The following is a 72089-nucleotide window of genomic DNA, read 5'->3' on the forward strand; positions in this document are numbered from 1 at the left end:
TGCCAACGGGTAAGGACGGAGGAATGGATAACCGGGTAAAAGTCGGAATATGGAATACCTTTACGAGAGATGGGACAAGAGCGGACAGCTTCCTTGGCGGCAGCATCCGCACGCTCATTTAAAGACACACCAATATGGCTGGGAACCCAACAAAACTCAACCGACTTAAATTTACTGTGAACAAGAAACGGCCAATGCTGGATCTCGACAACTACTGGATGAACCGGATTAAAGGACCCGAGAGCCATGAGGGCACTACGAGAGTCAACAACAACTACAAAGGAACCTGTATATGGTAACTACTTTTGTTAAAAAAAGTTCTATAAATTAGTAATAACAAATGCTTGTTGTTCATACATTTGGAAATACGTGTAAGTGTGATAGTAAAATTATTGCCACTCTAATGACTACTCTTTAATAGCCAATTTACATATTTAAATTTTATTTTTTCAATACAAGCATAGCAAATTTTTTTCAAAAATAAAAAATATTTTTAATCTCACCGAGTGAAAACAAAGTGGAAGGTGTAATGAAAAAATGCACCTCCATTGTTAATAATAACTGCAGAACATAATGCTAAACTGAGGACTGTTGCATTATTGGTACATGCTCTATTATCACACTAATTTCAAGCCACATCATTTCATCAGTTATACAAGACCTTCTTTAATATAACTATAAAAAAAATTATATACTGTACTTAATGGCCATATGATAATTATAAATATCAAGCTTATCAGCCAACAGATCACAATTGTACAGGCAAACATTGCATTATGTTTAAAGTATTTGATAACCTATTCAACGTCATTGTGATAATTTACAAAGAAACCTTAATATGGTCACATCAAAACAAATTTTGAACTTGCTTTAACGAGGAATCTTCTTGGTGATTATACGCGTACACTTTTACATGCCACTCTAGATAGAAACACTGTCTTACAAAAATAGCAAATACATAATTTTTATGGCACAAATAACATATGTAAGTAGAAAAAGCCCTGAAACTATCACTTGGAATGTTAGGTTATAAAAGAAGACGACTGTAGTGCCAAGCAATATACAGGTCATCCCAAAAAAATTTGAATCTTTTATACAGCAATTAAATTTGTTACAAGTAACTATTTGGCATTGATATAGTTATCAAAAAGGCATTAGTACATGCAATCAAATTTCTTTAAGAGATCTTGGAGAGGGGGGGGGGAACTATGAAATTAGGTAACTACTTAACACGCTGCCAATTGGTAGAAGTCATGAAACAATTTCAATATATGCCAGTTCCTTTGATTTACATAGTACATTACAATTATACCAGATACAACACCACTGCCATTTCTAAACTTGGGGATTAGCTGAAGATGTCAACATTCTATACATTATTCACTCATTCTAAATAAATATGCTTAAATCATTACACAACTGACTTCAACTATCACCTACTGAAGCTTGAGCCCCAAGAGTAATGACTTTGTAAAGAAGGCTTAAAACATTAATATCAATACTGTGCTTGTATTATTATTGATCAACTACAATCAAAATCTCTTCACCAGGTAGTTAAAATGTGGTAATAAACCATTCTTTCGCAAATAATTATGAACACTCCAAAGTCTCCTTCCTATATTTTTCTCATGACCATGTGAAAAACATCAATACATAGTGTCAAAGAATGCATTCATTACCTTCACAAAGTTCATTTCAAAGTTCCTAAAATACCTAAAGTTAGGATTACCTTTCTCAATGACACAAAATGTTTTTATGCATGTAGGATGAATAAATTTAAAGAGAACTTTAGAAAATGGATCAAGATTATCACAGAGGAGTCTAATCAAGTCAGTAAATCACATGACCAAGGTCAGACATTTGCAGATGAAGATGTGTAGGCTACAGGTTTTACTTCTTTGCTGAAAATGGGGTCACAGTTTATTTCAGTGCACCCGTAAAAATCAAACATATCTATGAAAAATGGCAAACGTAAAAAAATTATTTTACAACATATATTCTGTGTGTCTACAGTTGCATTCTTGATCATCTGCCCTAAAACATCACAACTTCCCATTAAATTGTAATAATACAACCAAAATTCTCTTAAGTGACATCAACACTAAATTATTATTAATTAACAGAAGAAAAAATTCTTGAAGAGGACTTTATGAACTTTAATTGTTAGATGCAGATATAAAAAAAAGCATAAAAAAAGACATTTTCCTCAGAATAATTACAAGAAAAATCTATATTATATAAAGAGGTAATATAAATAATACCTACTACGTTTCTATACTTATGACATACAGAATCAACAAAACTTAAGTACTGTACAAATATAAGGATTTCAGAACTACTTAGATATCACTGGTAAAAAAAAAAGTATTACAAAATTATGCCAAGAACATAAACGAGGACCAGAGATATTACTCCCCAAAATACATGCAGGCATAAAGAAAAATATTAAGTCTAATCAACTACAGTTGGTTGCAAAATGTGATTCAGCTCAACATGAGCTCTGAATCTTAATCTGTCAATAAAATAATCTGTATCTACAAAAAAAATCATAATTAACAGATATTAATTAACTCCTTGAGATCATGCACCAAAAATTGTCTTACACACACACACAAATATCACATTAGAGAGTCATTTGATTCAAAGTTAAACAAATTTATACTTTATGAAAATGCAAAAAACTACTAACAAATGTATAAAAATATGGGTAAATATTACTAGCAACACGGTATGCCTAACACATGACAAAATGAGACTATAATTTAGGAAAATGAGCAAAGAAAATCTATACATTAATCAAGATAAACAATAAAATATACATATCCTATGATCATCACCCTTATAACTGGGAGAGTAAACATTTGTCTGATTCATAAGTAGTCTTTATTTATAATTTACGAATCAATTAAGCATTTGTCTGTAACTAAGAGATGAATAATTTATGTAAACTATCCATGATAGAAATATGAGTAGACGCTGAGTTTGTTCAGACTTTGTACATAAGTCTTTAGTATTTCATCTTGGCACATAACATTATTGTTATACTCACCATGAATGGCAGTGATATCACTCTAATATCATACTGCTAAAGTAATGGCAATATTTACATATGGATTAATATAATAATGTAACACTTGACCCACATTATGCAATTTGTCATTTTATGAGGAACTATCTACAGTTCCCATGAATGAACTACAAACAATGCAATTATAGTTAAGGGGATAATGACAGCACTATTATATACATAATTCACCTGACTGGAACAAGGAAAGAGTTTTTGGCATTGTTGATTACACACACAAACATATTTACACTTAATATACAATAAAAAAACCTACAAGAAAATATATCTGATATACTAGTAGCTCTTAAGTACATCACTATTCAATATAAATTTTTCTGTGGTCTATATATAGTCAAAATGGAATTTTGTTACATTTTAAGATGAAATAAATTAAAGAGCCAGTTGTAAAAATGGAAAAGAAGACATGAACGTTTTCACATACAGTACTTGTGACAGGAGAGCATCATATTGTTATTGACACATTTGAGACAAAAACATTTTTCCTTTTGTTAATAGAACCTATTTGTTTAACAATTATGGCAAAATTATGCATATATTACAGGAAAAACATGAAGACAAATGTAAACGAAACAGTATGAAGTGTTAAGTTGGAGACGCACGGCAATGAGACCAATATATACAAACAATGGGTGCAAGAGTTTAAAGTTGAAGAGGTATGGCAATGAAACCAATCTATATATACAAACAATGAGCATGTAAAATTATTTTGCGATATAAAAATGGATATTTACAAATGGAAAAGAAGCCAACTATGCTTATTTATAATTTATTAAGGAAATAATGAAAGCTTGCAAACCTGCATTAAAAAATTAAGAATAATATGGCCTTTTGAAAGCAGGTTTATTTGAGAAATAAGAAATGTAAAGTTAAGTGGCAATCTTCGAATCTACTGTAGCATAGTATAGTGTTGATATATTTCATGCAGATTTGTATTAAGAATAGATGACTGTGGGGCAAACTGAAAAGAAAGAAAAGGGCAGACCAATCCTCTAGTGTAGAACCTTTTTTCTGCTCAGGGCCATCAGGGTACATTACTTAAAATTTTCTAGCATAATTATGAAAATCATCGATAACTTGAAATTTAAAAGTGTTCTTTTGGCAGGAGTGCCTTTTTTGATAGGTATTCGATGCAAGTTGTGTAACATACATGCATGCAAACACACACCCCCAACTTGAAGGTAGTGGAGGCCAAAACCATCAGTAATTTCAAAGCATTATACATAGCTGTATGACAAAAGATTGATACAAAAGATACACCACAAGTGTGTCTCTCATCCTGTAACTACACTTAGGTATTTACACATAGAATATGCAGCAGTTATATGGTGCCCATATCTCCAAAAGCACATGAATAAACTGGAAAAGATGCAAAGGCATGCTACAAAATGGCTTCCAGAACGGCAAAACAGAAGTTATGAGGAGAGGTTAGAGGCATTAAATATGCCATAGCTAGATGATAGAAGAAAAAGAGGTCATATCATTACCACTTGAAAAATAATATCGGGAATATACTAAATTGACAAAGAGGAATTCCTGACACCGCCAACCTCAATAACAAGAGGTCACAGATTCAAGCCAAGGAAACATGGGTGCCAAAATATTTCAAAAATTTCTTTTGCAAACAAAGCGGTAGAAGATTGGAACAAGTTAAGAGAAGATGCAGGAGGCCAAAATCGTCAGTAGTTTCAAAGTGTTATATGACAACAGTACTGGGATGACGGGTCACCATGAGTGTAGCTCTCATCCTGTAACTACACTTAGGTAATTACACACAAATAGATAGAGCTCAATAAGCTCAGGAACCTGACTGATGGTTGAGAGATGGGACCAAAGAGCCAAAGTTCAACTGCCCTGCAAGCACATCTAGGTGAGTACAAGCACAGCATGTGTGTGTGTGTGTGCATCGAATGCCTGCCCCCCCCCTCCCTCTCCCCCAAAAAAGGCATTCCTGCCAAAAGAACTCATTTTCAAAATTATGTCATAAAATTGTGTGTTGTATGTGTCCTGTCCATCTAATAATGGGTGTTTCTTGTTTACACCTCAGAATTTATGTTATTATTATGATTCACTATATATAAATTTATGTTGCTGTGAAAAAACTCTTAGATTTATAAAATTTTGAGTCCCACCTGTGGTTGCCTTGGCAGGGCCAGACCAAATGATTTTACGAGCTGGATGTTCCTCACCCCTGCTCTAGTGTAAGAACAGAATAACAAATGTATGGTATAAATAAGGAAATACTTGGAGACATCTAGAGACAGTATAGCATAAAGAAAAATTGTAAGGGAGATGAAAACATTATTAAGAGACAGTTTACAGCTTGCAGTCATCAAATACAAACACCATCAAATAAAATGACGGAAAATTTAACATGGCTACTCCTCTAACTATATTAATACTTCATAAATATTGTATAATATGAATTACCCTGTCTCCTTTAACTCCTCCTCATTCACCTCAACCCACCTGATCTAATTCCATCTCCTGTTTTGCCCCTTTACTGTGTATGCACTTAAAAAAAAAAATAAAAATGTTTATTTAGGTAAAAGTACATACATAGAAGATGAGTTACAAACATAATGTTGGATTTATAGATAGAACTAGTACATACAATACCTAAAGCCGCTAATACACACAACATTTCGGGCAAGACCAGTGAATTTAGACCAGTGTATCACTTACCTTTTGTAAAAATAAAAACTTAAAGGGAAAAATTCTTTACATATTAGAGTCTACTCTCAACTTAATTTTCTTAACATAAACCTTCTGCCAGCAAATGGTATGGAGAAAACTAATGGATCAGTCATCCAGGTGGAAAATTACATGTATTATTGTCCCAGCTGGAAACTGACATAGAGATACTAATATATTAGCTACCTAGCTGGAATTGATGGAAATATTTTATTTGGTGTAAATAAATAGAAATAAATGAAGGGAACAAGAAACAGGTAAAATATATTGAAAATACTATACTGTATAAAGAAATAAAGCAAAAATATATGTAATTTACTGTACTGTATTTGCATTTTTATTTCCTCCACAAACTTCCCTTTCCATGAAACTGTAGAATTTTGTAAATTTTTTATCAAAACTGTTAATAATATCCAAGTATCAACACCTTTGAAGAGCTCAGAGCACCTGCCACAATAATTCTATATGATAGTTTACCAATAATATGAATAAAACAATCATTGCAGGCTTACATAGTAGCACTTGAAATGAGAAGGAAGTGACTTGGGAAAAGAGAAAAAGCATAGGACTGAGATAAAAAATAAAAAAGATTTAAAGAGGAAGACATTCGAGGGACAATGTGAAGGCTGAGAACATGTGATGGACTATTATGCGATTTCTGCATGCTGTATAATGCTAGTGTGATATGATAAAAAAAAATATTAGAAGGGCATCACAACTCATAAAATTACAAGATGCTATAAATAGTGGAATGCAAAATTCCTTGAGAAGATAATATTATAAAGTACAATGTAAATGAACACATGGAAAAAGTTATTTGCTTAAGTGGACAGTATAGAGAGAGATTTTGTTGTATTACCGAGAAAAAATATGTAAAAAGTTAATAAATTGTATACAAAGCTGCAAGTGTGTGATACGAATGCACAGAAGCACGGTAGAAACAAATCATTATAAAATATATATATATGAACTGGGAAAATTTTCCGTATGAGTTTTATGAAGATCTCTATCCACATGTGGTAAATATAGAGCTTATTTAATAAGATAGGAACAAAAAGCCAAAGTCAAATCTATAAATTATATAAAAATCATTAGCATATTCATACTAAGAGTTTCACTTTGTCATTGTTTGAACAGAATTGAATATGAATGCAAGTACAGTACAATACATCCTATTAATGATGATTGGTGAGAATGACACCGACCAAAAAAGAAATTAAATCACAAATTAAAAAAAAAATGGGAAGGATTACAAGAAGCAATCTTAATATAAAATGAAAAGTTATTACTCACAGATACAGAGCTAGTATGAAATTTGGTGAATTAAATATTTAGGTTATACTTTCAATAGTAATATGAAATATCACCAACATTTCAAGAATGTCAACTCACACAAAGATCAATAAAAAGTTTCCTATGATAAAGAAACGTACATGTGTGTGTGTGTGTGTGTGTGTTTTCTACTAGTAGGTAAAAACCAATAAGAATATGAAAACAATCCTACAAACATGTTGCCAGGAGTAAAAAGAGACAGGAACATATCATATACAGTTCAGTATTATGTTATTTAATGTGTAAATTCCTATTTATTTTCCTACCTCTTTGATATCTTAAACATAAGGGAAATTCTCTTGAAGGGTAGCCACAGAACTCAAGTCATTTATAGTCGCCACTTCCTGGAGCCAAGAAGTAAGAGCTGGTGGAAAGAACAAACACTACCTGAACCAGCATATGCAAATAGGAAGGCAGAAATAAACAAGAACAGATATAAAACCACAAGACATTAATGGATAAATGCATAAAAATGGTGTTAACAAAAGGAATATATACATGTACATATTGTCAGATAAACCAATAAATGATGAAGAATAGTTAATTTGCCAAAGAACCAACATAAAAATACACTCTCTCTACCTACCCACCTATTCTAGAAAAGGTTTCCAATATAAGAAACTGATTTCTATTAAATGTTTGGACTCGTCTGCTCACAACTGATTCAATAATAAAAAGCCTTTCACATTGTACAAGTAACAGTCTGCTTTATATTGAAGCTCAATTTCTAAATACTATTTGTTATGGAAGGTAGCTGCAGTTTATTTAAGTTACCTTAACTAGGTGCAGAATAATTTGGATCAGACATGTTAATTTGCTTTAATAAATAAGTTGACCACTATTCATTAGGGTCATACTGAATTAAAAGAGTTTCTTAAACACATGACTTCAAATAGTATACAATAGAGTATATTGAAAAGCTATGAATTTAAGGACCTACATTACATCTGTATCATTAATGACATGTATACAGCAATTCTTGTAAAATATGTGCAATGTACAAAACTTTATATTAAAATAAATTGAACAAGCAGATTCTTGTTAAGTATTCACTAGTCAAACCATTATTTGAAAGATAAGCCTGAAAAAGTGTTAAATAAATTTCCAATTACATAAATTAGTCAAAATTTACTTTGTAATATAACATCTCTATAAACTGCCGCAGAATGTTTTGGTTTATATCGGCAAGCAGCACAGGGACCTTTGTCTCCAGACACACTGTGGAACAAACTGTTTGCTAATCCAGCCAAAATGTCACTCTCTCACTACCTTCTATTCATATTGTATAAATAATAAATGGATTTATGCTATTTCTAATATAAATAAACTGGATGAGTGACACAATTTAGAAATATGGTGAAGTTAACAACATAGAAAGTCATGAATATAAGGAATCATGTGAATCCTGAATAAAGTGAATCTGTTACTTACTCTGGAATTAAGTACACTAATGCATATAACAATACAAAAATCACAAAATCCTTGTTCCTTTCAATCAGAATAATTTTGTCTTTGGCATGCATCATAAACTTGCCTATATAATCCTAATTTCTTAGAAAATATTAGCTCTTCAAGAAAAACAAATTGAACACGTAGAGAGCTAATTTCAGAAAGAAATCTGAAAGTTTATGCAGCACTGGCTCAGGGCATGTTGCTGCAGATTCAAAACTGAACCTTTAGAAAGCTAAGCCCAAAATTTTATATATTCATATGCTAATGACTTTGGTCAAACCAATGTCAAACCCTGAACTCTTTTTCATTAACTAGTTAACCTTGACCAGTTAATCACTTATAAAATTAAATAACAAACATTTATGCTAATCTATACACTAAAATATAAAAATTCTTGGTCATAGCCTCAAAGTATAACCTATTTAGAGCAAATAGTTTGTTAACATAAATTCTACTCTTATGTCCATTACCATTCAGCTTTATTCATCACTTTTGACTTTACTCAGCAGACTCCATGTTTCATGAAGGCAAATACTGCAGTCTGCCTTTAAGATACTCCTTTTCTATGAAGTAAGTGCAGTTCATTATTTTGTAGCTTAACAGAGTATTACAAATATACTGGAACAAATAATGTATTATCTGAATCCAAAACATTTTTTCAAGCCTTGCATCACTCACTAAATTTCATACTTTATCTCCTAATGAAGTAAAGATGAAAGTCATTCAACAAAAATATAAGGAAAATTCATCTAAATGAATAGTACTGTAAAATGCAAGACAAAAATATTGTACCTTTGACTTCCAACAAAGTCTTAGACTAACCAGTAAGGTAATTAGCATATATCAGTATACCTTATGGCAAAACCTCTATTATGATGGCAAATGCATTTTCAACCATGCAAACAGGAGTGGTCAACATTCCTATTATGCAATGTAGATGCCCAAATTCAACTGACCAATTCACAAATAATTATATTTGCTTTTTAATATGAAAAATACAGCTGAAATGAACAAACAACTTGACCTCACATCTTTGAGTAAGGCACATTTACAGCGAGCCAATCATCTAGCATCAACAGTCAAAACATTGTACAAATTCTCGCCATACGAAGTCAGCAAGGGCTACTCGATGTTTTCCGAACTGGAACACTCAACTCATTCCCACTTGTGTTAGAGTCAAATTTTGCAATACTGGATGCAAGGAGTAGGTAGTTGTCATCACCAATTGGAGCTTGCCTATAACAAAATTAATACGGTATATTATTTAGAAGCAAATAAAAATTATCTTAAAACTAATAATACAAGAGCCATAGCCAAGAGCTTGTAGCACAGTCGAGTTCATCCTTAACTTGCTATCAGGAATTCTGGGTTCCAATTCTAGTAGGGACAGAAATGGACGAGTGCATTTTCTATCACGTAATGTCTCTGTCCATCTAGTAGTAAATAGGTACCCAGGGATTAGTCAGCTTGTTGTGGGGTTGCATCCTGTGGAGGGGCAGTAATTCGAACCTGGGGAAACCTCGATATAAGCCTAACATATATATGCACACTGGCTGCCTGTCCCCCAACATAATGATTTATTATTACTGTATTATAATTATAGATGTGAAATAAATAAATAAATAAATAAATATATATATTATATATATATATATATATATATATATATATATATATATATATATATATATATATATATATATATATATATATATATATATATATATATATATATATATATATATATATATATATATATATATATATATATATATATATATATATATATATATATATATATATATATATATATATATATATATATATATATATATATATATATATATATATATATATATATATATATATATATATATATATATATATATATATATATATATATATATATATATATATATATATATATATATATATATATATATATATATATATATATATATATATATGTCGTACCTAGTAGCCAGAACTCACTTCTCAGCCTACTATGCAAGGCCCGATTTGCCTAATAAGCCAAGTTTTCATGAATTAATGTTTTTTCGTCTACCTAACCTACCTAACCTAACCTAACCTAGCTTTTTTTGGCTACCTAACCTAACCTTACCTATATATATAGGTTAGGTTAGGTTAGGTAGGGTTGGTTAGGTTCGGTCATATATCTACGTTAATTTTAACTCTAATAAAAAAAAATTGACCTCATACATAGTGAAAAGGGTAGCTTTATCATTTCATAAGAAAAAAATTATAGTAAATATATTAATTCAGGAAAACTTGGCTTATTAGGCAAATCGGGCCTTGAACAGTAGGCTGAGAAGTGAGTTCTGGCTACTAGGTACGACATATATATATATATGTATATGTATTGTATATGTATTGGAGGGGATCTAAACATTCCCTCTAATGCGTTATGCGTGGTTTCCTCCGAGGCTATGGGTCCCCCTTCTTCCAGCTAGAGGTGGTACTCCCTTCCGATAGATAGATAGATAGATAGATAGATAGATAGATAGATATATATATATATATATATATATATATATATATATATATATATATATATATATATATATATATGTCGTACCTAGTAGCCAGAACGCACTTCTCGGCCCCATTTAATAATATATGTCTACAGGAAAGACTGCTACCAAAATATACATATATATATATATATATATATATATATATACATATACGCACACACACACTTATACATACTTCGGAAATTTTTTAACGAGTGAAATTGGACAGACTTGTTGCTAGGCAGGAAAGTAAATGAGATGTATGCCAAAATTTTGCAAAATATATGATGAAGGCACACAAACATTCATATCTAAACAGAGATGCAAGACCAGAAAACAGGATTGGTTCAACAGAAATTGTGAGAGGGCCAGACCCAAAGACACAAAAATGGAATCAATATAGGAAGAGGCCAAACCCTCAAACATACCAGCGATACAAAGTTGCGAGAAACAACTACACAACAGTAAGGAGAGAGGTAGAAAGAAATTTTGTAAAAGGGATAGCGGAAAAATGTAAAATGAACCAGGCCTATTCTACAAATTCATAAACAACAAATTGCAGGCAAAGGATAATATCCATAGGTTGAAAATGGTTAACAGATTCACGGAAAATGATAAGGAAATGGGTGAAACATTAAATGAAAAGTTCCAAAGTGTGTTTGTACAAAATTAAATCTTCAGAAAACCAGACACAATAAGAATTCCAGAGAACAACATAGAGCACATAGAGGTGTCTAGAGATGAAGTGTTAAGTAGAAACAAAGCAGTTGGCCCAGATGGAGTTTCACCATGGGTTCTGAGAGAATGTGCACCTGAGCTCAGCATTCCACTTCAGCTGATTTTTCAGACATCCCTATGTACAGGAGTTGTAGCAGATCCATGGAAAAAGGCTAACATAATTCCAATCTATAAAAGTGGCAGCAGGGGAGACCCCCCTCAATTATAGACCCGTATCGTTGACAAGTGTAATAGTCAAAATATTGGAGAAAATAATAAAAACTAATTGGGTAGAACACCTATAGAGAAATGATATAACATTAGACAGACAGTATGGTTTTCGATCTAGAAGATCCTGTGTATCAAATTTACTTAGTTTCTATGATCGTGCAAAGACTTGTTACTAAGTGGCTCCCAGAACTGAAGGGCAAGAGCTACGAGGAGAGGTTAGTGACATTAAATATGCCAAAATTAGAAGACAGAAGAAAAAGGTGATATGATCACTACGTACAAAATAGTAACAGAAATTGATAAAATTGATAGGGAAGATTTCCAGAGACCTGGAACTTCAAGAACAAGAGGTCATAGTTTTAAACTACTAAACAAAGAAGCTGAAGAAATATAAGAAAGTTCACTTTCGCAAACAGAGTGGTAGACGGTTGGAACAAATTAGGCGAGAAAGTGGTGGAGGCCAAAACCGTCAGTAGTTTCAAAGTGTTATATGACAGAGTGCTGGGTAGACGGGACACAACGAGCGTAGCTCTTATCCTGAAACTACACTTAGGTAATTACACACACAAAGAGTACCATTAAACCTTAAAACTTACTTTGACCCATATCTAAGGGTGCGCAGTAATCGTCGCTGATGGTTACGATGCTCCTGTTGCAATTGTATAACACTGGTAATAACTGAACTAAGAGATTTTAACGACACTGATGGATTATCCAGAACTACGCCTCCAACAGTTACTTCTCGAGGAGTTCCATAAATAACAGCATTTTCACATGCACCTGGAGAAATAATGTTTTAATATTATTTTCAGGTAATCTATAAGATTATAAAATGTACAAATATTTGTGAATGGCAGATATTACAAGAACTGAAAATACAGTACATTGAAAATTGTTAAGGGTAAAGTACTGGGTCAACGAATACTGTGTATACTATAAATATAAAAAACTTGAGCCCTAGAAAAAGAAACTGTAGTCAGCTCCAATAATTCCTTGTACTTCCCACCTGGACTATATTGGACTACTGTATCCAAGCATGGAGACCATACTTACAAAACTACATTATTGCACTGGAAAAAAATTTAGCACACAGCCACAAAAATTAACCCAGAGCTAAGTCACCTTTCATCACATGAAAGGCTGAGGGATTCAAAACTAACAAGTCCTCAAGCAAGAAATGACATGGCTGATCTCATAAGACAAAATGTCAGCCACTGGAATGTAGCATCAATCAAATCTCAGCCTCATGAGCTAGGAATTAGAACTCTGCCTCATGCTGCAGCTGAGCATACTACATGTCATTTTTCTACATACTACAACCTTGTAGTAGTATGCTTGGAACATAATGTTAGTAACAGTTCCGTAGTTTACTGCTGCCTCCTATTTCATTCCTTTCAGAATGGTACAACATGGGCCAATTTAGAACTGTCTGGCAGCTTTACTGTCTCCATTGTAGAATTTTCCTATTTTTTAATACTGTATAGCAAGATTTTTGTTGTGCCATTGCCTTTACTACATCTTGTTCTTTCAGTTGCTTTTTACCTTTTCATGTCATATTTGTGTGTCTACATTTTGTGCCAAGACAGCCTACCTCCTTCTCGCATTTTCTAGAACTGCGCTCATTCAATTTTGAATAACAAATGAAATGTCCAAAATTATGCATTATGAAGCTGTGGTGTGGACACTGCACCTAATAAATACAGTATACTGTACAGCAAACAAGAAGTTCAAAAACATGAAATAAAACAACAAAGGAAAGATGAGTCACTGGATATGTTTATATTAGTAGATGCAAGAAAAAACCATGGATGTGATTACCACATACTGTATGATGACCAAATCACACATCAGAAGATGAAGAAACGACAATGTTTCGGTTCGTCCAGTTCGGTTCGGTTCCGTCCAACGGTTTTGGCTCAGTTCGGACTATAATCATGTCAAGTGAGTGACTCACACGAGATTTGATAATGGTCCAGGATGGACCAAAACGTCGTCATTTCTTCATCTTCTGATGTATGGTTTGGATATTTATCTTCAGCCACATTATCATGACTCATTGTCTTCACCACATATTGTACAGTATTAACACATAACAAACAGAACAAGAGGCCACAATTATCTACTGCATCAAAGAAGGCATAGAAAAGGAACTGGAGGATTTTTTCACAATAAGAGTGGTAAATGATTTGAAAAAGTTCTAGTAGAAGGTAGGATGTACTCACCTAATGTGCACTACACTGCACTACACTACATGGATGTGCACTACAACTACTGATTGCTTAAATACTATTTTCAAAGACAGCTCTCATCCTATAACTATAATTAGGGAATAATGAAGCAACATTCTTTGCTTATCTGTGTGCATTACACAGCTTGAAAGTTGGGTATGAATTAATGCTCACTTTGTAATAAATTAGGGGTTTACTCAGGCATTGTGATGGTTTGTTAATTGGGCCAACATATAACCTTATTTAGACATTATGGATGCAATTTAGATTAAGTCTGCTAACAGGTCAACTTATGAATTCCCCTCCTACCAGAGTAGCCAAAAATGCATTTAAATTATTTAAGGAGATAGTGTACTTTCCCAATCTATGATGTGTAATATGATAAAAAGACACTACATATTTGGATTGCAAATAACTATTAAAACAAGATTAAAGCAATAGCAACAGAGCTCCCGTAGATAGGGGACTATGATGGTTTTGAAAATAATGAAAACTTAAATAACCAGTTTCTAAAGACATGAGTACTGTTTATAATCACAAACACACACTATTAAAGCTTGCCTGCTAGTTTACAGAAACCATCCAACAACTAAGAGTATCTCTCATGGTTCAAATCTAAATATTTAATACAGCCATAGATAACACACTATACACAGTACTGGAATATGACAATATCACAATAAGATAATGTCTACAACAGACACTCATCATGAAACATTCTAATACCAATCAAATTAAATTAAAAACTTGAGAGAGAGAATCAAATGAGCACAAGTATAAATAAGCACTATTAGGGTTTTATCATCAGTAAACAGTAAGTAAATATGTCATATACATACTGTGTAGCTTCTCCAAGCTAGCCATATTCTCCATAAGCAACGACCACAGTCGTTCCATTTCCCGGTCACTGTCTATGTAGATTTTCAGGTCACATTCTAGATAATTTGACACTGCACTACAGCCAGGGGCATGTTCACTTGTTGACTTGCAGCTGGTGATAAGGGGACATTATGTAATATATGTAAATCAAACTATTTTATATAGAAATGAAATAAAGAGTATGCACACAGATGAATTTAATGTCTGCTATGAGGTTGAGGAAGAACAAGTTGAAGGACCATATATTGTGGAACCAAGTTTCATACTGTGGTCAGGCTGGTTTCTATACATCTAGAAACTTCACTCATGTGTAGTGCATTAGACATTAAATAACAAAATTGAGGAAAGTATGGGATGATTTTGTCATATAGAGTGAATGGAAAAGCCTGAGGAGTATTTTTGAGAGAATATGAGGTAAGAGGAAGAGGAAAGCCAAGAAAATAATTTGGCAAATATGTTAAGGGTTTGGGAGTGAATAGTGCACATTATGTGATATGGAACAAGGTTAGGGAGTAGCAGCTTGTGAAGAGTGTGTTGTTGTTGATTTAGGGGAGATGAGAATCGAAAGATCGGACTTGTGACGAGTGTTTTGAATGAACAGAACAGAACAGTTTATGACAACTTACAATGAGCACTGTACACCTGGTCTTATGAAGTGGTGGGGTGCTAATATGGACAATTTGCTGGTGTGGGGTACTGCTGATTCTACATTATGTTATGCAGCTTATCAGATACAATTAATGGACATGTGATATTAAAATATCTGTAGCCATCATAATGCTCACTATTTTTCCTCAAGGCTGATTTTCCCCTCACTCCATGGAAGTGGGAAACAGGGAAATGATAATGTGTGAGAAACTGACCAATATCACTTACCAGAGCCAAATGGAATTTATATATGCTCCTGGATGATACTGTTTTAAGCGATGGCTGTTGTACTGGCACACTTTAGTCAGGAGATCCAGCCACTCCTTCTCTTCCACACAATTCATTGCCTAGAGAACAGTGAGAAAACAATTTCAGCTATTAAGAACCATACTTTGTATTCAAAATGTCATTCATATCCTGATTGAACAAACCATCCTTAAAAATAATAATACTGTACTTATAGCAACTATTGGTGGAACATATAAAATTAATTTTTATTTAAAAAATATGACCTCAATGTAACTACACTTATATTATCAGCCATTCGCATTTACACTTTGTATAGTCATGAATACAGTATAGTTTCTTCTTTTTTGCAATAACATTCAACATTAACTCCAAAAGCAAACAAATTATCTATACACACAATATTTCCTCAGTCATTCCTGTTCTGTCTGCATTATAAATTTATTATTACCATATTCAATATACATCATACTCTTTACTCCCGTCACCATAATACATAAAATTACTAAGTCTGCCCAGTCATATGGTACAGTAAAACACCTCTAATGAAGCTGAACTCGAGTACTTGATAAAACTACATGACCATCTATTGTGTTGATCAGACCACACACTAGAAGGTGAAGGGACGACAACGTTTCGGTCCTTCCTGGACCATTCTCAAGTCGTCGTCCCTTCACCTCCTAGTGTGTGGTCTGGTCAACATAATTTAGCCACGTTATTGTGACTCATCGCCTGCACCATCTATTGTGTTACCTGAATGTAAAGTGTCCTATTTGGCTGAACTAACTGGAACATATTTTTGATTTTGAATGAGGACTCCTCCACTCTTTCCACAGCCAGAATCTCATCTACAGGGATGGCACACAAGGAACTTCCACCTGAAAATTATATAATTAATGAACTATAATTTCTAAAGAAATAAAAGAAGAAATTACACTAAGTAATAGAACCAGAAGATTGTATGAAGTAATTGTTATATAATTCAAATGAATGTGTGTGAAATACTAGTGAGGAAAAATATGTGATAAATACAAATTTTGAGCATCAGAGATAGGCAATTTGAGGATCACATGTTATGCTAGAATATACCAAAATGTAGACTAGTAAATGACAAATGTTACTGTAACAAAAAACAAATAGGGGATTTTGTGTAATAAAATATTCCTTTCTGAGCATATCTCTTGAATGTGCACCCAGGATTTATATTGCCTACCAGGCAATAACGACTTTTATTCTCCTCATGATGGATATTTCAAAGTGGTCCTGAATGGATCTAGGAAAATGAAACAGTGGTGAGTCTAGCTCAAGACACCACTGAGAATATTGTGCTAGAGTACTATAATGCAAAGAACAAATCACAACCCCTCAAACTTCCCTTTTAAGCAAATATTAGAAGTACCAAGACCACACTATGTGACAGTAATGTCACCGTAACAATGTGAAAGATGGATATCTTCGCTTGAAGTTAAAACTAACCAAGCCCAATCACCACATGCAAATTGTGACAGGAATCAACATAACTGATAACGAGGAATTTATTAAAGCTACAACATCGTGAACAAGAGGTTATAAATCCAAGTTATGAAAACAAAGGTTAAAAAAAATGTGCACATATATTCCTTTGCAAATACTCAAGCATTAATTGTAAGGAATAATATGTGAGGTTGGTGTATTTCAAAACCATCAAAAGCTTCAAAATGTGATATGATAAATATATCAGGGAAGACAGGACACCATGACACCATACCATTATGTATGTACTCACCTAGTTGTGTTTGCGGGGGTTGAGCTCTGGCTCTTTGGTCCCGCTTCTCTATTGTCAATCAACTTGCGTACAGATTCTTGAGCCTACTGGGCTCTATCATATCTACATTTGAAACGTGTATGGAGTCTGCCTCTAAAAGTGGCACAGTAATGATGATCATTGGTGGTGGTGATGGCTTTGTATGACTAAGTATTAAAACTATTATCTCTGGATCTAACCTTCTGTCTTAGAATACGAGAGACTGTGGGTGGTTAGTCTGAAGAAGCGAGTTTTGAAGTTCTTGATTCCAAACTTTTTTCTTCCTTGTGCTCTCTTGGTCATTATTCTGTAAAAATAAATATAAGCATTAGATGAAATTAACAAAGAATAATTTAAATTTATCAACAGTTTCAATAATAAATCTATTAGCTATGACGACTTAACATTCATGTTGTTTTAAGAAAACTAAACAAATAATTAACCAACCTTCTCATTCCTATGTCAGCATTTGGAATAGAAACAGATATTACATACTTTTGTTCAAATATTAAACATTTATAACAGCCTTATACCTTAGCCTGAGAAGCTATGAGCTAAACTACCATATGATGACCAAACCTTACATCACAAGATGAGGAAATGACGACATTTCTGTCTGTCCTGGACCATTATCAAGCCGTGTGCGCTTGATAATAGCTTGATAACAGTCCAGGACAAACCGAAACGTCGTCGTTTCTTCTTCTTCTGATGTGTGGCTTGTCATAATATCTTCAGCCACGTTATTATGCCCCTAAATTACCATACTTTCAGAATTTAAGACAATCCAGACAATCTGTTTATTTCTTCAAAATTCCCTAAGTTATTCAAGAAACAACATTTTAATTTAAATGCATGAATATCAAATGCAAACTACATTAATTCCTATATGTAGCACTTGGTAATTACAATACATTTTCCATAAGTATACAATTCCACACATATCAGCTGTCTCCTTTATCACATACATTGGGTCTATTTTAAACACAGAAATGATATAGTGTCCAAAATAGTATTTATAGTAATGGCATAACATGCAGTTATAGATAGTTTCAGTGGTGGTCATCTAGTTTTGTGTGTAGTCACAGTGTAGATGTTGCCCATCGTATTCCAAGCCATGATTACTGTAGCACGACTGCTACGTATAGTCTTCTTGGCATATCTCTCGCTGTACACAACCTAGGAAGGTGTGCCTTCTTTGCCAGGCTGCATTATGGGACTTATCTCCCATAGTGAGGAAAACTTTTTTAATGGCCATGTCGCATATTTGGGCCAAGGGGACACTGTATTATCCATCACTGTTTAACTGAATCACTATTAAACAAAAGAAATGCCCCATACACCCACCACAGGTCTATATTTCAGTATATCAAACCTGGCTCTCTTTTTTTTTTAATATGGAGAACACATTTGCAACCTACCAAGGTTTTGGACGTTTCTCATTTACTCTGATACATTAAAGACCTTAGTCAGAGGGTTAAATGTTACAACCTCTATCAGTATTCATGATAACATTTGCTCCAGTCCTACTACTTTGTTTATATCTACTTCTAACAGGTATTTCTGTGCCTCCTCCTTTGTTACTAAAAAATATTTTTCATAATGATTTCTACCCTCCTACTGTATTACCACTCGTGCTGTCCCTCCACTGGCACAGTCTTGAAGTTGACCTAAATCTCCTGTCAAGGTCTTCAAAGACACTTTCTGTGAAGACATTTCTGTTGTCTGCTAGCTTAGTGTAGTATAGTAATCATGGCAGTTCTTTGCTTTTAGCCACTATGCCATTCTCAAACATCTCCACTTCTCTTCTGACTCTGGTCTTCACATTTCAGTCCTTAGTGTTTACGTCTGTGTCTTGGTATTTTGTTGTCTATATTTATCGGATCTTCTCATTTCCACCATTCAACTCTTGCATTGTCTGCTAAGCCATAAGTTAATCTTGCTTTTCTTTTCTATTTCTTTTCTGGATGGTATTTAATGGTCTGTGGCTTCTGTGCATTTACTTGCTATGTACATTGCATTTAATTTTTTGCCCTTACCTTCAACTTGTACTCCAAATGAACTTACTGAAGGAATCTTCTCACCATCTTATAGTCATCTTTCCTGAAGTCCCATCTCCCTCTGGACTTGTTATTTATCTTACTCTTCTCCTTCAGCTTGACTATGCAGTCAAATACTATAACACATTCACTCGCACATTTCCTCTCTCGCACATTACTCATATTCTCCCACACACTCTCACAATCACATAAACACACACTACTTCCAGTTACAATGAATGATTTCCACATCTTAAATGAAAATGAAAATGTATCTTATACATACTGTGCTAGATTGTTAATAGAACTTACCCCTCTTTAAGTATAACCGGAGTATCATAGGCTTTATGGCTTCCATTGGGAATTGATGATATTATTTCCAAGAACTGAAAGAGAAAATTATGCTATTTATAAAAATTATAATGTTCACATTCAGTCTTGTAAACAGTAATCATTAAATAAGTTTGCATGTTTAATGCAAGACATTTAATGATAATTAAATAATAGAGACATAACTTTTATGCCTATGGCAGAAGCAACTTTAGGGTACTAAATGCTAAATGTTTGCTTACTGTAGTAAGCAAACAACGTAGAGAGTAACTTTATCATTATTTATAGGATGCACAAGCAGCTGAACATGGAAACAAACTGTAATATCTGATCTAATGTAACCGTATGGTTTCAGAAGATTAGAAAACAACAGATTTTATTGAGATGGGTATACAACAGTATACAAATGACAAAGTAATGATGCATGTTCTTAAATGATAATTAGGATATATAAACAAAACTCCAACTTAGTAAAAATACTGGGTAAACAAACTCACTGTTCGCATCCCTTCAACGTGCTTATCCGTAACACAATGTGCGAAGACCTCTCGCATGTATATTTCTCTGAAGTTCTGATGAGAATTTCGAGAACTAACAAGATTCCCAACGCTTTGAACTGTTTTACTTAGCAATGTAAGTGTCCGATGTGTTGAGGGATCCTAAAACAGTTGTTAAAATCAATTAAAAAAGCATGAAATATTTCAAAATAAAGAAAATTGATTAAGCTAGGAGAAGCACTGTTGAAGATTTCAGATACATTTCTAATGTTGTATACAAATACAGTATACTTGTACCTGTACTTATACCATCAAGTTGAGAGATGCCTTTCCTCCTGTGTAATTTGCAATTCCGTAACCACATTAACACATACAACATATAATTTATAATAGCTACATTATTTAGCTACATAATATTCAATGTCTGGCTCTCCCCCCCAAAAAATGCCTCCTACCACTTTTAAAGTGAATGCTAATTTATATTTGCTCTGTGTGAGAAGAGCAGGCTTTATGTTGAATAATTATGTTTAAGCTTAAAGGTTAGTAAATTTGTACCTCTCATAAATTTTGAAAAGGTTTATATCAAACTCATCTGCAACTTACTATCTGTTCTGTGGTGAGGTCAAACAATTTTGGATAAAGGATAGCCGGTGCAAAGAATCTGAGGAAAACGAAGCCAGAGATGACAGAATACCTGACTTCTCTCTCATCTGTTGAAAGAAAATATAATTAAAGAACTATTTAAATAACTATTTAAAGAACTAATTAAATTGTATTATGATCTTTGAATTGAATACTCATATCGAATCTATTTATCTGCACACTGTAAAGAACTAAATTATAATTTTAGGAATTCTTTTATCATTCTTTATATGGAAAATCCAAACTTTTTATAGTGCAGCCATTTCATAAATAATTTAGGAAGGAATTTCATTTTACTCAGATGACTTTGATAAGCTTACATCAAGAGCTACATTCTGAAACTTCATTACAGTAGCTGCCCTAATCAACATCACTTAACAAGTTAAGATACCTTTATTATAATCTATATGGAAAAAAATTTATAGTGCAGCTGTTTCAAAAATAATTTAACCACAAATATAATACAAAAGCAGAACTGTAGAAAAATTAACTACAGCACAATGAAAAACTTGCACAAATTGCTATAAAATAGTTGGTCAGTTATTCTAACTGATACAGTAATTTGTTTACTGGGCACTTTACAACATGATCTCTGGCTCCATATGAACACAATGCAGGTTCACAAATCTTGGCTTGCCTCCTCAACAGGAAGAGTCTAGCTGGAGGGAACACAATTTTGTTGTCTAACAAGAACCCATGGTTAATCCCAAAAGGATAAAACACTCATAGATCTGGGGCCAGATTCGTGAAGCAGTTACGCAAGTACTTACGAACGTGTACATCTTTCTTCAATCTTTGACGGCTTTGGTTACATTTATTAAATAGTTTACAAGTTTGAAAACTTCCCAATCAACTGTTGTTATTGTTATAAACAGCCTCCTGGTGCTTCGAAGCTCATTAACTGTTTAATAATTGTAAACAAAGCTGCAAAAGATTGAGAAAAGATGTACAGGTTCGTAAGTGCTTGCGTAACTGCTTCGTGAATCTGGCCCCTGTTTTCTATTGATTGCCAGATGAGGTATTTTACAAGCTACACTCAAGTGCACTTTTAGACATCAGAGCATCCACTCCTCACCACCATTGAGCACCACTGAACACGACTGAGAAGTGGTGCTCTTACATAGGTATCTAGCTTGACTATACAATTTTATCTATATATTTGATACTTTGCTTCCCCAGTAAATCCCATTTAACAGGATTGACTCGTAGAGAAGACTACAGACAGACTTATACAAACACAACCTTCCAATATGGTCTGTTCCCATATGCCTATATACATTATTACCTACACGTCTATTATTTCCCATATATATATAGATAAGGTTTTCCCATATCCATGATTTTCAAAACCTACAAAACAGACAGCATTTAGTGTAATGAAATGACCCCATTATGGGCAGTCCCATGGATCTGTATCATCTGGAATTTTATGATACATTCTGAATGGTGTAGGAAATAATCAAACCATTTAACACAAAAGTAAAACAACCCTTCAACATACTTGGGAAATATGTGTTGGCTAGTTCCTTAAGTTCTGAGAATATTTGGCACATAACTGGCGGACAGCTGAGTGCAGAGTTGATGATGGCCTTCAAGATGAGACTAATATACTCCTGTGAATTATAAGAACTTTTTAGTAAGAATTGGTAACAGATTTCTAGAGTAATAACATCTTGTGATGGACTGAAAAATTCTGCACATATCAAAGTAATCAAAACAAACATGAGTGGAAGTTTGAGCAGTTAGTAAACAGGTGAAAGGTGAGTAGACCCATAAACATATATTCAAGAAAAAACAAATAGATAAACTAGCAACTACAGGGTGATAATTTTTGATGAAATGTTTTTGAACAACCCACACTTTTCAAACAGAGCAGCAAACAACCACAAGGTTTATAAAAACAATGAGGATAAATAGAAACCTACAACCTTAACTGAGTAATTATATTCTAAAAGTATTCTTTTAATTAAATTTCTAAACTACAATAGATAAATATTTAAAAAAAAATAATTACTCGCCTTAAGATTGATTAGGTTTACTTCACGACTCTCTCCCTGTTGCAATTTGGTGGGGTCAATTTCACAAGGTTTTCTTTCCCTAAAGATCAAATCTAGAGTTGACTTGAGTGTTGAACGAAGGTAGTGATGACCAACGAGTTTCATCAGTTCATCGACACACTTTGAAACAAGCGTATTTCCACGAAAAATTGTATTAGTATCCCTGAAACACAAAAATACACTTAACCCGATATGACGGGAAGACATGCCGAGTGGGTGAGGAGGCAGGAAGACAGTATGAGCAACACAGAAGATATGGCAAGGAAAAAGGCTGGGTGGAGGTGATGGGTGTAAAGCAGGGAGTGAGTGTATTTGTATGCAGAGAATATAATAATTCATGATGAGCACTGTTTGCCTGATCTCATGAAGCAGTGGACTACTGGTAATCCACCACTTCATAACCTCAAGATAACTAGTGTTATCTTGAGGTTATCTTCGGGGCTTACGTGTCCTCACGGCCCAGTCCTTGACCAGGCCTCCATTTTGTTACACACATCCCAAGGAAGCAGCCCGTAGCAGCTGTCTAACTCCAAGGTACCTATTTATTGCTAGGTAAACAGAGCATCAGGGTGAAAGAAACTCTGCCCATTTGTTTCCGCCTCCACCGGGGATCGAACCCGGAACCTTAGGACTACAAATCTTGAGCGCTGTCCACTCAGCTGTCTGGCCAGCTGTCAGTATCACGTAAGTGCTAGTACTTATGTGATACAATACAGTATATTGTATTTGGAAATTATATAATGAAAGGAAGTGTGAAAATTTGAATGTTTTTAATATTTGAAGCTTACAACCTTCTTCTATATTATTCACCATTTTTATCAGGGCAAATACCTCCTTACCCCATCAAAAGTGGGAAACATATTAATTATAGTTTACCTGCATTTAAATACACACTTGACCCATGATTAGGTATTACATAATGTGGATATGGATTTATATGGGTAAACAACATTATCCACAAAAATAATTAATGCATGGGAAAGAGTTTTTTACCATGGGATGAAAATACTGATTAATGGAGATAATAACCATACCTAATCTAACCTAAGAAACTTATTAAAGCTACCTAACAATGCAATTAAATATGGAAGAAATGCAATATTTATTACTGCAAGCATCCATAAATAGGATTATACAAGTGAAAGCAAGTGGCCAATTGTTTTACACCATCCACAAAATGGAGTACACCACCCTCCCTTCCATTGCTAGCCACCTACTTACATGCTTTTATTTACGTACTCAATCCCGTCAACACCATTTTATAACAAGGTAATGATTTACGATTCTGTTTGTAAATCATTAATTCATTCGCAGGCCTTTTTTCACTGTGGGCCTTATTCCTCTTTACAAAATCACAAACACTATAGAGCTCCCCCACAGCCCTCAACCCCCCTGAACTGTACAGCTGGGAGAACCTGACAAATTCCATCTAACCTGATGCCCTAACAAAAAGTGAGAGGGCAAGCATTAAGAGACATGTCTAGGAGAAAGAAGACCAGCCTAGTGTTCCAAGGCACTCATTAGGGAGCGAACTTCCAAGCTGACATAGAAGAAAACTCGTCTTCACCTATTCACTAAAGCTTGAGACGTATACAACGATACCATTGCCTGCCATTTTAAAGGTAGCAGTGGTGGTGGTGGAAGCCACTTGGGAAATTAGCATTATACAGGTATAGTTAAGCATAGCAGAGTATCATATGGCAGTACAATATCTTTGCTATCAGCTACTGCTTGAAAGAGGTTTTAGAATACACTGCAACCTCAAAAATCCAGACCATATCTCTCCAGATTCTATCCGGATTTCCAAATACAGTACTGTAATTTGACTTTCTAGCTATTTAATACCAAATTAGTCATATTTTTTTTTACATAAAACTAAATAAAAATGAATTTTTTATGTAAAACTTATTCTATGTCATTATTTCACTCCCACTTCACTTATTTTTGCCACTTACATGAATGATTGTCTCTAGGATACCCAGATGTCAACGGGACTGAGTCCTATTGGCATCCTTGTGAACAGCTAATCTATATATAGAATTTCTTCATTAATTTTTCAAAATTGTATTATTTATGTTCATAAGTAGTTATTATAGATAACTTTAAGAGTTATATTCTACATGTGTGCTAGAAACAAACTTAGGTTAGAACACACAACACTGAATTCAAATTTGATAAGTTTTGTTTAAAAATATTAGGCAAACATTGCTTTTGAAATAGGGTTTTTGATCTGTGGAACTAGTTATTGAATAACAGTACATAAGTGCACTCACTGGAACGTCTCATGCATAAGTTGGATAAGTACATAAAAGGGAGTGGTTGAATACAAGTATTACCCACCTAACATGAGGCAATAGACCTTTTTGTAGTTCTTATATTCCTATGCTCAGCAACAACAAAAACAGTAAGGTGTACACTAAGGACAAACAATTCCGTATCCATTTTTAATAAAATAACAAAATCCACTTACGTGATCTTAGATATTTCATGTCTTGCAAAAGCAGAGACAAAGGGTACCACTTGACCATGATGCAGGAATACACGAGTAAGAGGCTGCACAACATCCTGCTTCTGAGGTACCACTTCCCCAAGTAGCCACGCCACAGATGATGTGATGGGCTTAAAACAAACGACAGAAGCGAATGAAACCAAATGATTTATTTCTGACAAACTTATATATTGTATACAACTTGAACGATATTTCTTTTCATATACTGTACTTATCAGTATGTTATTTCCAATAATTCTAACACCTTGTTCCATATTAATTAAGAATACTCACTAAAGGGGAAATTATGACAGAAAAGGCTTCAGACAGCCCTATACTGTATATTTATACCTTAATCCTAAATCTGGGCGAGATTTGGCCTATTTTAATTTCAATCTTCCAGGCTCCCTTCCATCATTCTGGTTATTCACTTTTAATTCTAACCTCCTGTACTCCAGTCATTTATTTGTCTTGAGACCATGTCATTTACCATTCTGTCCAAACATCACAAGACAACCATAAAGCTTTTCTATTAAACATCTCTAATATCTAACACCTCGCATCTCTTGCCTACTACCTAACACTTCACATCTCTTGCCTACTACCTAACAACTCATGCTTCTTGCCTACTCCTCTATACACTTCTAGAATACATCATCAATGAGTATATAAAAACTCGATACCTCTGTTATAAATCTGACTGAAACATGTTAAAGAATATAAAGACATAGTGAAATAATCTGTGGACTTTAAAGACTACTAGCTTTTTGCTTCGAACTCCCAACCACTTGGGCTGGACGGTAGAGCAATGGTCTTACTTCATGCAGGTCGGCATTCAATCCCCGACCGTCCAAGTGGTTGGGCACCATTCCTTCTCCCCATCCCTTCCCAAATCTTTCTGATCTATTCGAAGTGCTATATTGTCATAATGGCTTGGCACTTTCTCCTGATAATTCCCTCCTTTGCTTAGTATTACAGTATATTTTAACACTAATATTAAAATTTTCATCACATTAGTTATTATAAGGTTTATTTCATGTTAATTTTGTAAACCTTATGGTTTCTTAACTTAAGTTTATATGCTCTTAATCACTTACCTCAACCCCAGTGCTTTGAAGGATGAGGTTTCGCAGAGAATCATAAGATTGACTAGAAAAAACATGATCGGAGGTATAATGAAGGTTTAGCCTCAGGGTTCCCAAGTCTCCCCTTTGATGCTTTCCTGCTGAGTCTCTTGGTTGAAGAAAATACCTGAAGAAAAAACATGAAACTAATGAACTATTAAAAAACTAAGAAAGGTCATCTCGTAACACTGTAGGAGCCTGAATGATAAATCTTATCAGAGTTTAATGCTCTGAGAAATGATGGATTCATGCATAATTTGCATATTGTACTATTAACATAACATAGGAATAAAGGGCAGTTCCTATATACAGTCTATCCCACCAAAACTCAATCAATAGAAGAAAAAGAGGTGATTCTTTCTTCGAAAAAGAAGAGGTGAAAAAGAAGCGATCACTATGTATGAAATAATTATAGGAATCAACAAAATTGATACAGAAGAATTCCCCAAACCTGGTACTTCAAGAAGAGGTCATAGATTTAAGGTAACTAAACAAAGGTGTTGAAGAAATACACAGTATGAGAAAAATCACTTTCACAGAGTGGTTGATGGTTGGAACAAGCGAGAAGCCTCACATTTCTCAGGTTGTCTGCAGTGTCATCAAGTCCAGCCATCTTGTGGTCTACTCTTGGGCCCAGGATATACATAAATACAGAGCTTTTGCCCCTATATTCTCTAACATCTCTAACATGTTAACCATGTTAGAGAATATAGGATAAGGACTCCATGTAGGTGCCTCATATTCCTGATAGGATCTGATATATGTGGTAAATAAGGTCTTCAATGATTCCTTATTCAGATTTCTAAAAGCATATCTTATGTTGGCCAACCTGGCCTCTAGTATAGTGCCTCCTGCCTATCTTCATTTTGTATATTGGCACTACATTGGCTGTCTTTAAACTTTCTGGTGTATCTACTGTTTACAGCATCTCATTACATATACAGTACTAAGCAGATCCTGGTCTAGATTGCAGTTTACTCCAGTGTCTCCTCAGCATCTTATATGAGCCTGCATGGATATTTGAAAGGACGCTCTGGAGTGCCCATGCCTGAATGCCATCCAAGGTAGCTGTTCATAAATCCAGACAGTGACAGAAAATACTTACCTAAGGAAATAACAGTGATAGTTCAGTAAATAATGACAAACATTAATAAAGTAAAAAATAAAGATTTATAATTTATAACAATCCCATAACTTCAAACAGTACTCACCAAGCATTGCGTTCATCACCGGGCAACATATCACTGAGGGATATCTTGACTTCCCCAAGAAAAACATTACCAAACACCCCTGGAGAATCATGCCATAGAGCAACACGAACTTCTTGGAAGCCAGCATCCTCATCTACTAAACTGTACATATTCTCCCGATCCTGACTCCCACTTCTTTGGCTGTTTTGCTGTCATAGAAAGAACAGAGAAATGAAATTCAGTTAAAATTTGTTATGCCTAACTCATCTTTTTTCTAATCCCTATTATTTTCCTCATCCTTTTGCTTTCGTCATGCTCTTATGTCACCTAGCATATACAGTATAATGAAATACTTTGTTGTACACATTATACGACTGTATACAACCCATACACGCATTCTCCAATTTACGAACAGATTACATTTATAACTCTGCCATTTGAAACTGAATTTCCACAAGTAAAATTCTATAAATAGGAATGTGTTTCTACACCACCACAAATGAATATAAAAAACCAGCGCTGAATGTAATGAAACGCCATTTTCTGGGTAAGCCCCGTCGGCTCAGTCAAACTATCCGAATTGATATGTGCTATATTAATTTGGGGTCATCAGTCACAGGAGTTCTTATGCCTACCAGGAACCACGAGCCAGAACCTGGTCCCCTCAGAGAGGCACAGGGACCAATGGCCTATAAGCACTTCACATTTAAATTACATCATTATTGCCATCGACCCGGGAAGGACCCTGAAGGTAGGCGAATCAAAACAAGCCACTGTCTGGTAAACTTGTGCAATCTATATCCAAGAAGATCAAAATAACTCCCCTAGAAAGAAAAAAACAACCAACCCTTTATGTGACAAGCACTTCCGCTCGTCAGCATTACCCCCCCCCTATAGGAGGGGAGGGGAGGGAAAGCCGGCAGCCCACCACTCCAGTTCTTGAACAATGAAAAACCACCGACAGGAGGGAGGGTGCCGGAAAGCCTCCAAAGCTCACCCAAAAATAACTAGATAACTGGATGTTTCATGCAGTAACAGCAGGATAATCAAATTTACATTTCTTAAATTCATTTAGCTCAATTTGCCTTGCACATTCATAAACTGGTGTTCTTCAAATACTGTACAGTATATCCTAATTTTAACACTTTCGCGCTTTCGATTAGAGATAACTCGTCACTGGTTTTTCTTACGATTCCGCATAACTGCCTACTTTTCTCGTCAATCGAAAAAATATTTCTATAAATTCCATTTTTTAACCGAAATGGATGGGGATACTTTTGTTTTGTAGAGAATTTATTTGCGAATTTTTTGGTACCAGAATGAATATTATATCACATAAACTTCTATGAGTAAAAAAAAAAATACACAAAGTATGTTTGGGGGTGTGGCGAGCGTGTGGCAGTGGGTTCGCTTTAGCCGTTGATATATCCAACACGTGGGAAATATTTGTATGTGTTATGTATATGTCTGTGTAGGGAATTTTACTGCGATCACTGTCATACAAATTATAAAATGTTTCAACAAGTATAAACATGACAAACATCAAATGAACGAAAACAATGCGTTCGTTTTTGCCGCGAACGCATACTGAGCGACGTGGTTCTATATTTGGCGCTTCTCTTACACATGCTTTGTACAAATGTTATACAGTTCATCTTATAGAAAATTTTATTGCGAACACATTGGTATAAAAAAGAAATACGTACATAGAAAAGTAGGGTCAGGAAACGTATAAACTTTCCAAGCATGATTTCCCCCCTGTGTTTTCGCCAGTGCGCTCGCGGCTAACTCCTCTCAACTTCACACACTCTTGCGGGTGGGCAATTACCTATATTAAACATTCATATGCATATGTCCGTGTAGAGAATTTTATTGCGATTCCAATGATACCAAAATTAGCGATGTAGGACAACTGTAGGCTTCGCAACCATTAAGAGAGTGGAAACATTTTGCTGCTGTTTGGCGCTCTCGGCGAGTGATCTGCATAGTTTTTTATTTGGTGTTGATACTCCTTATGCTTGGGCGGCATTTTATAGGTATGCTCTTATAGACAATTTCATTGCGAACACAGTGATACCAAATTTAAATACGTGCGCCTTCAATTATTGTCAGGACAGTCAAAAGAGTGTACACTTTTTTGGTCTTACCGCGTAGGCGCGCGAAGTGCCGAAAGCATCTGGGGTATTGTTTTTTTTTGAGCGCCGAGAGCGCGAAAGTGTTAATTACAAGATTCCGAGCTTATTTTTTTTTTTTTAATTACTGTACTGTATACTGTACAGTACTTAGAATTTTGTCAATAAAAAATCTCTTACCTCGAATATGAATACTTCGTCAAATCTTGGTGATATGGTTTTCTTCTTGACTTTTGTTCTTTTAGATTCTTGCTTTTTATTTGTATATAGCATTGTAACTATTGTAAAAGGATCACATGAACCACTGATTACGGCCAAGTCACTGCATTCTTGAATCCTGAGAGAAAAATTACATTAAATGTACATTAGACATTCAGTCCAGACATTGGGGATATTAAGTCATTTATTTTAAACCTATACTTACAGTGTACAATGGAGTCCCACCAGAATGGATCGACTCATACTGAAAACATACTGCAGCAAATGAACTTCACTATTTTATACCCCTAAAATATAATTTTATGGATGGTGTGAAATACAAAAACACTTTTGTGCATATTTTGATACCAATATCTCTTCAACAGAATATTATAAAAAAATATATATATTTTGTTGAGTTTGTTTGCTTTTTGACACATCACTCTGGCCTTCCATTATTTTCCATTATAACTGATCAAAATGATCTTGCAACCAAAATATAATTCTTTTTTTTTTCTTCTGATGTAACCAAAGTTAATTAATTTAATTTGAGTGAGGCTCCACCAGGCATCAAATAGCAGGAAAATAAACAAGTCAAAATGTTCAGGACTGAAAAGGGGCAAAGTTTAGGGCAATAAATTTAGTATTTTTATTAATTAATGTCAACAGGAACAATTTAAGTAGAGCATTTCTTTGTATTTCTCTGTAATACAAAGGAAAGGGTGACTGGAGTCACTGAAAATATTTTGGCAGATAGAAATGTTACTATAAATGTGATGAAAAGGATTGAGACAACTTTGTCTCAATCTCTCATCAATCTCAATCTAAAACAATCTGTGATGCTACATCAATCAAGAAGTGGACAATTGCAAATAACAGAATACTATGAAGAATAATGCTGAATAATTACAGTTATACCCGCAGATTATGAAATGAAAGTTGGAAATAATTAGAGCCAACACTTCCAATAAACTTACTTGACTTCAACCATGTGCTGTGGGTACCCATCATTCATCTGTCTCACCAAAAGTAACCGAATTTCAACATGAACCTTGCCCTGAAACAAGAGATTGAGACCATAGGGTTACATCTCATTTATTATACCCTATGAAATATACACTATGATAAGCTACTGAATTACAGGAAAACATTAATATTGCTATATAATATTGTGCCAAGGCAAGTGGTGTTAATGGTGGAAGATGTTGTCAGGGGAGGCAAGTGGTGTCAGTGGTAGAAGTTGTTGTCAGGAGAGGCAAGTGGTGTCAGTGGTGGAAGTTGTTGTCAGGGGAGGCAAGTGGTGTCAGTGGTGGAAGATGTCAGGGGAGACAAGTGGTGTCAGTGGTGGAAGATGTTGTCAGGGGAGGCAAGTGGTGTCAGTGGTGGAAGCTGTTGTCAGGAGAGGCAAGTGGTGTCAGTGGTGGAAGTTGTTGTCAGGAAAGGCAAGTGGTGTCAATGGTGGAAGTTGTTGTCAGGGGAGGCAAGTGGTGTCAGTAGTGGAAGCTGTTGTCAAGGGAGGCAAATGGTGTCAGTGGTGGAAGATGTTGTCTGGGGAGGCAAGTGGTGTCAGTAGTGGAAGCTGTTGTCAAGGGAGGCAAATGGTGTCAGTGGTGGAAGATGTTGTCAGGGGAGGCAAGTGGTGTCAGTGGTGGAAGTTGTCAGGGGAGGCAAGTGGTGTCAGTAGTGGAAGCTGTTGTCAGGGGAGGCAAATGGTGTCAGTAGTGGAAGCTGTTGTCAAGGGAGACAAATGGTGTCGGTGGTGGCGAGATCTCAGCTACAGTAATTGGCAACACATGTCTGGTGCCGGCTGCCTCCACCTCCATGTTTCACTCACTGTCTGCATTTTTCAATAAATTAGCCAAGAAAATTTTACCATTTCAGTTGCTTGTAACACATTGCTTTATTATATTATGTAGTCAAAATGAAGAATTCATAATAAATGGGGGTGTCTTTGGTGGGGGGGGGTTGTGTCAAGAGAAGTCTGGTGGTAGGGGATGGTGTCAGTGGGTGGGGGGATGGTGTCAGAAGTCTGGTGGTGTCAGTGGTGGGCATTGGTATCAGAGAAGTCTGGTGGTGTCAGTAGTGGGGGATGGTGTCAGAGAAGTATGGTGATGTCAGTAATGGGGGATGGTGTCAGAGAAGTCTGGTGATGTCAGTGATGGGGGATGGTGTCAAGCGAAGTCTGGTGGTGGGGATGGTGTCAGTGGTAGGGGATAGTGTCAGAGAAGTGACTGATAATAAAGAGCTGGCAGATTATTATATACACCTAAAAGGCATGAAAGATATTATAATGAAGCTGCGAACAATGAAACAAACAAACATTCAGAAGTTTCTGGTACGGTTTCATAGTAGGCCTACAGGACCAGCACCCGGCACTAGCAAGGACTCACTTCGTGAGTCCAGTGCAATTTTTTCTAATGCAAATGTGTCTTGGCATTTGAATTTAAAAAAAAATTTAAGAGGCTTGTTGGGGCCGGAAGGATGGAACGAATTCCGCGCTGGAATGAATCGGCTTTGCCCCATATAGTTCGTTCAAGTGAGGACACACTGTATATCAAAATATTCAAGAAAATGATATAACTACATTTCATGAAGTACAATATCCAGCAGACAGGGAAAACAGGTGAGGAGGCACAACAAACCCATCAATGTACCTGGACTTCAGAATCTGCATCCACTGGCGTGATGGGAAACCACTGGTCTTTTCCATGATATTTGTGCAAGTCATCCTTCTTAATAGACACTTTTCCCATAATTCGGTCAGTCTTCATTGGGCGATCACGGTCATACAGATAAAATGAGAGGAACCGAAATTCTCGTGGAATGTCAAACTGGAATTCTTCACCAAAGAAGGCTGAAAGGCTGCAAAAATATAATACACCTGTACAGTCACCGAACCTATTATAAAACTCCAAAATTTATATAAACAATACCGTACTGTCACATTATTATTATTGCTATTATTGCATAAATTGTATAGGGAATAATATTACAGACATGTGTGCTAAAAGGCAACCAGATTCTTTAAGAAAAAAATATTTAGCAGTATAACACTCCCAACTCAGTAGAGTAAAACCATACATTCAAAATAATGTATCTTATATGGGACATATTGCAATAAATCAGAAAGAAACAAATGAGCACTGAACTAATTCATCTGCAACTTCCAATATTAGAAAATATATTTGATCTACAAAACACAATAACTCTTGAGAAATACAGTACAGTAGTTGTAAAAAAGTGTCACATCGGATATATAAATGCACTTTAGGATGCTTCTGAGCATGACTTTGTGAATGCCCTAGATCATCAATATGACATCACTATATACAAATTTTTATTGTATAGCTTTCTAAAACTTTCAATAAAAATTATACTAAATGTTTTTTGTGGGCAACTAGTGGATAATATATTTAATTATAGATGGAGGTAAATAGTTAAGATCATCACAATATCTTCTGAATATTAAAAATTACCAATTTAACTCACTCTAATGTCTTTTCTGCTGTTGCTGATCTGAAAATTTCTTCTTGGTCAAGGGAAATGGCACAGTAAACATCCCGCTGACCTGAATTTCCATGGTTACGGAGAACAAGATTTTTGGCTTCGCCTGAAAATAAAATTCAGCACAATCTATAATGAAAAGTACAGTATTACTTAAAATTACCTATTTTCTCTGATCTAGGGCCCCTTTTCCCCTCAGTTGCTCCCCAAGCCAAGACCTCATAATCCATGAAGAACTTTGTACACACACTGGGCTCTAGTTGACCTATCAGCCACACCATGGCAAGTAACTTTTCAAATGATTTTACCATATACAGTAGGCAGAACTAGAAGAGTCTAAAAAATTTAACTCAATCCGCTACCGATTAACCACTCGCTATGACACCAAAGAACCGATCAGTAACCTTAACACCTCTGGATCACTGGAATAGCAAGGAAAACCAATTATAATTTTTTTGATCAATGTTTGGAAAATAGCTGCTGCACCATCCACACTAGATAGCAGCACAGGTCATAACAGTCAAGGGTGCAGGCAGACCTCACCTATCACCTCAAAAAATTATGATGCATCTATATAAAAGTATCTCAACAATAATAGTGATTTCTTGTTCACTGCTAACTAAGTGGTTCTAATCACTTTATCTCCAACGGTCATTTAAAAATTCTGCACACCTTGGTGAATTATACAAAATGTCACACTTTTTTTATATAATTGTAGAGGTATATAATACTGTATACAGTATAGGGTCATTCCATGCCAAATCGTCACAAAAAGTGTACTTTTCAATTCTTGTCAGATTTTCATAAAATTTGAATATGTCAAACATATATGCAAACATACACTTTCATATATGAATACGTCAAGACAATGGGGGGTACCATAGCAGAATATGACATCACAGCACTCCTACAAAAAAAATTGTCTTACTAATTAATGAAGAAAAGGATTTAGGAGTCAAAATACACCACTCAATGAAAGTTGCACAGCAGGTAGGGGTAGCAGTCAAAAAAGTTAATCAAACACTTGAAATAATCAAGCATACCATTGACTTCAAGGAAAAGAAGGTAATGATTCAATTGTATCTCTCTGGTGCATTTAGATTACTGTTTCCAAGCATGGAAACCTCATTTTCAGAAGGATATACATAGCTGCTTTGGATAAAGCACAACAACGGGCAACAAAAATCACTCCAGAGCTAAGTCAACTCACGTATCAGGAATGGTTGAGGGTCACAGGGCTAAAAACACTGCATACCAGGCATGATAGGCCAGATCTTACTTTTAAAATACCAAATAATTTGGAGGATGCTGATCTGGATTTTGTTTTCAGAAGATACCAAAAACAAGGAGCAAAGGTTTCAAGCTCAACAAGCCACAATGTAGGACCGAGAACAGGAGATGCTTCTTCACCCACAGGGTTATTAACCCATGGAACTGCCTACCAGCCGAAGCTGTAAATGCCAAAACTGTGTTCATGTTTAAAGTACAGCTGGAAGATATCACCATGGCAAATGGAGGCACCTTCGACAAGCCGCCAACTTCGTGTTCTTGTCGAGGCCACTAGTGTTAACATTTCTCGGGTAAACTCAGGTAACTTATACTGTATGCATGAACCTGTATTCCACATAGGCTATCCACAATCTTTATATTAAAAGTAATGGTTCATTATTAGATGATTCTAGAAATACTCTGGGAAATTGTTGTGCATTTTCCATAATGGCCTGCTTTCCAAAAGACTGCAGAACCACCATTTTCATTTAATTCTCAGTCCAAAAAAAAACTGTGACAAAGGTGGATGAGAATATATATGTACATACAAGTACAGTTGTGGTGGCCATTCTACAATGTTTGAGGCAAATCCAAAGTTCCATGAGAATAATAGAAACTTCAGTCAAAGTAAGTGACAAAACTTCATTACCCACATTTAAGACAACAATACAGTTTGATATGATCACAAATTTGCAAATAGTAATTTTACTATCTTTGAAATATTCCTGACTATTCTATTGTCAAGGAAATGGCCCATGTGGTCGCCTTGCCACAAACAATGCAACAGGTGGTTTAGCCCGACATTTCTAGGTCACACCTTGTTTCCTCTCAACTCCACCTCCGGGAAATATACCCAAAAAATCTCCACACCTTTGTGTCCTAGTCATGTGTCACACTCCAGTAAAAAGCACTCTGGCTGCATTAATGCGGGAAATAAGCCACAAGAATGCCATTATTTACGTCATCCCGATTCATTCACTGACAGTAAACAGACCATCACATCCAAAACAAACTTCAACCAAGCTGATTTTTTCTCGAAATCTAAGTTGCTTTTCAACGTTTAACTATCAAATTTTATCAAACGTTAGATTAGGCTAAAATATGACGGCTTGCATTGCCACGTGCTTTTTACATACCTATTTTAACCCTTAATCTCTGCTCTAGCCTGACTTGGCCAGGCGAGACGGCCATCTTGCTCCATCACTCACTGACAGACTTACCAACCCACCCGAGCCTCTCCACTCGCCACAACCTCCAGTCTACCAACCCTACCAACACACCACAACTCTCTTCAATCGTTATGCAATGGCTTTGACTTTACCTCCAGTAACAATCATTCATGTTTTATATAGCTAATTTTATAATATACGCTAATCAACAATTGCAAAACTTTATAATGTAACATATACGTTATACAAAGATAAGTCCTAATTAGATGAAAGACTTGTGTATCGTTCAAGTAAATAGAATTCCATAGATTAGGACAAAAGGTTGATGACACGCATCCACCTTCACCAATGAGTAGTGTAGTAGCGAGAGAAAATGGGAAATTCATTCACAAATGGGAGCAGACTGGATAAACGAACGATAAAATTGGTTAGATGATTTTGGGCATCTTGAAAGAAACACTTACTTACCTTTACAAGTTATTGTCACGTAACTTTCATAACGCTTTATGATAATACATTAACCAATCATCTCTTTCGTTTTTAATGTGATTGATTCTGTATTTTAAAGTTATATATAAAGCAATAATAAAAAAACATTTATGTGTCTTAAATTTCGCGATAAGCAAATACCTGTTAAATAAATATATTCTCTAATTCTCTATGATAATATATATATATATATATATATATATATATATATATATATATATATATATATATATATATATATATATATATGTCGTACCTAGTAGCCAGAATGCACTTCTCAGCCTACTATGTAAGGCCCGATTTGCCTAATAAGCCTAGTTTTCATGAAATAATTGTTTTTCGACTACCTAACCTACCTAACCTAACCTAACCTAACTTTTTCGGCTACCTAACCGAACCTAACCTATAGAGATAGGTTAGGTTAGGTTAGGTAGGGTTGGTTAGGTTCGGTCATATATCTACGTTAATATTAATTCCAATAACAAAAAAATGACCTCATATATAATGAAATGGGTAGCTTTATCATTTCATAAGAAAAAATTAGAGAAAATATAATAATTCATGAAAACTTGGCTTATTAGGCAAATCGGGCCTTGCATAGTAGGCTCAGAAGTGCGTTCTGGCTACTAGGTACGACATATATATATATATATATATACATATACATATATATATATGTATATATATATATATATATGTATATATATATATATATATATATATATATATATATATATATATATATATATATATATATATATATATATATATATATATATATGTCGTACCTAGTAGCCAGAACGCACTTCTCAGCCTACTATTCAAGGCCCGATTTGCCTAATAAGCCAAGTTTTCCTGAAATAATATATTTTCTCTAATTTTTTTCTTATGAAATGATAAAGCTACCCATTTCATTATGTATGAGGTCAATTTTTTTTTATTGGAGTTAAAATTAACGTAGATATATGACCGAACCTAACCAACCTTACCTAACCTAACCTATCCTATCTTTATAGGTTAGGTTAGGTAGCAGAAAAAGTTAGGTTAGGTTAGGTTAGGTAGTCGAAAAAACATTATTTCATGAAAACTTGGCTCATTAGGCAAATCGGGCCTTGCATAGTAGGCTGAGAAGTGCGTTCTGGCTACTAGGTACGACATATATATATATATATATATATATATATATATATATATATATATATATATATATATATATATATATATATATATATATGTCGTACCTAATAGCCAGAACGCACTTCTCAGCCTACTATTCAAGGCCCGATTTGCCTAATAAGCCAAGTTTTCATGAATTAATGTTTTTTCGTCAACCTAACCTACCTAACCTAACCTAACCTAGCTTTTTTTGGCTACCTAACCTAACCTTACCTATAAATATAGGTTAGGTTAGGTTAGGTAGAGTTGGTTAGGTTCGGTCATATATCTACGTTAATTTTAACTCCAATAAAAAAAAATTGACCTCATATATAGAGAAAAGGGTTGCTTTATCATTTCATAAGAAAAAAATTATAGTAAATATATTAATTCAGGAAAACTTGGCTTATTAGGCAAATCGGGCCTTGAATAGTAGGCTGAGAAGTGAGTTCTGGCTACTAGGTACGACATATATATATATATATATATATATATATATATATATATATATACATACATATACATATACATATACAGTATATATATATATATTTAATTGAAAACGACAGAAAATTTTAGATTTATGATTCTAGCACGAATCTTCTCGATGTTCCTTATGCTTTTCTTCACTGAAACAGGAAGATTAAAAATTAACTCTCCAAAGTTCATTTTTACTTATTATTTGGGCCCATTCTCAAAGACAAATTCTTCTGTGTAGCTCCTGATTATATCCTCAAGTGGCGAGGTGGTTGGCGACATGGATAAAAGACATACATGGGAAGACGATCACCAGCAGGGACAAGAAACCGGAGCTGCAGTTAAAGCAGGAAACTCTGTAAATAGTTGGAGACTCTCAAATGGGTGTTCGACTTTACAGAGTTGCTAGCCATTCAAAAGGCTTTGGAACATGCTCTTGCTGAACACCGACAACATGTTATCATTCATACAGATTCGAGAACCGCCATTGAAACCTTGCAACTAGAACACATATGTGATAACATCTATCTGATCACAAATGTCATATCATTAATGCAAACACTCAAACGACAAGGCCGTCGGGTACTTATCAACTGGGTGCCAAGTCATGTGGGAATAATAGGAAATGACATTGCAGACGAAGCTGCAAAACTTGCAACTAAGAGAAGAAATGTAGACATTTACATACCACAGAGTCTATCACAGATTAAGAAAGTAATTTGAAACAGAGCAATGCAAAAGATGTACAGTGACCACAACACAGCAGTTGCAACATCAGGATCTGCGGGTTGGTACAAGAATTCAACCAACTACGAACCACTTAGTTTGATGAAAGGGAACAGTAGAGCAACAGAAGTACACTTACATCGCATCAGACTTGGATACCCATGTGCATGGGAAATAGGTTTACAGGTTCCGGAAGATGAGAGGAAATGTCAGCACTGGAGAAATGCCAGACAGACTACTGGAACATTATCTAACACAGTGCACAGTTACAAACCCATTATGATTTCAACTTAGATTTAACAGAGCAAAAGAAGTTGTTAAACACATATGGCAAAATCATATGCCATATGTGTAAAGTAAAAGTAAAACAGAAACAAGCAACATTTAGTGGGCCAGCTAGAGATACCGTAGTTGACAAATTAGTTAGGATGTGAACTGTTATACTCTGAATGTTAGGTTTTGAATTTTTTAATATTGAAAAGAATTTAACAGTTCTCTCACCATTTGTAGAGTTCATGTATTTTATGTTCAAGTTCAAGTAAGTTTATTGAGACAAGAAAAATACATCTCAAAGGGATAGAGTAGCTTAGGCTATTTCTACCCCCCCTATTTTATGTTCATTCTATGTTAGGCCGTATCGTTTTCGCTTCCCAATTTTCCAAAATCTTGGGTCATTTGCAAATTTAATACTGTGGTTCTATAATTGTTTAATCTTTGCCTTTGGTGTACATTACAAGAGGAGTTGACTCTACGTTGGACCGTTGCAGTATTTCACTCACAATATTTTTCCAGACCATTTTTCTCCCATTTTGGACAACTCTTTACTTTCCTTGGCAAGGTAGAGCCAATATCCTACTCGATTATTGTCATAAACATATACTCTGAGAAGCTGTGGTAAGATAAAGTAAGATAATGCAAGATAGGGCCTCCAAACTCTGTCAGGTCTTGACAGTGACGATCATGGACACATACCATGAAGTATGACACATACCATGAAGTATGACACATACCATGAAGTATGACACTTACCATGAAGTATAACACATACCATGAAGTATGACACATACCATGAAGTATGACACATACCATGAAGTATGACACACCATGAAGTACGACACATACCATGAAGTATGACACCATGAAGTATGACACATAAAACTCCTTCTGAAGATGTATTAATATACTAAAGTACTTAAGGAAATTTCCTCTTTCAATTTTCCTGCGTGGTCTGACACTGTCACATAAAATGAAGTATGACACATACCATGAAGTATGACATCACAGATCACCTTCAATTTATCATTTTAGGTCACGTGACCTTTAAAGAATCGTTGGATTAGATTATGTCAGATTTAATCCAAGGACCATCTTGTTTGACCCCATAATGTTTATGGGTCTTGTTTGACCCAAGTAAACAAGTACCGCCCTCTCTATGGAGTACTGGGTGTCTTGTAACCCACTCCGCCCTCTCTATAGGGTACTGGGTGCCTTGTAACCCACCACCGACCACTCTATGGGGTACTGGGTGTCTTGTAACCCACCACCGCCCACTCTATGGGGTACTGGGTGTCTTGTAATCCACCACCGCCCACTCTATGGGGTACTGGATACCTTGTAACCCATCACCGCCCACTCTATGGGTTACTGGGTGCCTTGTAACCCATCACCGCCCACTCTATGGGTACTGGGTGTCTTGTAACCCACCACCGCCCACTCTATGGGTACTGGGCGTCTTGTAACCCACCACCGCCCACTCTATAGGATACTGGGTACCTTGTAACCCACCACCGCCCACTCTATGGGGTTCCGGGTGTCTTGTAACCCACCACCGCCCACTCTATGGGGTACTGGGTGTCTTGTAACCCACCACCGCCCACTCTATGGGGTACTGGGTGCCTTGTAACCCACCACCGCCCACTCTATGGTTACTGGATGCCTTGTAACCCACCACCGCCCACTCTATGGGGTACTGGGTGCCTTGTAGCCCACCACCACCCACTCTATGGGGCACTGGGTGCCTTATAACCCACCACCGCCCACTCTATGGGGTACTGGGTGCCTTGTAACCCACCACCGCCCACTCTATGGGGTACTGGGTGTCTTGTAACCCACCACCGCCCACTCTATGGGTACTGGGCGTCTTGTAACCCACCACCGCCCACTCTATAGGATACTGGGTACCTTGTAACCCACCACCGCCCACTCTATGGGGTACCGGGTGTCTTGTAACCCACCACCGCCCACTCTATGGGGTACTGGGTGTCTTGTAACCCACCACCGCCCACTCTATGGGGTACTGGGTGTCTTGTAACCCACCACCGCCCACTCTATGGGGTACTGGGTGCCTTGTAACCCACCACCGCCCACTCTATGGAGTACTGGGTGTCTTGTAACCCACCACCGCCCACTTTATGGGTACTGACTACCTTGTATTCCCCCCAAGTTCAATTCAAGTATGGTTATCGAGACAAGAAAATACATCTCAAAGGGATAGAGTAGCTTAGGCTATTTCTACCCCCCCCCCGCCCCCAACACGTAATCCCCCCACTGCCCACTGAAGAAAACTTCCAACTTGGCACTTTTATGTAACCAAATACCCACTAATGGGCATGGAGTGCATAATAAAGCAACTTTAACTCAAGCGCGTGCCGATTACAGCCCCGCTCCTGTGCCAGGTTAGTCCACAACGGGCTCACCATAGCCCTTGCTACTTTGGAACTTTTGTTCCGAGTAGCTGAATCTAAAACAACAACAACATCAAGAGCGTGGCAACATTCACAGAGACGTCCTCGCTGAGGTCAGACGTTAGAAAAGTGAAAGCAAGAGGCGTCCAGTGTTGCTTGGTTGTGAGAGAAAGCCTATGATGACCCGAGAAAATACCTCACTTGATCCTATATATTGAGTGTGAGTAGAATTATTCTGTAATCCCTTAGGGATTATCCATAATCCTATAATATTCGAAGGAATTTTATACATGTCTCACAATACAATGTTTATTTGATAATTTCGAAAATGAACGGTCTGTATTGGAGTTTATTTCTCTACTTTCTATATTATTAAATTACTTCTGGATAGAATTAATCACATCAATTGATTTTAATTTATTCATTAATTTATTAAGTTGTGTTAATTAACCTGTTTAATTATAAATATAATATCGATAAAAACTAATTCGGCAAAGATTTTCTATATACAGGATATATAAATAAAATTATGATATTTTCTTTGAACCTGGTAAAACTCTGCTAGTTAATTTCCAATATATATATATATATATATATATATATATATATATATATATATATATATATATATATATATATATATATATGTCGTACCTAATAGCCAGAACGCACTTCTCAGCCTACTATTCAAGGCCCGATTTGCCTAATAAGCCAAGTTTTCATGAATTAATGTTTTTTCGTCTACCTAACCTACCTAACCTAACCTAACCTAGCTTTTTTTGGCTACCTAACCTAACCTTACCTATAAATATAGGTTAGGTTAGGTTAGGTAGGGTTGGTTAGGTTCGGTCATATATCTACGTTAATTTTAACTCCAATAAAAAAAATTGACCTCATACATAGAGAAAAGGGTTGCTTTATCATTTCATAAGAAAAAAATTATAGTAAATATATTAATTCAGGAAAACTTGGCTTATTAGGCAAATCGGGCCTTGAATAGTAGGCTGAGAAGTGAGTTCTGGCTACTAGGTACGACATATATATATATATATATATATATATATATATATATATATATATATATATATATATATATGTCGTACCTAATAGCCAGAACGCACTTCTCAGCCAACTATGCAAGGCCCGATTTGCCTAATGAGCCAAGTTTTCCTGAATTAATATATTTTCTCTAATTTTTTTCTTATGAAATGATAAAGCTACCCATTTCATTACGTATGAGGTAAAAAAAAATTATTGGAGTTAAAATTAACATAGATATATGACAGAACCTAACCAACCCTACCTAACCTAACTTAACCTATCTTTATAGGTTAGGTTCGGTTAGGTAGCCGAAAAAGTTAGGTTAGGTTAGGTTAGGTAGGTTAGGTGGTCGAAAAATCATTAATTCATGAAAACTTGGCTTATTAGGCAAATCGGGCCTTGCATAGTAGGCAGAGAAGTGCGTTCTGGCTATTAGGTACGACATATATATATATATATATATATATATATATATATATATATATATATATATATATATATATATTTATATATATATATATATATATATATATATATATATATATATATATATATATATATATATATATATATATATATATATATATGTGTGTTGTACCTAGTAGCCAGAATGCAGTATTCGGCCTACTATGCAAGGCCTGATTTGTCTAATAAGCCAAGTTTTCCTGAATTCATATATTTTTCTAATTTTTTCTTATGAAATGATAATGCTATCCATTTCATTATGTATGAGTCAATTGTGTTTTAATTTGAGTTAAAACTAACGTAGATATACTGTATGTCCTAACCAAAAATACCCTACCTAACCTAACCTAAACTAACATAACTAAGGCAATAACTTATGTTCCTAATATAATATAACAATAATAATTCAAATAAACCAATTGGAAACATTATTTGAAAATAAAGAAAATCACTCGGCCTATTAGGTAAATTGGACCTTGCATATTAGGCCGAGAAGTGCGTTTTAATATATATATATATATATATATATATATATATATATATATATATGAACGAGTCACTTCTGGGGTGTAGAGTTCTCAGTTGCATAGATGCTTGGAGACCATTCAAGCTTGTTGCATTTGTGTTGCTCACGGGGCCCCACAAAGTGAGGTGATTTGATGAAATAATTATATTTAAGATTACCATCAAAGTGCCATCGGGGCGGTGGTCAAATAGCCTCGGCTATCATATCGTCTTTTGTACGGTCACTGATGGTCGAGTGATTAAGGTACCATGTACACCAGTTGCATTGTGCTCCTGGCGGTCTGAATTCGAGTCCCTTATTGTACTTATCAAGATTGTAACTTGCTTAGCTAAATGAATTGTGGGGTTCAGTCCCTGAGCCCATTATGTGCCTCTGTAACCCTTTCCACTACTGCCCACAAGATGGGTATGGGGTGCATAATAAATGAACTAAACGATGCAACTACTAGTCTGCTTGATATAATTTATATTCATTGTGGTTTTTCAGCATTAATATGATCAACATCATACATCATTGCACCGTACGTATTGGGTTTGACAAGCAACTGCATAGATGGATGACATTTGCTAGATTCATTTGAGCTGTCATTTGCTGACATATAGGATTAGTTTAGTTCATTTATTGTGCACCCCATACCCATCTTGTGGGCAGTAGTGGAAAGGGTTACAGAGGCACATAATGGGCTCAGGGACTGAACTCCACAATTCATTTAGCTAAGCAAGTTACAATCTTGATGATCTAGTTACAAAATTCAGTATAAGTCGTCACATCAACTGAATTACAGGCTATACACATTTCTCATATACAATATTTACAGCCAGTTCCCACGATATTTATTTTTTTACATTAATTAACATATATATATATATATATATATATATATATATATATATATATATATATATATATATATATATGTATATAATTATATATATATATATATATTTTATTTTATTTATTTATTTATCAAATCATCTTTATTTATATTGCATATTTATATCGGAACACTTTATGAAAAATTAATACCATATGTTTATTAAAGTGTCCAATTTATATATTTTTAGTTTATTTAAGGTTGTTTTAAATCTAAATTGCTTGTATTCAGGAGGTTCATATAGACTTAATTAAATATTACAACCATTCTATATTTTGAGCAGGGTGGGAAATAAGCATAAGAGATAAAATAGTTTGTGATAATGGTGGCGAGAAATAGACAAAACAAATCAAAATACATTTGTCTTTAAAATTTCACTTAGATGTGATGCTCTTTTCTTTCTGTGGCAGGTATTTGGATACTTTGTACGCAGGTGCGGGACCTGATTGTGTCAGTGTCAGTGTAGGTGTTGTCTCGTGCGCACTACTTGCGATGTCCGGAGTGAGATGCTTTTATTAAATTAATATGTGATTCGGAATACAAGTTTTTTTTAAGAGATAAGAAGTCCATAGCAACCCTCCGTGTCCAAGGTAATTGTTTTATCCATAGATCCGGGCGCTATAGTTTACAAAATCATATGTTTTTGTGGTTAGACGTACCAGTTTCTCTTGGGAAATTGTCTGTGACACAGATTTCGAACTCTGCGTTAAAAGGTTACCACGCTGGGTCTCATATTACCTTAAATTACAGAGAAGCCCCTGGTCTAATTGCGTGGCGAATGCGCACCCGTGCCCCCCACTCTTCCATACCCACCTGAGTTCAATTGGTAGGTGCAAGCTGTTCTAGTTGGGCACTGGTGATGGTATAAAAGGAGGTGGTGCACCGTAGCCTTAAGAGCCAGCCACAGGTGTTCCTTGGAGCGCCTACCTCGCCCCCCGCCGCCTCCTGCCCCCCCTCCACGCCCCCCCTCTCGCACCTGCTTGTATGAGGGGGAGCTACACTCTGCCACAGTGGCGGACCCTCGGGGAGGGTGGTATTGTTGAGCTTGTGCAGGTCGGGGAGTGGCTGGCCGGGGCACCTGTTGGGTGAGGTCTGGTCTTGTGGGGGAGCAGCTCTCTCTCTCTCTCCCTTTTCCTTTCTCTCCTCTCTCTCCTCTCCTTTCTCTCCATTTTCTCCTTTCTCTCCTCTCTCCTTTCTCTCCTCTCCATTCTCTTCATTTTCTCCTTTCTCTCTTTCTTTCCTCTCCTCTCTCTTTGCTTATGGCTTAAGGACTATCTTCTTGGTTTATTATGGTGACTCTGGTACTATGCGAGTCTGAATAGTTTCTCATTATCAAGTTTCAGTTTAGAAGCACTGCTGTAAATTTTTTTTGGGTATACCTGTAAGTTGAAACTTTTGCACACAAGTTTCTTAGTTTTATTTGCTTGCCTGTTAAAAAAAGGTAAATTTCTTTTCAGGTATGTTAAGGTTGTGTGAGTTGTTGTTGGTGAGAATGCAACCAAACATGGCACCACTTTATCAAAATGCTTTTAGAGTGATCTGACAGAAGTAAACCAAGTTAAAAATTAGTTTGTAAATACAAAAATTATAATTCAAACAAAGCAAGCAATGGGTTCTTTTAATCTATATTTGATAAAGTGGAAGGTACTATAGTTAGTAGGTTGGTAACTTTTTGCTTAACATTCTCCACTTCTTGTTCAGCAGTAAAGCTAGTTGGCTTTACAAGAATGTAAGAACTCTATACAGTATATATAAAAAAAAATGGTTATTGGCTTACTACCAAAGTTGAAGTTTATACATTATTGCATTCATACCAGGTAAACCTTACCGTACCTTACCTTACCTAGCATTAAGGCAACTTAAAATGTTGATCAACATTTTTGTTTATTTTGCATTTAACTGAAGCTAGAAATGGGCAAAGGAAGGCCTCCCTTGCAGGGTATGACAACATTACCTGCAGCTCTCTTGTTACATTCATCTTGGGTATGATGGGAAAATAGTTACAGCCCTGCTCTTAAATTATTTTTCTGTAATTTTTTAGTAAAATTTTGCTGAAATTTTCTGGTAGCATTTGCTTAACTCGTGTAGATCAGTCATTTTTTTGGTGGTTAGGTTTTTGTATTATTGTAGAGGCTACTGTGAAGTTGATTTTTTTTAAACTTTCGGCAGCATTTGCAATCAGAGTTCTTGATATACTTTAATAATCTTGAGGTTTTTAATACTTTAAAATTACAGATTGCAGTTCTAAATTTGCAGTTTTGTGGATTTATGCTATAGGCATTTATATACATGTCTTGACATACAGTATATTCCTTTAAAAAAGAATATTTACTAAATTGTACAATTGTCAAAGATTTTTAAACAGCTAACTGGCTTGCAAAATTCATAGCTTTGCATGTTAATCTTAAATCCAGATTTTTTTGGGGAGCTTTAAACATGGAATAGGCTACAATAATAAAACTCTTTAAAGCTAAAGCATATTAGGATAAAAAAATTCCTCCTTTGTATGTATTAATAAACATCTCCTATTTTGTCCATTACAACCAGTAGTCAGAAGTATTATTTTGCATATTGGTTTGGTGCTTTACCAATAATCAAAAGACTCTTTGCCTACTGGTACAGCAATGATGCCAATTCTATATACTATCACTGCATAAGTTGGATGTTTACACGTTTTTTTTTTTTTTGCCCATGACATATGTGTAGACCTAATAGATTTTATAAATAAAACCAGAATGTATCATTATGAATTTTTTTTTTTTTAGTAGGGATACCTTAGACCTGTGGTTTTTATTCTTTCTTGTACAGTAACAGTTTTCTGTTCAGTATCTTGGGAATGACTTGTCATGTTATCTTGAAATAGGTTTCCATTAATCAGAGATAGAAAACATCCTAGCCTTATTGAGGCTAGTCCAACTACTGACCTTTCCCAGGATGCAACCCACAATGGTTTCCTAACTCTTTGGTACAGATTTACAGCTGGGTGAGCAAGAGGCATCAGGTGAAAGGAAATGTACCCAGATGTTTGTGTTGCTGTGGAAATTGAACTTTATCTTTTTGTTGTGAACAGATTGTGCTGACCACTGGAAAATGTCTAGTAGGCTAGCAAGTAGTTTAATTAAAAGAAAATCTTTACACTATACCTATCTTGAAAGCCACATTAGTCAAAATTAACAATAGCTATGTATGATCCTATTCCAAACTAGGCTTAGGGCAAGTTTGCATTTGTTATTTAGCAGTAGGTCACCCTATTGCTCAGTGGGTCTTGTTTTCTATAGAGTACCTTATTGTATTGAACTTAGACAAACCATTACCCATTAACATGCACATAAAACTGACCGTGTTTGTTAATGGGTAATGCAAACTAGGAAATTACTTGTATTTTTCTCATAAAAAAATTTCTGATAAGACACCAAAACAGAGTGCTTAATAATATAAAACTTTAACGACCAAAACTTCCCAAGAAATTAGACACTGAATGTTGGTGTCCAGTTTGTGGGTCTCCGGATGCATACCTTGTGACTACCAAGGATTGTGATGGTTTTGGGAATCAATATCTCTGCAGCCTGGTCTCTGATCAGGCCTCCTGGTTGGTGGTCAAGTCAACCTGGATGTGATAGACCCTACTTCTTGTAGTCCGATGTATGAATTACAGCTCAGTTGGTCAGGTATAATTTGGAGGTGTTTATCAATTTCTATTTTGATTACCTTGAGAGGTTGGCTAGTTATACCCCTTATGTATTGAGGGAGTGTGTTGAGTCTTGGTCCCTGAATGTTGTTGAACAATGCACTATGTATCATATGTCTTATAAAGTTCCAGGCTGTTTTTCGATATTTAACACTGTTGCTTCTATATATTTTCCAGCACTGAATATACTTTTTAAACATGTATTTTCTTTGCTGTTTACACTGTCCTGGGGATGGCACTGACAGAAGAGTGAAGTGGTAGACTGGTTAAACTCCATGTGACCTAAGCTACCACTTGGTGATGGTAGGGCACAAAACAGATTGATTAGTTACCCGAGAAATGTTTACTTTGTACTGTACCTAGTTTTTCATGCAGTCGCTTGTTTTGTTGTTCCTATGCTTTTTTTGTCTTGGCTTTGGGTTGATCTCGAATCTGAAAGTCAGATTCTGTTTGTGGCTTTTGGCAAGTGATAATGGATCTCGGAGGCCGGGTGTTTTGCTAAGGCTTAGGGATGCTGGTACCAGAGCAGAGTTAGAAAGTCGGAAATCTCATCAAACAATATGTAATTCCACTAAAGAGTACTAACACCCTGCTACCATGTTTGGTAACATCACATCACTGACATCCAAATACTAGTCTGGCACACATGAAACACAACATATAGGAATTCGGTTTGTTTATAGAAGTGCTACCTGATGGTAAGGAAATGTAGGGTTTTAAAATATAGACCATAATGTACATGAATATACATTATAGTACAGTACTGGCAAAATTTGCTTACAAATGGGTGATGCATCTTGCTATCTTAAGACTGGCACTAATTTATTATATATATATATATGTATATATATGTATATATATATATATATGTATATATATATATATATATATATATATATATATATATATATATATATATATATATATATATATATATATATATATATATATATATATATATAAAATAATACACATACATACAAGGGACGCTGGTGGCTGAGTGGACAGCATGCTTGATACGTAGTCCTGTGAACCGGGGTTCAATTCCCAGCACTGGTGGAAAACTATGGGCAGTGTCTTTCACCCTGATGCCCCTGTTACCTAGTAGTAGTAGAGTGTGTGTGTGTGGGGGGGGGGGGGGGAATTAGTAGTTAGTAACAGTTGATTGATTGACAGTTAAGAGGCAGGCCAAAAGAGCAGAGCTCAACCCCCGCAAGCACAACTAGGTGAATACAGCATATATCTCATATTCATGCACATATACTGTACTGTACACTATGTATTTGTACAATATTATTCGGTTGTATTAATTCAGCTCCAATGACAGTTATGCTGGTGTAATAATTATTTACCAGCCAATCAATATACAATCTAATATCATTCTATTGATATTTTTTTCAGATGGAGGTCACTGGAGCAGACATAAGTTTCTCTTTGCAACATGGTCTAATCCGGGATACAACAACTGTCAATGCATCCCAACTCACACTTAAAACTTTGAAGGATCGGGCATGTGAATTCATCAATTCAAAGGTAAATGATTTGATTAAGTATTATTATGTACTTCAGCCAACATTTAAGTGACTCGAGGTTTGATCAATGGTTGCTGTTTAAATACTTGTTGTAATTTGTAAACACATTCATGGCAAATCTCTTGATGCCTTTTTTTATTAAAAAGTTTATGCTTCCTGGATTTACCCGAGGTTCACCATTTCATTAGTGGCTTCGACAAGGACAGGAAGCCAGTGATTTTTCAAGGGTTTCTCTTGGAGGAGGGTGGGGGGGAAGAGGAGAGATGTTAGTGTTTGGAAGGGGAGTCCCCTTTCTTTATTATAACATCAAGCAATGATGCCATTTCTGGGGTACTCTCTCTCCTACGTTTTGCAGGCATACCACTAGGACCTGGTTGTGGCTCACTGTTTGCTTGTCTTACCAAGAATCTGTCTATAGACACTTCATTTTTCCCCTTCATTTTAAACACTTGTCTGTAGTGAGACATCACAGTCATTAAAAAAGTTAACACAATGGCCTGCTACAGCTTTATATGGGTGAGTCTTTTCAGCAAAACTTTGCAATTCTTCCCATACTGCACACATTTTCTTAATGAGGAAGGGACATCCTCTACTGTCTACTCTCAACTATTTTCTTAGGTTGAACTTTACCACTGACTTTCTTGGGACCCATGGTGTGATATATAATAACTTTTATGTTAAAAAAACAAAAAAGCAGGCAAACAATAAAATTCTTCAAAGAATTCAAGCACAGCTGAGGTCGTCACGACGGGGGCCCATTTACGGGGCCTGACGACTGAGTGGACAGCGCTTGGGATGTGTAGTACTAAGGTTCCGGGTTCGATTCCCGGCGGAGGCGGAAACAAATGGGCAGTTTCTTTCGCCCTGATGCACCTATTCACCTAGCAGTAAATAGGTACCTGGGAGTTAGACAGCTGCTTTGGGCTGCTTCCTGGAGATGTGTAACAAAAATGAGTCCTGGTTGAGGACTGGGCCACGGGGATGCTAAGCCCCGAAATCATCTCAAGTGTGATGGGTTGTGGTATCGCAGCTATACTGAACCAAGATGGTATGGCTCTCCATCACACAAATAAACAAAAAATGCTGCTATTGGCCTTGCAGTGTGTAAGTTGCAGGTGGAAACAAATGAAAATCATCAAATAAATTATTTTAACAATATACTGAAATATTAATGAACAAAAATGGCACCTGAGAACACTTAGCAATCATATAATGCAAAGGTGGACAAGATCATATGAAATTAATAAAAAAAATAAACTGTAAAAAATTCAATGAATACAATGAATGAAGATATACTGTACTGGTTGGTTGAAGATAGCTACCATACCACCATGGCATCAGACATGGCATAGGCTGAGGGCAGACAACGGATGAGAGAGACCAAGGTGATCCAAGAGCACTGAAAGAGAGACTGGCTCTCCAGGGAGGCAGTGCCCTTTATATAGTCCGGCGGTGATGACTCACATTCAGTGTCAACACAAGGTGGACATCTGGTCAACTAGCAAACTGCTAGTTTGTGGCTGGAAGTGCCTTTGTGTTGAGCAGCACCACTGCTAGTTGAAGGCGGCTAACTGCTCGTTTGTGAAGGCAAACTACTGTACAGGTTGGTGGAGGCGTTTGGCTTACCACCAAGTCATACCAGATTGTGCCAGGCCCTAGGGATATGGAGAGGTGGAGAGGTGGCAGGACTGATAACTCATCTGGGCTGGTGTAGAGGAGGACTTCCAGTGCAGAGGCATTGAAGGTGAGGGGAAAGGCAGTTCCACTGCTATGCAGGGGATTCACATGACACAAGATATCTCAAGATAGACTTGTTAACAAACTGAGAGTGCCTCGCCCCACGCCCTCAGCACCACGTGCTTGTTCAACTCATACGTGTACCAACAGACGTCGTCTTCCAAGTAAACCGTCGTACAGCAATTCAAATTTTATAATGAATTTGACATCGTATACCAAAAAATTTGTACTTTAGGGCAGTCGGCAACCGAAGTTCCACTGTATTTGAATTCATTCAATAACCCAGTAGTGAGCTGCATCCACGGCCACTTCGTGTTGTTTGTTTTGAGAGTATCCAATGATGCTATGAAACATTCGAAACTCGAAAGACACTTGCATTCAAAACACTCTGATTTAGCTAGGAAACCTTAGTGGTCCGTGGGATTTAAAATGATGAATTTAGTGGTCAGTGAGGTCCAAAAGGTAGGCAACCGCTGCTTTAAAGCACTATGTATGCCAAACACTAAGGGGTATAATAATTTCTTCAAGAATCGGGTAGAGAGAAAGATCTGGGGAATATTACACCGAACCTGTCCCCTGAAGCCCACATCAAAAGGGGATATCATTGGTGGCATGTGCTAGGTTCGCCAATATAATAACTGCCTTTAGAAACTTGTGTAAGGAATCATTCAGAGCCTTATATATTCCATATGTCAGACCAATCCAGTTAGAAAGTTCAGAGGTATGCCACCAGGCTAACTCTGGTGGCCTTTGGAGGTTTCTGAATTTTATATAAAATGTTTCTTTATCCCCATCCTCGCTTTCCTCCACCTCACCAGAAAAGGATTGGAGAATCTCATTTTCACTTGGTACAGCATATCCTGGGTCTTTAACATCTTTTTCTAACCAGTCAACAATATCATGTTTTTCAAAATCCTCATCGGCAAATACTTTTGAACTTGTCATTTTCCTCACTAACTGGAACTCTTTGGAATTTTTTCCGCAAATTCTTCAAAGTGGACCTCTTATCAGCACTGCACACTTTTGCCCAATTAAATTTAACTTTTTTTTTAATCAAATACAGTACATTACTGCACTTTTTAAATTTTTCAAGTTTATTTTTTTGTCATGTTATCTGGGTTTTGTCCATCTTTCTCAAGAGGTAAAACCACCAAAACAACAATAAGCATAACTTTGTTGTACTGTACAATCTTTTCACAAAAGAGGCAAGTCCTTACACTGTGAACTGAATGAGAGGTGGTAGTGCCAAATGTTACTTTATCATTTGAGATTACGGTGTTAATATTGGAGTGAGCAGGGGCATTGTCAAGCAGTGGCCAAGCCCAAACTTCACTTAAATTCATCTGTATTCTTGACTTGAGAATGGTCCAGGACAGACCGAAACGTTGTCGTCCCTTCACCTTCTAGTGTGTGGTCTGGTCAACATCTGTATTCTTTGTTTTGATGTTGGCAGACTTCCTTGAAAAACAAATCATGAAACCAAGAAAGGAAAAAGCTATGTAAATCATGCATTCTTTGAATTATATTATTTTACAGGCAGACCGTTCAAATACTTTTTTAAAGATCTTGGCATTGATTAACTAACGATTGCATGTGGTTGTGTGTGCCATCTGCATTCCTGCTGACAATCTGTTTTTATTCCTCAGAGCTAAAGTTTTATCAGATGAACTCCTCCAAATATATGTAATTCATCACCATTATAAATTTTATAATAGTATAATTTATAGGAGAATGTCTATAATTTGCTCTTAAATGCTTCCACGCTGCTCTCATTTACACTCGGATTCCCATGACAGTTTTATCTTGACTGCATCGTGCTTGTGATAAAATTTGGCATTCCAACCATCCCTTGCTTTGAAATACCAATAATTTATTACCAAGCTGATTGCTAACCTGCCTGCTGTATTCCTTATTTCTTCTTTGCAAGTTGCCATATTTAATGTGCAGTACAGTGCAAACCATCTATAAATAGCCTTATCTAACTGCATGATGTGGTTACCTCAAGGTTTTCAGTCAATTTCTACTAGTGCTTGCCTCCTTGCTCACTATTAGTCATGTACTGTAGTACAGTATATATAATCGTCTCGTTTTCTGATATCATAGATGATGCTCCTGCGTACCACATATTCCCTTGCAACACTGATTTTTATGAGAGTAGAGACTAGAGGACACAGCAAACCTCAACATGGATGTAAGCAAAGTTTTTCAATGGGCTATGAAAACATATTCAATAAAAGGCAAGATCCAGCTCATTCATTTTGGTAAGGGAAGAAATAAAAAAAAAGGCATATAAGTAAAATCTCACTATAGGAAAATGACAATTTAAATGATGCAGGAGTACTGTTGAAATATTATACCTTACTTTTAAAGAACACAGTGAAGTAGATGTCACAACAGTAAGAAAAATGACAGTCAAAATAAATAGAATGTTTCAAACAAGAGATGTCAAGCTTGTACTTTTTAAGACACCTGGGCCATCAAGGGTGGAATATTGTTGCTCACTAACAGCTCCATTTAATACTGGAGATGTTACTGATCCAGAGAATGTGATGAGAACTTTTATTACCAGAATCCATTATATAGTGGTACCTTTGTTTACAATCGTAATCTGTTCCTAGAGACGCATCAACCAAAAATTCGTCGTGCCAAAATGAATTTTCCCATAAGAGATAATGTAAATTGAATTTATCTGTTCCACACTCCCAAAAATATTAGTTTAAAAATACATTTTATACTGAATAACACTCCATTTGAACTATAGGTATAGTTCAAATGGAATGGTATATCTTACCTTTATTGAGGACTTGTTGGCGTGTGGAAGATGGTGAGGAGGAGGGGAGGAGGAGAGATGTTAGTGTAAAACATCATAATAACAATAATTATAACAGCATTGATGACATTTCTGGGGTACTCTTTTATGTTTTGCAGGCATACCACTAGGACCTGGTTGTGGCTCACTGCTTGCTTGTCTTACTAAGAATCTGTGTATAGGCACTTGTTTTCCCTACGTTTTAACACTTGTCTGTAGTGAAACATCCCATTGTCTCACTATGAATGATATTTTGTTTTTCCTCTATTGTCATCCTCACAACTATTTTTTTAGGTTGAACTTTACCACTGACTTTCTTGGGACTCTTGGCATTTTATATACAGGTAATAAGAACTTTTATGTTAAAAAAGCAAAAAAGCAGGCAAACAATGAAATTCTTCATAAAGAATTCAAGTGCGACCTAGACTTGTAAACAAACTGAGTGCCTCGCCCCATGCCCCCAGCACCACGTGCTTGTTCAACCTATACTCGTACGAACAAATGTCCTCTTTCAAGTAAATCGTTGTACACCAATTAAAATTTTACGATGAATTTGACGTCGTATATAAAAAAAATCGTACTCTAGGGCAATCGTCAACCGAGGTTCCACTGTACTGTATTAAACATTAAACTATTGGGACAACTGAATTAAAATATCTCAAACTGTATTCTTTAGGGTATTGGTGAGAGGTATATAATTACTTTGCATTGTATACACAGTACTTTGTTGTACTTGTAAGATTATTGGAGGTCCTGATGACAAATTTATACAGAAAGGGTTCCTTAAGAGACCAAGATGAATGGCAGAAAGTGTAAAATGACCCTGTTGAAGGGAAGAGGTGCAATGGGTGTGCTAGGAGACAATTATGTTAACATTAAGGGGCCCGAGACTTTTCAACACCCTCTGTGTAAAGTGTGTTATTTGCCAACCTCTCAGTGTTCAGAATGGAACTTTCAGACTGAGCAGCGGCATTTTTGTGGTTAGTGGACATTAATCCTTGGAATCACCTCGAGGTACTGTACGAGCTCAGTTATCTGAAGCCCGATGAACTGGAAATTCAGGTTATCCAGCCAAAATTGCATCCGGATAATTTTTTGGCAAAACTTTGCCATATCTGGACAGAAATCTGGATAATTGGAGATTAGGTAAGGTAAATTTTGATGAACTACAGCAATTTAAGCTGAAGTTTGTTTTAAATATTTTTTATTTATAGTGTGTGGAAATTCAAATTATGATGGTTGTTTAAAAAATTTGTCAATATGGTCATTTTTGGACTTCCCCGGAATGAATTCTGCTTATCCTGAAATCTGACTTATCCGGTGATGGGTCCTTTCTATATAGCCTTGATAAGTGAGCTTAGGCAGTACAGTACTCTCAAGATCAAGGTTGTAAGAGTGGCACCATGTACAGTAGTAATAATGCATCGTGCTAATGTACATACAGTACAGTAATTCTTGTTATAAAAAAAAGTTGTGTGTCATTCAGTAATTTAACAGCAAAACCTAGTACAGTACTGTACAGTGGAACCTCAGTATTCGAATGCCATCTTTTCAATTTCTTCTAAAAATTTGACTCGGTATTTCGAGTTTGTTGATACATGTATGGGCCGACCGAGCACATGGCGCCCTCCAGTTTACAAGTGTATCCTGCCTAGTGATGACCTCGCTTGAATTCTTTGTGAAGAATTTAATTGCTTTTGTGCTTTTTTGGTTTCTGACCTTAGAAGTTCTTAATATATATATATCACTCCATGGATTCCAAAAAAGTCAGTGGTAAAGTTCAACCTAAGAAAATAGTTGAGGATGACAGTAGAGGAAAAACAAAGATCATTCATAGTGGGACAATGTGATGTCTCACTACAGACAAGTGTTAAAACATAAGGAAAACAAGTGTCTATAGATAGATTCTTAGTAAGGCAAGCAAGCAGTGAGCCACAACCAGGTCCTAGTGGTATGTCTGCCAAACGTAGGAAAGAATACCCCAGAAATGTCATCACTGCTGTTATAATGGAAGAGGACTCCCCTTCCAAACACTAACACCTCTCCTCCTCCCTCCTTCCTCACTGTGTTCCATACTCCAACAAGAGTCCTCAATAAAGGTAAGATATACAGTACTTGTACATACAGTATTGTAGTACAAAATATGACCAGTAGCATGTATAAAATGTATTTATAAGTTAGTTTTTTTGGGGTGTGTGGAACGGATTAATTCAATTTACATTATTCCTTATGGGATAATTCGTTTCAGTTTCAAATTTTTGGTTGTTGAACCGTCTCTGGGAACGGATTAAATTAAAAAACGGAGGTAACACTACTGTATAAGCTCGCTTATCTGAATCTCTGAATCTGAAGCATATCTGTGGGTTATCCGGCATTTTTTCAAAAATGCTTGTGAAACTTTAGAAAGATAGGATGTGGTTGAATAGCTTGAAAGATATGCCAATTACCCAGGATGTTGTGTGATGAGCGAAGAGGAGATTCTCCAGTCTGTTACTGGTGAGGTGGATGAAGAGGAGGATGAAGATAGCAATGAGGAACCAACACCACAGACAACAAAATACAGTTCACTCATGTCTTCTGTTGACATGCTAATTAATTTGTCATCCAACTGTGCTAATCCTGAAGTTGGAAACATGTATCATTACCTGAGGCGAACCAAAGAGCTGATTATAAAAAAAGAGGCCAATGAACACAGGAGTCAAGCTAAATTTGATTCTTATTATGTAAGAACAGCAACCAAAGGCCCTTCGACCAGTGATGCCTCACAAGCAAACCAAAGACTCAACCAGTGAGGCTTCAACATCTGGCAGTCAAGGCTGACCTTGCCATATTACTGTACAGTAATTTTAAGTGTTAATTTTAGTGTTATGTTAGGTTAGGTTACGTAAATTTTCAAGAATTCTTAACTTCAAGATGTGTAGCATCAATCAAGATGAAGAACTGCAACAAGGTAAGCCGAAGTTTAAAAATAATTTACAGTTCTGTACTTGAATATTTTGTAATTATAGTCTGTGTGTGGCAGTTCAAATTATGTTGGTTTGGTACAGCAAATTGTAAATTTTAACTTTTGTACCACTGTAAGAATTCTGCTTATCTGCTTGTCTGGCTTACCTGGCGTGGGTCCTTCCCATATACTGGTAATTCGGCTAAGCGATCTTATACAGTACAGTAATTAAGATTTCTCTCCAAATTGAGCGAACATGAACTTGGACTTGATTATGGCCTACTGGTCCATACTACCATACTACTACCTAGATCCAAATTAATGAGGTCTGAATTGGCAAGCTCTTGCCATACATTTACTCAATGTTTAACATTTGTACTCTAAGGCATATATTTCCAAATATGTTGACATAGAACTGAAAGCTTTCTGGGCCAATAAATAACTTTGTAAACGTTAAAGTAAATGTGTGTATAAAATATTACTCGTTGCTCTGCTGGGTCTCGAGCAGAACAGAATATCTACATTTCATCATTGGTCAGAGGGCGAGCCTGGTAAGTTAAAATAGTGCGAGTTAGAGAACAAGAGTCGTGCAGAAGTTAGGTTTAATATTGTACAGTGTCATGAAAAAGTTGAGAGGATGATCTTGATGTGCCTGATTTTAATAAAGCAGATTGTTATGGATTGAGAAGTTTCTTGGAGAGAGTAGATTGAGCTAATGTGACACATAGGTGTGACCTGCCACTAGATTATGATGTAAATTAATATTACAACACTTAAATGAATTCTTAAGAACATAAAGACAGAAAACTGTAGAAGGCAGTTTTCTTCTTACAGTAGAGAATATACAACTAATTGTACTATACCATAAAAGTGGGGCAATTTGGTTAATGGTTATTCATGTATGTAATTATTTGTATAGTCTTAACTAGATTCTGGCACAATAAAAGGTACTTTGTCAGTACGTACATAAAAAGTCTGTTTTTAAAGTTTAGTTAGACCTGTACTGTATTTTAGTTAAAACACAGTTGAGTTTAGGGGCTGTATTTAAAAGATTTTGGCTATGATATGGTAATTAAATTGTTCATTTAATTCTCAACATGTACAAGGTACAATTATCTCTGTATAGTTACAATATGGAATTGAACCTGTATAGAAGTACAATTCTATCTCTGGTTTGGAGGTAGAATTCCTAGACTACAAAGCCAAAGTGCATGGGGGGGGGGGTAATTGTGTGAAACCCTGGTTTGGCTTCAGTGGAAGCCTCAGGAACCTTAGAGGATTGATTTGAATCCCAGGTTTCAAATCGTTTGCCCAAATGGTGGTGTAGTTGCCTAAGGCTTTTGCTTGGGAGTATCCAGAGTATTGGTTCGAATCCTCCTCACGGCTCATACTGATTATCTCCTGGATACATCACAGTAATGTGATTTCTTTGTGCATACAAATGTGTATTGTGTAATCGACAAATGTTGGCAATTTCTTCTGGTTTTTGACATTACCAAAGCTCACCGTAACTTATTATACGGTACTTAGATTAAATCAATTTACTGCATTTGTTATTTCCATTGTTGCGACCAAGTTTGTCATGATATACTGTAAATGAAGGGTATGAGTAGTCATGAGGGTAAGATTCCCGAGCATAGATGCATTAGGCAAGTTGTTGTTCGATGTCCCAACAAATGCAACTCGCCCATTTTATTTTTGTGACAGCTGTCGGTTCTAACGTTTTATTACGATTACAGACGCCAAATGATAGAAAGAATTGCTATATACTAACTAGCAACACTGATGCAGCTCGGTATACCATAGACGTTTATTGCCATTTGCCGGCCAAGTAAATTGCGACCATAATAGGCTGATCTCTAATGTGGCGGAGGGTAAAACTGGTGACGTCATTCGGGAACCATGTGTTGTCTGAGCGGTGACATGTAAGCGTCTTTGATGCTTGTGCCTGTACTCTTATCTCATATTCATCACATTTCGCAATTTCCATATATTTTAGTCTCGCTGCATGTGTCTTTTCTGTATGTAAATTGTAACTGCAAATTAAAGCATTTGCAAACTCCCACGGAGTCTTAGTGCCCCCACTTTCTTCCCTATATCTAATCTCCCTCATTTCCATGTGTTGCCCTTAAAGCTATTTTGATTCGTATATATGCATGCATAAAGACTAGCTTAAATTGTGCCTGATGAGGATTACTCGTTAAATCTTTGACTATGACCCAGCATTTGAAGCACACGTCGACTAGACTACCCACGTAGCTGTTTATTTTGCGTGGGACTTGAGCATTGAGCTGTCCCACCCGCCGCTAGTGTTTTCTTCGCCATCTCACCGACACAGCTTTAATTCTGCTAATTTACTTGATGGTTGGTTTTGAAGATTCTATGTGAGCCATATGCTAAGCGATTGCGATCTCTATTGGCCTTTATGCAGGCGATGAGTCACAATAACGTGGCTAAAGTATGTTGACCAGACCACACACTTGAAGGTGAAGGGACGACGACGTTTCGGTCCTTCCTGGACCATTCTCAAGTCGATTGTGATGAGGAAGGTGAAGATTGATGAAGATTAAGCCACCCAATTACGGGCTTAATAGCCCGTAATTGATGAGGAAGTAGAGACAGGCAATAAATAGGCGAGAGAGAGAGAGCTGAGGAGCAAAGTAAGGTGTAGTAGAGGGGATAGTAAGGTCTATTGGCCTTTCACGCGTACGTCGTCTGACGCCTTTTCAGTACCGATACTTCATCGACATTATTGGCTGCAAACGCAAGAATCAGAACCTTGCGATGTTAGCAGAACATTAGAGCAGAGGAAACAGGAAAATGTCCATTGGAGGCAGTTCCTATTTATATTCAACCCCACCCACAGACAAATTCTCAAAGGATTCTGAAAGGAATTGATAGGGTAGACAAAGACAGTTTATTTAACACAAGGGGCACACGCACCAGGGGACACAGGTGGAAATTGAGTGGCCAAATGAGCCATTAAGACACTTGAAAGAATTTTGTTAGTGTCAGTAAATAAATGGAATGCATTAGGAAGTGATGTGGAGGTAAACTCCATACATAGTTTCAAGTGTAGATATGATAGAGCCCAATAGGCTCAGGAACCAGTACACCAGTTGAGAGGCGGGATCAAAGAGCCGAAACTCAACTCCCGCAAGCGCAACTAGGCGAGTACACATTTGACTAACCAATGATTGAAACAATAAAGCGATCCCCACGTCTATTAGCTTATGTTATCTGGCAACTTGATATGTAATCTACAACCAATTTCCAAACTCGTATTTTCCCAGTTCTTTTCCGGACCTAAAGTTACCCAATTCTATCGTAATTTATGTTTGATAAATTTAGCGCGCACTATATTCCTCATGTTAAACCCTTTCGTTCATTTTTTACTTTAATGGTGTCCCATTTATATTCTTTGCTTTTCCAGAGAATGTGTGTTACGGTTTTCGTAAGAGTTCAAATGCCAGGGATTAACTTGGACATCGTACTCTGCTCACTTTCTGCAGAAATTATCTATTATAGTGCCCTAAACTGAAGAATAAGATGGTTACCTCGTTACTAACAAGTCTTATGACTCGGTATTCTGTTTACCGTATTTCGATAATCTATACGGTGGTTTCTTGGCTTTAGATTCAGTCATGATAACCAGTTAATTTTTTATTGAGCTTTTATAATTTCAAAGTTATGCAACTGGTAATTCATTTCCTAGGCTTAGAGCTTTGTTTTACAGCATTAGAATTTGATAACCTTTTATCTATTTTTATTCTAACAAAGTAGTCAACCGTGAGCCGGTGACACAATATTGTCAGGAAAATGTTGCTGAAGTGAAAGTGATCAGTCATGTAGCCTAAGAGAGAATTCTCATCTCAGTCCTTGTCATTTTCTCCGTATGAATAAAGGAAACCGCAGAAGGCCTGTTAAGCTATGGAAAGGGAAGGGAAGGGAAGGGACCTATCAGGGGAGTGCGCTAAACCATTGCGACTATATAGCACTTGGAAAGGATAAGGATTTGGGATGAGACGCGGGGGGAAGGAATGGTGCCCAACCACTTGGACGGTCGGGGGATTGAACGCGGACCTGCATGAAGCAAGACCGTCGCCAACCGTCCAGTTCAAGTAGGCAACTGCTATTCAATTCACCTGGGCGGTACGGGTCTCGAACCATGGACCGCACTTTACCCCACAACTCCCTCTTTTGTTTAACCACACTCACTCATATACTTGCTAAAGTGATGCTTGAAATTTTCCAGCGAATTCACTTGAGTTTTGTTATTTGCTTAGAACAAACCTATTTCCTTACAAACTTGTGTCCATTGTTTTGCACGGTCTTCGGTATATTATTTATAACGCACTAAAAAAAACCGTTAACCCTTTCATTTATTCATGTCAGATGTTCCCTCCGACTTTATTGTCTGTAGAGTAAATAAAAATAATTTATTTGTCTTTATATTGGATGTGCTTAATGATGTGGGATTTATCGCGCTCTGTATGCTTTCAAAACAATGTTCGGTGCCCAAAATTGTACCTCATGATCTTGGATGTTTCTGAAGGTCAGGACTACATAGACATTTTTTCATTAACGCTTCTAGGTAATTTTTTAGTAATAAGTTGGCATTATTTCGATTATTCAGTTTGTTTTCAGATCTCTAGGCCTACATGGCTCTCAATTCCTTTTCACATTCGTGTCTCGTAACTTCAGTGTTCTGCTGCTGATGTTTTCTTTTTCTAGATTTTAAGCTTTACATTTGTTAGCAGTGAACTTGGTCTGCCAATTTTCAGTTCATTAAAAAAAAATGGTTTGCTGTAATGGTTTTAAATGCGTTTATAACAAGACTGGTAATATTTAGTATTAAAAAGCAAATGTTAAAATGTTTGCTGCTCTTGCCTGGGTAGAGTCTTGGTGAAGAATAAAGATCCCACAACAGTTCTGGCATTGTAAAACGTACGGCCGAGAGAATGGTCACTATCCACAGAGATGTTCCTCTCCTATCCTGTACGACCGCTCCTGTGCCAGTTAAGTCCACTACGGGCTCACCATAGCCCGTGCTACTTGGCACTTTTTGTTCCAAGTAGCGAATCTTAAATAGCAACATGCTATCCTGTAGCTTCGACTACACGTATACCTCTTATCCTCTCGAGTCGGGAAGGGAACCTGTGTTAATATTGTAGGTGATGTCATTGGTCAAGTGATCTCTGTAAGCGTAGACTACCTATCTAATGCCTCAATAGTAACTCTATTTAAAGGGATCACGCGAGGGTTCAATTGTCCTTGATGCGGGTACTAAAGAGACTTAAGATATACACAGGATACCTGGATGTTGTCAGCACTCGGTGCCTCTGTGGAGATGTCATACTTCGCACTGCAGATACTGGCTTTATTATTTGGATCAAAATATCCTCGATTATATTCCAGTGTGTGTGAAATTTTTAATATTCTCATATTTAAGTTGTGTTTAAGTACTGTAGTTCATATATAAAGCATTATTTCATTGCCTTTAATAATAAATTAATTCAATTATAACGGGATAAATGTAAAAATGTAGCGATAAGATTAACGTTTTTCAAGTTCCCATATTATAATATAGAGGGGCAACTTAAAAGTTAGGTATTTTCCATTACTTTTTTTTAAGAGGCAGCTAATTGTAAACTGACACGGAACCCGTGCTAATAGTTTGTCTGGAGGCCTCATATACATACACGCGCACACCTTCCTTCACGTATAATGCAAACAAATTATCAAATTCATCTGCTCTGAATAATTGAAAATACTGTCCAGTAAATCTCGAACCGTTTGCTTAGACATTGCTCCGCTCAGGCGAGTGTCGAAACTTGTAAACCTATCGAGTTGCGTCGATTGGTTGAGTCTCCCATTAGTCTTCTACATCGTCAATCTTAATGTGAAAACGGCCACACGATAAGAGCTGTGTTCCATGTAATTTTCTGAGAATGTACTGTGTAACGGAGACGAGATTGGTATCTCATAATCTATTCTTTCCAAATGCTGGTCACGTCCCTGATGTGTGTAATGTCTTGCCGTATATGCAGTACGGTAATAGTTGTAGGCTGAACCCCGAGACAGTGCCCAAGTCAAATTAAAGAATACTCTCACCTGAGGGACAAAATGCTAACAGATGCCAGTTCAACTGGGCTGTGATGGCTGCGGGCCGCAGATGATAATTTGATTAACATTGGAGCTAATTGGACCTCGAGTGTTCCTGTATTAGTAGAAAAAACTCCAAACTGGCCGCAGTTAAATTACCTACTCAAAGTTGCTGATCAATGGGGCAATTCATTTATTAAAGTTTCATCGACAAAGCTTCGATATCTTGTCAGTACGGTTTTAGCTCATGGCCAATCGCCATTGACATGAAATGGAAGGTGATTGTCAAAGGTTGCGAGACGGTCAGGCTACCAGCGGTCTTTACGGGCTATTCATGCCCGTGCCACCTCTTGGGTGGCTTAATCTTTATCAATCTACCATCGGTCTGGGGCTACCAGAGAGCTCAACCCATCACATAAAAGGAGGTAAACCAAGTGGTGACTAGGGGGGGGGGGAAGATGACATGGAAGCACAAAGGAGATACACTGAATAATGTGGTAGGCATATCAGACGTCAGATCAAACAAGAAATGTCTTCACGGTTGCACGCTCCCGCCTTCCTTGGAGCACTTTTGTTAATAGGAGCTGCCTTGTATGGGTCAGTGGGCCTGCAGTTGCCTTCATTCTTAAGTTCTTAACATCAAGTGAAGTGGTTGAATTATCATATCCATATGAGTGAATATATAATAGTAAATATATAATTGATTACTTGCTTTTTAATCGTCTTTAATTCTGATCCCTAGATCTTGAAAAGTGAAAGCTAGAGTGGAGGGCACTCTGAAGTTTACTGGCTAAAAATTGTCTTAAAGGTTCTTGACTATATGATTTTCTGGTTTACAGTGATTACTTGATAACATCAGATAATATTGTGGTACAGACGCATCAGACGCGATGCGTTTTGAGTGCACAGGTTGAAAAATATGGGAGGAGGAGGAGGAGGAGGATGAGGTTGTGGATGAGGTTGTGGATGAGGTTGTGGGTGAGGTTGTGGATGAGGTTGTGTTTAAATGGTGTTAGAGGAGGGTGAGGTTGTGGCCAGGATGGCTGGTGTGACAATGAGTGCGGCTACCACTGCCTAATTGGTACATCCACCGCCTAGAATGTTCGGTGTGAGGGCTGACCCCGTTCCTCATCTGCAGGAAGGTACGTGGGGGGGGGGGGGGCGAAGAGTGTAGTAGGGGAAGTCATCCAGGAGTCAATGATCTTGAACGAAACCTGTACATCTTTCCTTAATCACGGTAGCTTCGTTTGAATTAATCGAAAAGTTTATTACCTTCCGAAGAACTGAGGTTATTTATAACAATAAATTTGGGTTCTTGAAATGTTGAAGTTCGTAAACATTATAATAAATGTAAACAAAGCCGCCATCATTGAGGTGAAATGTACAAGTTTCGTAAGTGGTTGTGTACATGATGAATACTGTTCCTGGCTCATCAGTGGAAATCATAACCGCTACAAATCTACAAGCGCCTTGATGAGGGTCTTAACCTCTACCATTTTCTAGTATGACGAGTTTTGGCCTTGGGTGAAGTATGCTTTAAAATGCGATGCTCTGTTTGCAGGATGGTTTATGGAACAGTCCAACGCTGGTTGGTTTTCATAGGAACAAGAGAATTCTTTAGTCAGGAAGTGTGTTCTACTAAATCGAGAGGGTGGAACGGTTGCAAACGGCTATTAAGGATAGGTTGGTTTACTGGCAGCCTATACCTTGTTAAGATGCATGTCCCTTATCAAAAAATTGCAAAATATGGGGTCAGACAAGACCAGCCAACGACTAGTATGGGGGTTTTTCAGAACAGCTGGCAACGACTCTGAACACTTTTCTACCATCTCTGCCCAACACAGATGAAGCTCTCTGTGGGGCAAGTACGCATGTAGCTCCAATCTACGTAAGGGCGGTAGTAGACAATCGACTTGAGAATGGTTCAGGACGGACCGAAACGTCGTCTTCCCTTCACTTTCTAGTGTGTGGTCTGGTCATTATTATACACAAACTTCGCGATTGCTTTAGACAAATATGACCATCGTGGAATTGCGCTCACATTAATATGCGTGTAATGAAGAACTGCGACGCGGCGAACACTAATAATAAAACGTAGTGGTCAACAAAATAAAAACATGGTCATCCACTATGGAACGCTGATCCCAGAGTGTACTGTGCTCGCTACTGTTATTTTCACATCCGATATAGACAAGGATACAAACTATCGTGTCTTCCTTTGCCGATGACACCAGGGTATATTAGTAGAAACTATATAGGTCACACCAAACTCCCAGACATTAGTCTGGAAAAGCAGGCGAGCTATAATAATTTTTAAGTTACACCTCGAAAGTATTTGAGGCACTGGTTTAAAATCTGCACATCGAAATAATTTCTTTCTGGACTAGGAAACATGGCCGAAAGTGCAACATAGTCCTGGAAAGTAAGGTTGTAATAGGTTCTTTCTGAGTCGTACTGTTTACAGCGGCGTTTGATTGCCTGGTCAGAAACCGGGGTCTTGGGGACAATGATCCTAGAAACCAACTCAAAGTGAGGTAACCATAAATAACCATGCTCTGAACCTCGCAAACTAGTCATAAAAGAATCTAGGGGACATATCTCACTCGAGAATGCAAAATTCTCCATAAAACGCATGCTCCTAGAGTAAACATGAATGATAGATCCCACCCCCACCCCTCCCCCCTCCATCATTTGTCCACCATCTGTGCACTACAAGGTGATGAGCTTCGCGAGGCGAATCATCTCTACCCGACCGGCTAGACCCGTCATTTCAGTGGTTTCTTAACAATGGCTAGATGTCGGTGGTCGTATTGTTATATACAAGGCCACCATTTTCAAGGTTCTTCATTTTATCCAACTTCATGAACAACAAGTAAGAGTTAACACAACACGACGTTCAGCGAACAGCGCCACATTGACTGACTAGAATTTTGATTTTTTTTTCTCTCAGGTATTTATATAAATCTGCTTAAATTGTGAAACCTTTGGCCCACAGGCGACTGTAGTTTCCTGTACCTATATGGATCTTGCAAAACTTTAATTAGTGATTAGGATTTGACTACAAAATGAGCCGTTATTGGACAAAGATCTTGTAGAATACGTATAGAATATATACGTGTGTTACGTATTGTAGGCCGAACGCTAATTCTATAGAACCCTAGGCTTTGTTGGACTGAGAGGGCAGAGAAACGTTTTAATCTTCTTTTCTGTAATGTCTGACAAGGCGCGTATACTTTTTGTGGCCCATGCTGTTAATATTTACATTTCCAGTTATTGCAAAATTTAATGCTATGCATGCAAATCACTTTCGGGGCTGTAGGCAATATACAACTCCGAAAGTCGTCTCGCCAATGGGATAGAATAATTCTGCCTTTGTGTGGCAGTGCACAATAGAAAGTTATTTTCACATAGTCATACATTAAAACATTGATTGTAACCATGATATATACATGTGCTTCAGCCAAACAGTTTAGACCTATTGTCTTGTGTATGACCCTCTGTCCTGCGTGACAGTGAATACCAGCGTTATTCTCACTTTAATAAGAATTAATTGAAATCCTCAGATTAGGCAAAATTGGAATTAATTTTGTCATTAAAGATGTTAATAATCATAATTCGCATTTGAAGACACTCATCGTGCTGCGCAAATACAGTAAGAAGGTACTTCCTTCTATACAGTACACTGAAAGCATTGCATGGCCATCTGATCTCAGTGCTTGACTTTTACTTGAAATCCAAAATTACCTTTCCTTGCCGTTCAAGGTGTAAATCCTATACCCCACAAAAGTCTTAGCTAACCAAATATAGTAAAAACAAAATGCTTCCAAATATAATTGTATCAATGTGTAATTATACGTAGAATTACGTAAATATAAATATTTTCAAATTATGTTTATAAATATTTGCGTAAAGCGCACACATTTTCTGAATATATTGTCTTCTGAAGTAGCCTATTTATTCCGATAGATGGAGATTGAGGGCTGTGCCTAAGGCTTGCTTGATACCTGCTTGATGGGGTTCTGGGAGTTGTTCTACCCCGCAAGGCATGACCCGAGACCAGGTTTGATTTGTAAGAGCTTGGTGCACTAGGCTGTTGCTTGGAGCGGTCCGCGTGAGAACTAACCCCAGTTTATAAGCAACAAAAGCATTGTTAATTAACATGAAATTCGCACTATAATCTTGTCGAGTTATGCTTGTGATTTGAGTCCTCCTGCCTGTGGGTTGTGGAGAGTTGTGGTCTTGGCGAATATTGGGGGTATATTAAGCGGGTTTGTGTTGATAGGCACCAAGTTACAGCCCCTCTCCTGTGCCAGGTAAGTCCACTACGGGCTCACCATAGCCCGTGCTACTTGGAACTTCTTGCTATCAGTAGCTGAATCTTAAACAACATTGATAGGGAGGATAGTGTGCGCGCGTACGTTCATTCAGCCCGTCCTCCTGTTTAGATCGTACTTGTAGTAACGATGGACCATCGTTTATGTATTGACGTAATGGATAGTTAGAAAGTAAAGATTGGTACAATTGAATTTGGACTCGGGTGGACATTATATATATATATATATATATATATATATATATATATATATATATATATATATATATATATATATATATATATATATATATATATATATATATATAATATATATGTAAAATCTACTTTTCCGGACTATAAAGTGAATAGTGCCAAATTTTACTCTCAACCTGTCCATTACGTCAATGTACGATGGTCCAGTTACAAAGTCCGGATAGTCCTGTACTATCTAAACAGGAGGATGGGATAGTTGGAGTGGAAAGGGGGGGGGGGGGCAGTAGGCGAGATAGTGGAGGGAGTTGCACGTCATTTTGTGCGCATGTGCCGTTATGCGTGACACAGCACTTCCGCTAACCTTGTCGTCTCTCCTATCTCTTTATCTCCCGCAATTTTCCTCAAACAAAAACAGTGTAGTGACCGCAGTCTTTACTTGAATTTACTTAACGTCGTCGTCAGTTGCTGTTCTCGCCTAATTGAGCTTTCCGGGATGGAGCTTCAGCTCTCTGGTCCTGCCTGTCAAGTGTCTATATTACTTGTCCACAGGTATACTGTTATTTGCGTGATACAAGAATGTTTTAAACGTTTCACGACTCTAAAGCGTGTTAGGGCTATTGTATTGTTTGCACAATTACTGGGCAGGTAATGTTTCGACAATTTAATAATAATGTTTCTACCTTTCTAAAAGATTTTAGCTTTAAAAGGGTTCGACATCACTCGAGTAGGACTGCGTTGTAATGAAAATAATGCACCAATAGTAATACAGTATTGGAATACACAGGCAACGGAATTGGCGATTCTGGATGGATTTAAAGAATATCCAATTTTATTAAATTTTTGAAGTGAAGCGTTTGTAAGTTAAAAAGTTGCAGCACTGACCTCTACACCCTGACGGATAGATAACTAGGTAGGGATAGCCAAAAAGATAACTCTTTTTGTCATCACTGCGCCTACTTACACCTCCTAGAAACTAATCACACAACCCACATACGCAACATGTTCTTATTTATGTATATTACCTTTAACACAAGGTAATATACAAACTGACATCAACATCGTACAGACCTATAGAGGGCGGAAATGTTTTTGTTAATTTATTATGCACCCTCTTTCCCATCCCGTGGGCGGTAGTTGAAAATGTTAGAGGCACGTAATGAGCTTAAGAACCGAACCCCTTAACTTATTTACCTAAGCAAGTAATGACTTGGTAAAGCTTCTTACAGTTTAAAATTTATCACTCGGGTCGGCATTTTTTATCAAACCAACTGTAAACTCAATTGAGAGAAATGCACGAGTTAACGATTGGGCATCCCACTATATAAGTTGAATTGTAATCTATTGCACTCAAGATCATTGAAAAATCCAGCTGTAGACAGCGAATTCATATTTGACACCTTTTCTTTATTAGCTCTAAATCGCATGCAAGTTTTAAGAGATTGGATATGAATCTATCTATTGTTGGATTTTCTCGTTTCCTTAAGTATGATAGTCGGTGCTCGGTCTCTGACTGGGCCTCGTGGTTGGTGGTCTGGTCTACCTGGTCACCAAACCGGGGAGACCCATGTAACACCATAAATGTAACTATGTAACACCATAAATGTAACACCACAAATTATTCTTCCACAAGTATTTAGTTGTTACCCCTGTTTCATCTATCGGTGATTTCTTTTGATAATTACATTATAAATACTCATTACCCTGTATTTGCCCAACCTGCCCTCATACACAGAACGGAGCATTTCGATCGTATGCGTTATATAAGGCCAACAATTATCGTACTTGAAAATGGAAGCGGCTGGCGAAAGTGACGTACTGTCCCGTTTTCTGTTTTGGGTCCACTGGTAGGTTAGGTGAGGACACTTTAAATGTTACCGTTTTCTTAACGTTGGGAAACCTTAGGAGGACGGGCTGATTTTCCAGTGTTAAGAAATTATGAAAAATATTACCTACATGACCTGGTTCCAATGCATTAATATCACATTATTATACATAGTTGCAGGATAAGCAGTGTCACGACAATTAAATATTAGATGTACAATTTGTTTTTCATAAGTGCCAGAACCCAGTGGGAACTTTTAATGCTCTGTAAGCCTTTTGCACTACCTCTCACTGGATGAGTATGGGGTGCACAATAAACTACCTCTCAGGATGAGGATGGGGTGCACCATAAACTACCTCAGGATGAGGATGGGGTGCACCATAAACTACCTCTCAGGATGAGGATGGGGTGCACAATAAACTACCTCTCAGGATGAGGATGGGGTGCACCATAAACTACCTCTCAGGATGAGTATGGGGTGCACAATAAACTACCTCTCAGGATGAGGATGGGGTGCACCATAAACTACCTCTCAGGATGAGGATGGGGTGCACCATAAACTACCTCTCAGGATGAGGATGGGGTGCACCATAAACTACCTCTCAGGATGAGGATGGGGTGCACCATAAACTACCTCTCAGGATGAGGATGGGGTGCACAATAAACTACCTCTCAGGATGAGGATGGGGTGCACCATAAACTACCTCTCAGGATGAGTATGGGGTGCACAATAAACTACCTCAGGATGAGGATGGGGTGCACAATAAACTACCTCTCAGGATGAGGATGGGGTGCACCATAAACTACCTGAGGATGGGGTGCACCATAAACTACCTCAGGATGAGGATGGGGTGCACCATAATATACCTCTCAGGATGAGGATGGGGTGCACAATAAACTACCTCTCAGGATGAGGATGGGGTGCACAATAAACTACCTCTCAGGATGAGGATGGGGTGCACCATAAACTACCTCTCAGGATGAGGATGGGGTGCACCATAAACTACCTCTCAGGATGAGGATGGGGTGCACCATAAACTACCTCTCAGGATGAGGATGGGGTGCACAATAAACTACCTCTCTCAGGTAAGGATGGGGTGCACAATAAACTACCTCTCTCAGGTAAGGATGGGGTGCACAATAAACTACCTCTCTCAGGTAAGGATGGGGTGCACAATAAACTTATCGTTGGCGGCATCCGTCAAAGATTCGGCAGGGTTTTTATGCACTTTTTTTTGTACTTTTTTTTTGTACGTGCTTGACACTGATAGTTCCTGGGATTACAGGAACTGATCCTTAACTGATCCTGGTATCAGTTAACCTGCTGATACAGGGAGCTCAGTCCGCGACAACTGTACCCCAGTAAAGCTGAACAAGGATTGTTTTATGTATCAAGTTCCCTTTTGACTGCTGTAAGGTAATTTATCCAACATTTATAAGAAAGGTATTGGCTAAAAACATCGGGTCCCCTGGATCATGGCTGTTTTACATAACAGCCCCCATCCTAAGCTGGAGAAGTTGCTGACCTGGAGAACGTGTAAAGGATCTTTTACTGCTAGAATTCACTCGATAAAACTTTAAATATTTAGGGCCGTTTAAAATGTTAAAATCTATATTCCTAGAGCTTTGTTGCGCAGGCGGGAGAGATACATAATAATTTTACACTTGGACAATTTTAGAGGGACCGGGTCCACATTCTCACACTATTGTGACGTTTGCATCTTGATAACCAACCCACTCGTCTGAAAATAAAGAAACGACGTCGTTTCGGTCCGTCACTTTACGAGACTTGATAATCGTCCCGGACGGACAGAAACTTGGTAGTTTCTTCTGTTCAGTGTGGGAGTTGGATGTTGACGTCACTCTAACGTCATTTTCCAACCCCACGTTATTTGACGCAAGTCAATTCTGGTTATATATGGATACCCTCCGCATCAGAGCAGCAGCCACTCATTGTGTTATTGTTTTGCTACGAATTTGTTTGTCATGATGGGGAAAAATAATTGCACTATTTCTACACTT

General features: G+C 36.7%; 2 protein-coding genes across 5 annotated transcripts in view; one reads left to right on the forward strand and one right to left on the reverse strand.

Annotated features, from left to right (window-relative positions):
• Positions 1-9150: 9150 nt before the first annotated feature.
• Positions 9151-36554, reverse strand: RasGAP1 (Ras GTPase activating protein 1). The gene is made up of 19 exons (XM_045768889.2): positions 36433-36554; positions 34013-34133; positions 33178-33385; positions 31501-31580; positions 30506-30662; positions 28215-28402; positions 26977-27130; positions 25862-26010; positions 23353-23554; positions 22836-22947; positions 21296-21402; positions 20693-20854; positions 20178-20251; positions 18030-18136; positions 16800-16924; positions 16029-16147; positions 15113-15264; positions 12642-12825; positions 9151-9799 (listed from the first exon to the last, which is right to left on the reverse strand). Exons 1-19 carry the CDS (start codon positions 36485-36487, stop codon positions 9676-9678), a joined length of 2580 nt encoding a protein of 859 aa, XP_045624845.1. The 5' UTR covers positions 36488-36554; the 3' UTR covers positions 9151-9675.
• Positions 36555-45355: 8801 nt separating this feature from the next.
• Positions 45356-72089, forward strand: part of PKD (serine/threonine-protein kinase D3) — a 149483-nt gene continuing 122749 nt past the window's right edge. For 3 of the 4 annotated variants that reach the window (XM_069304044.1, XM_045768884.2, XM_045768886.2), the window contains exons 1-2: positions 45356-45492; positions 49992-50123. In XM_069304044.1, coding sequence (XP_069160145.1) covers positions 49992-50123 — 132 coding nt within the window. In that variant the 5' untranslated portion in view covers positions 45356-45492. Of the gene's footprint in view, positions 45493-45652; positions 45729-49991; positions 50124-72089 lie in introns of all 4 variants that reach the window. The other variant, XM_069304045.1, reaches the window with a different exon arrangement.

The sequence above is a fragment of the Procambarus clarkii genome, chromosome 51, assembly GCF_040958095.1.
Source record: "Procambarus clarkii isolate CNS0578487 chromosome 51, FALCON_Pclarkii_2.0, whole genome shotgun sequence".
NCBI lineage: Eukaryota > Metazoa > Arthropoda > Malacostraca > Decapoda > Cambaridae > Procambarus > Procambarus clarkii.

Coding starts and splice junctions, on each gene's coding strand:
- RasGAP1 (XM_045768889.2), bottom strand. CDS start 36,487: ATGGCCGTCTCGCCTGGCCAAGTCAGGCTAGAGCAGAGATTAAGGGTT. Junction 26,011..26,976: donor TTCAAAGCACTGGGGTTGAG/GTAAGTGATTAA, acceptor GTTTGTTTTAAG/CCCATCACATCATCTGTGGC. Junction 16,148..16,799: donor ATAGGACACTTTACATTCAG/GTAACACAATAG, acceptor ACTGTTCTCTAG/GCAATGAATTGTGTGGAAGA.